A 69,116-nucleotide genomic window follows, 5' to 3' on the forward strand; every position below is an offset into this window, starting at 1 on the left:
TTATGTATTAGTGATGATTACTGGGTTGTAGTGCTACAACAGTGGATTTTCAGTGGAGCATGAAAGCTCGCCTCCATCCACCCCCACAGCTCCCACTGCGCCCTGCCAGCACCGCCTGGGTTAACTCAATGCAAGTGTGTGTGTGTGTGTGTATGTATGTGTGTGTGCATGTGAAAACTACATGAAGTCCTCCCTTTCAAGCACTACAAGATATTTCCATTTTGAAAAAGCAAAAAAAAAAGAAATCAATATGTAAAGTTCATTTTTCAGGACTCTGCAATGAAGACAATGAACATGATGGTGATGTGTCAAATTTCAGCTCAGAAAGCCTGTTGTCTTTTGAAAAATGATGGGTTTTTTTCTAATTTAGTGCGAAAAATGTATGTCTGCACAATACTTTAAAAGCACTTTAACACTAGCAAGCTCTAACCCATTGTCATTGTTATCAGTTAGTGTATTTTCAGGTATAATATGGGTATAAAATGATAATACCTTCAGTTCTTTAGTGCTGTATAGTTTTATGACAAAGTAAAGGAAAAATCCTTTACAGTTTGATTCTGAAGTACAAAACATTTAGAGATTCTTTCCACTGATGTTTTAGGCCACTGAAGCATTTTCTAGTGTCCAAGCTGCTGCAAACATAATGTCAGATCATCATTTGAACATTAAGCCTCAGTGTTTATGGTGGATATTTATTTAGGTTTTAGTTAAACTAGAATTAAAAAGTTATTTCTAACCTACATACTGTACAGTACTGGGTTCATGTATGCAGGCTTGTGTGTGTGTGTGTGTGTGAGTGAACGGGAGTGATCAGAGACATTTCCACTTCCCTGCTTCCACCCTAACCAGCATCCATATTTCATAGCAAGCAATGGGCGACTCACAAATGCGCGCACACACACACACACACACACTGCTACTATATTCTATAGAGCTGTAGTGTTAGGTACATGATGTCTTCAACTTCACATGACTCTACAGCCAAGGCTTATTGTGCAAATATGTCCTTACACATAAAAAACGCACACGCACATACACAAGCACACTCACGCGGACTATTTCCACTGCTGCTTCTTATGTCATTCAGCATTGCTATGGCTCAGTTTTCATGAAACAGGGAGCCACAAGTGTGATCATCAGTATGAAGTCAGGGCACAAGTGCACGCCGATGAAAATAAAGTGTTTTGATTATCCATAAGAAAGGATATTAAAGAAAAAATGTCTCAACATCTTTGACAGGTCAGGTCCTGATGCTGCAGCCTCCTGCTGTGCTCCAAATGATTTAACTGTGTACACGTGTGATATATGTGCAGCATCTTACCAGTCTAAACACAACAGGTTGTGTACTTATTATCAGATTCTCATTCCATTTACACACGCAGTCTGTGTGATTACACAAAGCACATCCCTCAAATCATAGACTACAGATGAAACGCTTTACTGTCATGAGCAAATTATTCCTGCTATTCTACAACGGCTTCAAGTATTTAATCAAAGTAAAAGGAAGGAACTTTGACATTAAAGCCATGAAAATTGCACTTTGCATGAGAGATTGTCTGCGCAGGTGGAAATGTGAACCAAATGGTGTAGAGCAGCCACACCATCAAATCTACATAAATAAAAAAAACTCAGCTCCACCACTCCAACCACCTTGGTGCTAGCAGGTCCCTTTGGAGCCACAAAATTGCTAAATAGGCACAACTCAAATTTTACACCGTGGTACCTGTTTGCTGTTTTTGAAAATGAACAAGTAATCCATACCATTTTCACATGTGCCATGAATACCCTGTAATCAGTGACCTGCTTCAGTCTGGCTGCTTTGTGGTCGAATGAATGTGCTGCCCTTTACCCCCTCAATGAACACAGAGAACCACTGCAGATTCACAGAGAATGCTTCTAAAGGAAAGGCACTGTCTGTCCAAAAAGTCATTAGATTTGTTGCCAGACTCTTGTGAAATAAAGTTGCTTAAAAGATGCCAAATGTACTGTAGCAACACAGGTGTGGTTTTAAGTGTGCCTCACTGGGTTTCCTTGAAACTGTTGTGCATGCACTATTCCGCAATATATGTCAGTCAGTGAAGAACACTGACTCTCCTCAGCTGTCCAGGGGGAAAAAAGAAGAAAGAACAGGAGAGAAACAGATTATCATTGCTTCTGAGAAAAATATTCCAAACTAACAATTACATTTTACATTTTTTGGCATTCCTGTTAATTTAGGTGTGTGTGTGTGTGTTTGTGTGTGTTTATGTGTATGTGCAGTGTAAAGTTGACTGACCCGTGGAAAATGTTATTTTAGTTCTAATGTAATGAGTTATGACTGCTGCTCCTGAGGGAGGCACACCCCACCTACACACACACACACACACACTGACGTCAGTAGCCTTGATGCCGTTCTTAAGGTTTTGTGTGGACAGACATCGTAAACGGTCCTTAATTATGCCTGTGGAAATACTGCTGTGGTAAAAGAGGGAAAAAAAAACAACAGTTATTCATTTGTCTGCAGGCAGTCACTTGGTGGCTTATATGAGGTCCTCAGGGGGAGGCATTTAAGATGACAGAGAGTAGAATAGACGGATGGTTAAAAGAAAAAATGAAGGTGAAGATATAGTAATAATAGTAATGTTTATTTACAAACAGAGATGAATGAAAGTAGGAATCAAGGGCAGAAACACTGAGGGAAAGAGTGAGGAATATATGAGATGAAACTTTAATGATTCCAGAGGGGAAATTTGGGGCATCGCAGCAGCAGCAGAACACTGTCGAGTGTAGATCAGATACAAACCTGTCATGTAGTTGAGGATTATGCCTACAGCTTAGCTTATGTAAATGTTACAAGACACCACACATCATTAAAATGTAATAATTAAAAGCATTTGCCTGATATCTGTGAGCTAATCATCATTATTCTATGATATTTTCGCAAGCAAATAAATAAACCAACCGTGTCTGTTATCGTTGCTGATTTCTTGTTAAAATTTAGTGGAGCGGAGCTTATATGTGGTCAGGGGTTATAACTTGTGAAAATACTTCCTGAAAGGACGCTCACATGTGTCCTTCAGCAAAGGTGATATGAAGGAGATAATAATACAGTAGGGGCATGGCTGTAGGGATGGCAATGAAGGTCGGTGTGTCTGTCCACCACTTTGGTTCTGACTGAAATATCTTAACAACTATTGGATGGATTGCCATAAAATTTGGTACAAACATTCATGGTCCCACTCTGAATAACTCTGAGGATCCCTTAGCTTTTCATCTAGCGCCATCATCAGGTCAATGATTCTCTCTCTTCTCTCCGTCTTGTCCAGCTGATGACGAAGCATCCAGCGAAACGACTGGGCTGTGGTCCAGAGGGCGAGAGAGACATCAGGGAGCACAGCTTCTTCCGCTACATGGACTGGGAGAAGCTGGAGAACAAGGAGGTGCAGCCGCCGTTCAAACCCAGAGCTGTAAGTCTGACCCTGCTGACCCTAACTTGACCCCATTAAAAGGAGAGTTCGATTCACAGCCCACCACAGCAGAGACCAGGAGTTTAATTCCTGTCAGTGGTTAAATTCTTGGTAAGGGCTCTGCTCAGAATAACAAGCAGTACGTCTTTTCCCTTCCGTTCGTTCTAACTTCCTCTATTTTCCTTTTGACACCTATCTCTCTTCTGTCTCTGTTATTGCTATCACATCTTTTCACTTCCGATGTGATGTTTCTGTCTCTTTCCTCTCCTCTGTATGGGACAATGCACGCAGGTAAGTCAGGAAATGATGATGATTATGATGATTGTGTGGCGATGACGGCAGGGGTGGTGGTTACAACAATGTTGATGACAGTTGTGATAGTGAAGATGGTGACGGATGAGGAAGAAGCTGAATATGGCAATGACTTTGGTAATGATGGTGACAAACGCTCTTGAATTTACATAAGTTCAAGTGTGTGTCTGTCTTCAGTGAGGTTAGACTGAGTTTAAACCTCCAGGGAACAAGTGTACGTCCATGCAGCGTCAGCAAAAGTGACCTAAAACAACTGCGTGTTTGTGTTTATCTTTTTTTTTTTTTTTTTTAGTACGACAAAATTAGTTTGATCATAACTAGAGTCAGAATGATGTCATCTCATACTAAGACTCACAGACACACACACACACACACACACCATTATATGTACACATACTCACACAGCCTTAGGCCACACTGCTGCTAAAGAGTTTTTCTGAGTTGAGCTTTTTATGCAGCTGTCTTGGCCCGCTGGGGTTTTGTGTGTGTGTGTGTGTGTGTGTGTGTGTGTGTGTGTGTGTGTGTGTGTGTGTGTGTGTGAGTGTGTGTGTGTGTTTTAAGCTGGATCAGGAATGCTTCAACGTGTACGTGTGCTTCTGACTGTGTGCGCGCACATACATGTGTGAATAAATTTGACCGCGTCTTTATACATGATGTATATTTTTTCATGTGCAGATGTGTGTGTGTGTGTGTGTGTGTGTGTGTGTGTTAGAGGTCACCATTGGGACCTGGCTGTTTCTAACACTGAGGTGTGTTTCTGCAGGCGTCTGATGTGACTACTAACATATGTTGTCTGATCTCCTCTCTCCTCTCGTCGGCATCCGTCTCTTCTTTCTGTTTGATCTCGTCTTTCTAACAGCTTTTGTCTTCTACCTCTCTGCGCTGTCACTTGCTATCTCTCTCCTTCTGTCTTTCTTCCCACTGAGGAGAACAAATAAAGGTTCAGTTTTTTTTTTTTTTGAAGAACCCATGTGTTTACCCTGCGTAAAAGTTTAGGGTTCAGTTTAGCATCTGAAGGTGGTTCTTTGATCTTTTTTGGTGCTATCAGACTTATTTGTGCAAAAGGGGTTTGTTTGTTCCTCAGAAGGTCAATTTATTTATGACTAAAAACCACCTCGAATCATTTTTCCTCAGAATGGTATATGACGATGGATCCATATTTCTGGTTGAAGTGGCAGAAGTTAGTTTCCTGCCCATTTGTGATTATCGTTTGATTGTTATTTCAAAAAGTGTCTCTGCTGGTGACTGAATTCCTTTGAAGAGTCTGTTTACTATTGTTGGTTGGAGCAGATGAGCTTTTGAATGTAAGACTGACCGACTGAGCGGTTGGTTTATTGATTCATTCGACAGATAAGAATAGTCATGCCATCACCTTGGACTTTCATTTAAAGTTATTATTGTGCAACTGTCTTCATCTGTCTGCCCATCCAGCAGTCTATTGTCAATCTATTTATCCATTCTGCTCTGTAAGACTCCATCCTTCCATACATCTTTCCGCCAATGCATCCATCTGTTCATTTTTCAGTGCTGCCATGCATCAACCCATCTGTCCTTACATGCACACATTTTTATTTGTCCAACTCTCCGTGTTCGCAGTTTTCTCATGTTTGTTTCGGTTTTATTTGCATGTTCTGGGGCTCAGTCTCAAATGAAACCTGTCCTGGAGTGCACTACTTTTAACAAAAACCTCACAGTATAACAATATTTATATCAACTAAATCAAAACCAACATGTTAAAATATTAGAGAAACATTTATAGTATAGTTTATACCGCCTCTCATAGTTGCCACTAGTTTGACGCAGAACAAATGGAACAACAGCATTTTTTCCCTCTAAAGAGGCATTTCACCAAAACCAAACCTAGTTACATCCCTGGTATAAAGTATTGGGTTTGGTACAGGTTGTTGACTGTTGATTTCAGATGCCTATCACATCAGCTGGCACACTTTTGACTCTGGTGTTGTGCACTGAATAGATTTTCAAATACTTCTTAACTTTGTAGAAATCATTTCCTTTCCCTATATGACGAAGTCTTCATATCTGGTTCCCAAAACAGGTTAAAACAAATGCAAGTAATTAGCTGCAAATACTACTTGACCCTGGTGTATTTCTCATTTCACATATTTCCCCAAACTATAAACAGTCTGGCTTAATTTCATTTGGTATAGGAGTTACAGAGATTTAATGAGTTTGTAGTTTTCCTCTGGGTGATGTTGTCAGAGGACACTGAATCCTTGTTGTGTTAATTAAAGCTCAGCACAGTGATGGAGATGCAAAAAAAAAAAAGGAATAGCTTCGCTCAAAGTCCCCACGAGGCATACTGTCGGGAAAATATAGTTTTCAAGTTAATAACTTGTGTTATGTACTTAGATGGACGCACATTACAGGAGTATATAAACTCTATTTGGGTTTCCAGTGGTCAGAACGAAGAAATGAAGTAGAAATGAACAATGACTTGTTCTTCTTTTCCAAATTGCTTCTAGAGAAAACAAATTCTGCCTAATGTGAATTGCACAGCACACACGTGCTGAAGATAGCTAAGAGTTTGATTGGATAGTGATGGTTAATCATCTTCTGTTGCTAAATGTACACTCACCAGCAAAAGTAGCTGTCAACATAGATCTAATTTCAAGATGATGATATTTAAACATAATAAAATATCGTCATATACAAAATATCTTGAAAGTGAATTATATATTTTTGCAGCTTCTGAGCAAATATCTTAAGAGCTTTTGAGTTGTTCTCTGCAGCTGATTTGGTTGATCATATCTCAGCAGGTCTCCACAGCTGCAGCATATAATTAACCCACAATTACAACATAATCACCTCACGGCTTTGAGCCCTTTTTTGTATGACTGTTTATAAATTCTAATTAAATTCAAGTATTCCAACCAAAAAAATCTAGTAAAAAGTAAAAATTGTTTTGGCTATTCACTCACAGCCATGGTGGGACGCGTTTTAGATAAAATTTAACTTTGGCATTGTTACCAGTACAATGTAGTGCACTCCTGCAGGTTGTTTGAAACTTCAATGTCCTTGTTATGTTTAAAATTGGAGTTGAATATGTTTCAAATATTTGAAAAAGGAAAGTGTATACCTGAGGCGTGCTTGGTTTATCATCTCCTGCGAGTGATATTCTCATATCGCTCTGAAGGTATTAAGGAATTAGCCGACACACATGGAGAGTTGAATCAAGCACACCTCAAGTACCAGCACTTGTTCTGATATTTGAAACCATGTTCAAGTGATGTCATCTCACACCCTGGTTCAATCCACCATTCCCCTTCTTTTGTTTTCCTCTCCTTCTCCGCCCCACCCTGCCCCGCCCCCCCCCCCAATCCATCCATTCCTGTTCATCCCCACTCTTCCCCCTTCCCCGATCCACCCTCCCCCCTGTACTCCATCCCTCCCTGCCCTACTCAACAGTGTGGCCGGGATGCGGAGAACTTTGACCGTTTTTTCACACGCCACCCACCGGTGCTGACCCCTCCCGATGAGGAAGTGATTCAGAACCTGGACCAGGACGAGTTCCAGGGATTCTCCTTTATCAACCCAGAGTTCCCAGGAACTGCTGCTACCACCACTGCCGCCGAGCAGGCTTGATTTCAGCTCATGCACGGACACATGGACACACACACACACACACACACACACACACACACATATACATAATCATTTCCTCCATTATCAACCATGTGTACCCTGAAATATGCAGTACACATACAGAAAAACATATCAGCTCTAAATATCCTGGAAATTATTATAGTCCTCTTGAAGCCACGAGTTAAACTGATACACAGACATACAGAGTAAGATTTAAACACACATGTTTATTGTTCACACTGTTGCAACATGGATGAGTACATTTAAACAAATAATTTATTTCCCATACCTTTAAGTTATCAAAACATTACTATTAGAAAATATGCCATACAGTATGACAGTCATTTCACCAAGCATTGTTTTTGAGAAGCTTACAATTATAAGCCAAATGTAGTATAATATTGCACATGAAACTACAGTAAAAAACATTTGTAGGGAAACAACGAAACGTGGAAATCTGATTCGACACAAGCTTGTTAAATCGGTCTCATTTAGCATTTTGGGGTGATTTTCAACTTGTGTTGCTCACAGTGTGAACAAAGCATGTTAAATTTATCATCAAAATCCGGGTTAGAAATTAATGATGACCTTTAAAGGTTCAGAAAATGTCAAATTTAAACACACTCAGTAACAGACACATTAAAGTACAACACATTTACAACCTAATTACAGAAATATTGACAGAGCATGATTTCCCCAGCACACCCAATACACACCTGCATTATAATATTAATTCCACATGTAACATAGCTGCAGCATTCCATGTTATGACTCTTCTGGGGATGGAAATTGTGATTCAACTTTTCTTTCACTCATTCCTCGGCTCTTCCAGCGCGTTCTGAGTTAGGCTTGTAATTCTGGTGTGCTTTTTAATCAACGTATAATAATATTAGTGTCTGTATGTTTATTCTTATCTTAGCTAAAACTGGAATGCTTGACCTACTTGTGCATGAGTTTCTATATCAATAATAGCCCTGGACTTTCTCTCCCAGCTGCATTTTAGCGTCTTATCTCTTCAGCCCCTTTGCCGCCATTTTGCGGTTTTCAAAATGTGGAGTATTATTTTACTCAGAGACAAACATTGTAAGATCTGATTTTTGGCCACCAAATACCACAAATATCGAGTTTTTTTGTGTGTATTTGATGTCCAGCAGTGAGATCATGATGGTAAAATGCTGTTGGGAAATGTAGTCTTTATCAAAGCTTTGAGTAAGTTTAATAGATAGAAAATACTACTTCTTATACTCTGATTTCCTGTTATCTAGTATTTAAGCAATGAAAGAGACTAGCAGTCAGTTTCTTTGTGTTTTACAAAAGCATGACTCCAATACCTGGGCGTTTGTTTACAGTGTGTGTATGCACATATGTGTTTTATATGTGTGGGAATGAGTACTGCGTATGAAAAGGCACATTTGCATTTTTGTGTCCATGCCTGCCTTCCCAGCGCCTTGCCTGGCCTTGTGTTTACGTTTTTTGTATGGTGAATGTGTGCACAACCCTTCATATCAAGCAGTACTAGTATGATCCACTTTACTTCCAACTAGTGGCTCCACAGGTAGCAGAAGAGAAAACAGAGGAAAATAAGTAGAAATACAAGTAGAGCAGAAAAAGATGTTTTCCTGTACAGATGCATGATTGTTGAAATTGAAATAATTATCAAATAATATGAAGTTACAGTAAACGATAGTTCCTGGAAAAGCACCATCTGTGTAGCAGGTTAGGATCTATGGCCCAGGAACTAAAATTCAACCCAGGTTCCTGCTTTCAAAATGCAGATTAAGTACCTGAGCATATCAAAAAGTTCCTAGGCCCAAGAACCTTTTTTTAATCTAGTTTTTTTGGTTATTTGGGAAAGGATTAACCTGACGCGCCAGATGGTTTGTTACACAGAACCACCTGAGAAGTCGTCCATGGAAACTGTTTGGAAAAGGGCAGGCACTTTTAAAAAATACTTGGCAGGTGATTGGATGAACCACCTGTCTATCACTGTCTATCACCGTCTTACCTTGTGAGGCAACTGGATTCGCAACACTGATTGGTCCGAACCACCTGTGGTTCAGACACAAGAGCATAACTTGAAGCCTGACAAGATGTATTCTCACATGATCTTGTGATCTCAGCTGCCTTGCAAGGTAAGGAGAGGATTTGAGGCTCAACTCACTGTGATTGGTGGTTCTGCGCGCATAAAAAATTCTGTCCCAACTATAGCAGCAGTAAACATGGACACAGGTCAAAGCCAGGCCTTCTGAAGCAGGACAATGTGTGTGTGTTTTGTCTTTTGTTTTCCCCTAGCTAGCAATAATCTTGTTGACAGGAAAGCAGAATCGGGCTCAGGTTAGCACTGTTATTGATTTACATACAAAGGCTATAAAGTTTCAAGTGAAGCTTGTTGGTAGGCGTATGCATCCCAGTCATAAAGATGGCTGTGTATACACGGGAGTGCAGCTAATGTTGTCTGGAAGTGACCGAAGTACTTCCTCATATCACACTCCTCTTCATCATTGAGGGACATCAGGTTTAATGGTGATTACCACCAGTACTAGTGGCATGAAGTTGTCTCAGTCTGCAGCTGAAGAAGTCACTTTAGCTTGTTTTTCTGGTATGCTATCATACAGTTAATACACTTGAACAAACATAACTTAGCATGTCTGTTGACAGGATGTTATCTAAGAAAATGACTGGAAGTTAATATTGGATCAATGTATTCACAGTAATATCAAACCAGAATACAACAATTATTTCAAAAGACAAATTTTGAAAATTTTTGAATTTTGTCAGATTCCTAAAATATCTGTTGTAGCTTTATTGCAGAAGGCAGTCATACAGTAGGCAATACATACAGCTGATTTACAAAAAAAATGTAATTTGTAATTAGAGTTAAAAACATGGAAACAATTCAAAGAATTCCCTTTTCTTTTTTTTGCTCAGGTGAAGTCATTTGAAGTTTTGATTGATTAGAGAAAGACAAAAGAAAGTCATACTTAACATCTTGGTAAGGTTGGACCTGTTTGTGATCTCTTGTCTTGAAATTTGAATTGCTGATGAGTTCAGCACAGAAGAGCAGCTTTAGTGCTTTCACATTTTTGTCACGGCAATGAGTGTAAAAGTAAACGCAACTGTTGTGTTTTTATGACTTGATGATAAAGTTTAAATCTGTGTCCATTATCTGTGTCGTACCTCCATTGTCGGTATTTATTACAGTCAGTGTCTCTTGTATTATAACAACGATAAATACCTATATATACTTATACATACACATAAATATATAACTGTGTCAAATGTTGAGACACCATGTGGTCAGTATTGTAAAGGGCATAGAGGAGAGGTCTTACTCCAGGATTTCTGTTTTTGTTTCGATGATTCCTTCCTGCTGAAGGAGAAGCAAAATGAATTCTGCATGAAAAAAATGCTTTTGTTTTACCTTTTTATTTAGGATTTATATACATTTAACATATTGGGGTGATTCATGTTTCTGTGTCAGTAGTGCTTCAAAGGCGTGATCCAGGCTACTGTTGTGTGCGCTACTGTATGTGTGAAAATAATGAAATATATAAAAAGAAAAAAAAAGGAAAAAATGCTTTTCACAATGCTTTCCATGTGCCAAATTTTTTTTGTTTTCCAGGAAAAACAGGCATACCTACAATAAAGGATTTAAAAGATGTTTTAGGGGTTGTTTGTTATGTTTTCAGTGATGTTCAGTGTGTATAATTTGATGTTCTTCAGGAAATGTACAATATGTAGTGGCTGTGGTGTTTATGCCTCTATATCTTTATTTATTTTAGCCCCTCTTTTACTCTCTCTTAATTTATTCACACACACACACACACACACACACACACTGCTGCTGTCCAATGAGTAGTAGCAGAGAATACGGAAGGGATAGAGGACAGTGAAGAGAAAGAGGTGAGGGGAAAGAGAGATTAGAGTGATGGAGGGTGACAGACGGGGAGGTTTCTGAGCAAATTGGAGAGAGAAAGGAAAACAGATGAAAGAGAGGAAGAGGGAAGCAATTCAACAATGAAGGAAGGCAAGGAGGAGAGAGAAAGAGGTAGTAAGAAGGGACTCTGGTGAGGAGGGAGGGGACGAGGAAGCAAAGCGAGGCTCTGTGAAGCGAGGCAGGCGGCTACGACAGGCTGTGCATATTTCATGGCTGCCACTTATCATAAGAGCCTTTCCTTGATGGGGGAGCGTAGGTCTGATGACTTCAAGGAAATAACATGCAGAACACGGCCTACATACACACAGCCCTGCTGAGCCACTCAGCCGCTTCACGCCGCCTCTAAAGCTGCTCGCAATCCACTGAAGTCGAGCCGCTGCTGCTGCTGCTCTGACTAGCTGCACATTTACTTTTAATAAGGGCTACTGTATCTTGCACCATTTACTAGCCCTAGTACAATATAATGCTTACAAGCATGGACAGAAACTAGCTGCAGTGGTTCTGAACCGTGTCTGAGCTGTGGCACAATGTGATGAGAAGCAAAATCTACAACGCACCAATTATCCACTGGGAATGCCTCTGTGTGTGATCATATGACTAGTGAAAGCCAGTGAGGTTCAAAATCCACAGCTGCAAAGAAAAAAAACTATGCCAGTGGGGTTTAAATTTAATAAAATTAGTCAAACGTGTTGAAGTGACCTTTCAGTTACTTACATTTGGTTGGAATCTCAAGGCATATGACCGTATGAGTGTGCCTGATGTCTTAGGACATCTGGCTCAGATGGTTTTAAAAATATTTTAGCATTTGTTGGAACAAGAATAGTCAAAGGAGCCATTTAAGAAACAGCCTGTAAAAAACACTTGAAGGACTGATCGTCAGTACAATATACTGTATATCTAAGTTACTTTAGACCAGAATATCAGCCCCGTATTTCATAATATAGCATACACTATAATATGCTGTAATATGCAACAAGCACCACATTTATGTCTAGGCACTAAACAACTCTGGATTAGTCAGCAGTCCTTCGTAATTTTAACCGTTGTTGATACATGTTTACAACAGAATCAAGCACTTCATTTTTTATATCTGCTTCACAATATCACCTCAACATTAACATTTTTCAGGTTTCTGATCAAGACTCACACACTTTTTTACCCCAAAAACCCAATTCAATGAGAAGATCAATACCACTCTCATATCTGTCCATTAAATATGAAGCTACAGCCAGGAGACGGTTCGCTTAGCTTAGCATAAAGGCTAGAAACGGGGAAACAAGTAGCCTGGCTCTGTCAGAAGGTAACAACATCTGCCTAGCAGCATCTCTAAAGTACAGCAATTAAAATGTTATATCTTGTTTGTTTTATCTCTTTTTACACAAACAGAAATGTAACAATGTCAATTTATTGTTTATTGGGAGTTACGTGGCCGGGTGCAGTGACTTCCTGGAGAAACAAATTAGCTGTTTGCCCTGATTCTAGTCTTTATGGAAAAAGGATGTGGAATTCTACTATAATGTGAAACTGTTGAATGTTTGTTTCTGTCTCATTTTAATTTTATTCAGCAGATAATTGTTTCTGTTAAGTTGATGTGCGTTCACTCACAGCAAAAGTTAGCTAATTAGCCAGCTGATCAGCTAAAATGAGACACCAGGGATATCTGCCGCACTCGTCCATGCAACAGATTTGTATTCAAATCCCAGAGAACAGCAGAAGTATCAGCTTCACCTCGATCTTGGTTAAGGAACAAAATTATATTCAGTGCATTTCCCCAGGTTATTACTCCTTTCCAATTCAACTTGTAGCTTCTACATCTTACATGCTGATCTTTATATTTTAGCGTTAAAAAGAATGGCTTCCTGTTGCTTTGTAGCTCTGTTGCAGCTTTAAAGACCCAATTCCCTCTTTGTTAACTGTATACAAACATTGTAGTGCAGCTGTATTTTATGCAAATTTATTATTACAGCAATACAGACTCCTGTGTAACAGTAAGTTCCAGCACATAAGCTGTATAAAGTTTGTATTGGAGTGGATGTAATAGCCAGTGTACACAGTAAGCTGCAGCAGTGCTGGAGTGTGTGTGATAATTAATTCCAAATATTGCGGCCCCCAAATTAAAGCCAGTGGCTTCAGCACAAAGCAGCCTGCGCTTATCAGCCCAAAACAGGTCAGCGTTCGATACCGCCTTTCATTCACCCTCCTCTCCTCTTCACCTCCCCTTTCCTCTGTGCCTCCCACTCTCCCCACATCCTCAGCTGACATCGGCTCGTCTCCCGCTAATCCTCTCGTTACTGAAAAGAGATGGGGTGAGGCAGGAAGGCAGAAGGGAAGAGAAGAATGAGAGGAAAGAGAGGGAAGGGAGGTTTAAAGAGGCAAAGACTAAATTAAAGACTCAGAGTCATGTTTCTCTATTAAAGACGTTGCCTCTGGAAAACAGTGACGTGAAAAATAATTTTGTGTGTTTGCCCTGATGCTACTGTATACTCTGAGCTTTCTATCTGTACATCTATACCAAGGGCCACTGATATTTATCTCATGCCCTGTCCTTTGCTGCATCTCTTTCTCTCTGTTTTCCCCTCTCCATATCTCTGTCTTTGTGCCTCACAGCATTAACTGCAATTGAAGCGTGCTGAGATGGAACACATTATGAGCTGGCCTACATGGCTGGCAGCTGTGTGTGTGTGTGTGTGTGTGTGTGTGTGTGTGTGTGTGTGTGTGTGTGTGTGTGAGTTTATGTGCATGTTCACCAGCGAACACGATTTTCAAGGTTTTGGAAACATTAGAAAAAGGAATAAACATCTGTATTCCAGTCAGATAAACTGTCTCAACTGAAGAGTCCTTGCTCTGTTATAAATTGAATGACATTTAGTTTGACAGTGCTTCAATCAGCATCAGCGAGTACTGACATATATTTGTAAAATTTTACAAGATATTCCTTCAAGATATGATACTAAACGCATATGTTGGCACACTTTACTATACTCAGACAGATGCCACACATCAGATTCATGTATGTTTAAAAGGCCTGCACACCCATGGTGAACCCACACAAGTGATTTTAATTTACTATTCGCTAAAGCCCTGTCCCCCACAGGTACTAAGGCTGTGAAGCTTTCAATTACATATCAAATTTACAGTGAAAAAAATGGCAGATTTACCACACAAATTTTTCAGTAATTTATTTGAAACAATGAGTCCTTGATTTCAGACAGAAGTAGACTAAAACAGTCAATTTTGCCCAGCTGAAATAACCTTTGCTAGCAGATTTTATTAGCTGTAGCTAGCTTGTTAAGCTAATGTTAGCCCATGAAAACTCTGTCTGTGGCTTATTTTTTCATGTTTCAACCTGACTTCAAATGAGAAGTGGTCTCAAATGTGCACTTGATGGCTACATACACGATTTTGTGCTAAAAGACTGAGGATTAAGCTGCATGTCGGGCAAAAGTCAGCAAAAGAAACAGCTCTTGAATAGCTGTGTAGAGCTAGTTAGTATGAGAAGGCAAATGTTGACTTGTGTCATTCTAACAACCCAGTTTGGCTGCTGAAGCGTACATACTTGTTTGTATTTTCAAACAGTGTCTTTCAGTTTTTACGTTACAAGGGTAAAGGCTTTTAGGATGAGGAGTGGCTGGAACGTTATTGCAGTTAACATTGGCTGCTGCAGTGTTGACTTCCCCAAATCAAAATAAAGAGCAGGACAGAACTGCTAACGCTGCCCTAAAACTCTGATATCATTCAAGACAGCTTTCACACAGCGGATGTGGTATATGGGGCTATTGCGCAACTGTAGCCCCACTAACTAATGTAGTTAATGGGGTTAGGTGTGGGCGTGTTTATTTGTACTTTAGAGCGTAACTGCAGTGAAACAATCAGAGCAATCAGATGTTTTATTTATCTGATTCACTGCTTTGTTTTCGCTACCACCACTCCCCCTCTTCATTCTCTCTCTAGCTCGCTCAACCACCGCTGCTCTCTCTCTCTCTCACCCTTGTGTCATTGAGCCAGGGGAGGAGGGGCCAACGTTGAATGTTGTGTTTACAAACAGCGACCAACAAATCCTGCTTAGTATGCCTTTAAGCAGCATTAGAAATGCTAAAAGGTCATGGTTGATTTTTTTTCTGTTTTTCTTTTTTCTTTCAAAAAAAATTGAATTTTGTTGTTTTCAGAAGACCTGAGGCCAGATGCATAAAACTCTGTGTAGATTCATGACTAAATCTGTGTGTAGGCACAATGCCAGAAATATGCATACACATTTTTTTTTTTGTCAGATTTATAAAGAAAGCTGTGCACATGGATGGTTGTGTTTTATAAATCTCAGTCATTGTGAAACTGGGAACATGTCCATGAACCTCATTTCCACTCCCACAATGAGCCAGAAATGGATGAAGACACACCCTTAAGTGGCTGTTTTCATATCAGTTCACCGCATGCTCCACCAGTCTGTGTACCTGTCAATGAAACAGACAGGAAATAAAAAGTCCCGATTCACCAAGTGTGTTGCACCAGCGAAGTTCTCCAACAGCAGAACAGCTGTCATTATGCACGACCTTTACGCACGGCTGTGTGGCTCTTTAAACCATCTATGTCATTAATTCACAACATGGACCTGTAAACCATCGTCAGCAGTGATCTCAGAAATGTAATCAATGACTAGTTTGTAGCTCTCGTATTTAAACTGACTTCACAAGGTGTGACACAACTAAGGATAAAATAAAAAGAATATTAACAGCAAAATAAAATGTTGACTCCTATGTAAATTGAAAAAATGATCAAATTAATCACACTAAAATGATTAATCAATATTACATTCATAAATGCGCCTTTGATTGGAATTTTACAAATCTCTGTAAACACAAAAAACAATCTCACAATCAGTGCAACTGGTTCTCAACCAAAAATGTATTTATTTTTTTTACTTTTTTTTATTCGGGGAAGTTTCACTGAGAGGAAGCCTCTCTTTTGCAAGAACACCCTGATCACATTCACACAGTTACACACATTCCAGCCCAGTATCACGCCAAAGCATGTAATACACATGCGCCACTATGATTGTCATTGTGTTTGCTGTTGCCATGATGACAAAGGTTGGGTAACTTTAAGGAAGTAACTTTAACCCACACCACATTTAAAGTGATCATTTTAACCCAAACCATTATCTTTTCCTAACCCTAACCAAGTGGTTTTTGTGCCTAAACCTAACCAGACCTCAACCACAGTGTTGTAACGTGGTGCAAACATGAAAGATACTTGTGTTTTATTTTCACTCCAAAAGATGACACTGACACTGAGGACAAGCGTGTGTATTACAAGCTTTGGCGCAATATCAGGTTGCACATTCACACCTGGAAGTGGCCCAGTATAACCACAGTCAGATCTGCCAGCTACTGAGCATCTCCACTGGAGCAGTTGGGATTAAGGGCCTCGCTCAATGGCACCTCAGTGTTGGTAATGATGGAGGGACAAGTGCTGTTTTTTCACTTTCCCCATCCAGAATTATCCTGCTGGTCTGGGGATTAAACTGACAACCCTCCAGTCACAAGCTCGATTCTCTAACCTTTAGACCAGCACTTCCTAAAGATTTTACTAAAAGATTCTGTCTCTCACTTTATATTTCATCTCCACTTTGTCACAGCATGCTGAGATTGCTTTAGAAAAACAAGTGTATGCCTGAAGAATGCATGACGTGCGCACATTCTCACCACACATTCTGTGTTTATAAATACCAGTTTATGTGCGGGAGATGGTGTATGCGTGGTTTTTTGTGCGTACACATCCTTTACGTATGTGGCCCCTGGTCTCTTATAGGAGATTAAAAACCCTTGGCTCCTCCAGTTGAGCAAAAAATCATCTTGTTACATGCTGTCTGAGTGTATCATATATATATTTTGTATCAGCTTGTTCCAGCTCTTCTTTGTAGCTATATTATGTTTACACTGAGTGAAAAATTCAGACCCAAGACTCCATGTTTTCTGTAGCTGCACCACCAAATGGAAATATTCAAGATGTCTTGCTTATGCATCACTGTATAGACGTCCCCAAAATTGACTTTGCACTGACTGTGGATTAAACAGGTTAAATAAAACTAAATCTAAAATTTATAAAACTACATTTGATATGTTATATGGTGAATGACTTACATCACATCCATGTGAGTGCCGTACTGTACCAGCCAGGAGTGCAGACCTCTCTTAAGATGAGGCACTCTAGTGGATATCATGCCCAGCAACGTGAAGGGGGATCTGGGCCAGCTGTGGCAGGTGTGTCCCTGTGGATGGAGGGAGCTCCTTTCAGGCCACGGGAGAGTTGGCAGATGAAGGTAGGAGACGTTGGTTTGCGGTTTCTGTGATCTTCAAAACTCTCCTGTCCCTCTCTGTCTCTCTCGTTGTTATTTCTGACCTCGCCCCCCCACCCCCACCCCCTCCCTCGCTCTCTCTAAACAGTGAAAACAGGAATTGTTGTGATGCACAGAACACAAACTTTCTATCCTCACAAGTGTTGGACCAAGATTATAATCAACACATCTACTTTGCTAGCTCTTCTTTAATCCTGTCTCTGTCTCTCTTCACCTCTCTCCTCCCTCTTCCTCGTGCCGTGAGATGGACTGTGGCTTCAGCTGTTTGTGTTTTTAAGATGTACATGGTGTTAGACGCTCAGGCTCTTGACTTTGTGGATGTATTTGGCAAATCTCTGGCTTCCCTCGCTGTCTTTTTACATAAAATATTTATGGTTGTGGATTTTCTGAGATTGCCCCTTGTGTGGTTTTCTCTGTGACCGCTGCTTGCTTAGTGATGTGAATATTTATGTGGCCAGCTCTTATTCTATCCATTTCCTTCTCTCCCTCTCTGCTGCTCTCTTTATCCGACCTAACCTCTTAATTTTATATTAATTATCTGTCTATCTATATATCAATCTATCAATCTGTCGTTTTCTGACAATATGTCTTACCAGTGACAGTATCTTTGGTGGCTTATTGGCCAAAATCACGTGACAGTGCACACACACTACCACACACACTCTAAGCTTCCTGCCACTCTCCTTTGGAGAACATCCTACAGGCCATACATGGCATACATTGATATGTCCGTGTGTGTGTGTGCGTTTGAATGCCATCTTCCCTTCGGTGTTTGCTCGTATCCACAGAGCCTTACGGTACCATGAGTGCATATAGCATGGGTAGTTCCGATAAGAATCAAATCCTCAAACGTATGAGTGTGTCAGTGTGTGTGTACGTGCGTGTGAATCAAGTGGCAGCCACTCTCTCTTACCGCATTTAATGTGCCCCTCCCCCACATGCTAACATACACTCCTCCATCTTTAACACCGCTCTTTTCTTTCCTCTAACCATGCGCCAACTGAGCCGAGCAGTGCATTAACAGTGCCCTGCCCTAGAGAAACACTGCTGTCACACACACCTAAACTCACACACACACACACACAGAAATGCCCCACCCCTTACAAAAAGTCACAGTTGTTGTTGCCTGTACTCCTCAGCATTTCATTTACCTATGCTCCCTCCTCATCCTTTAATATATTGTTCTGACTTTATTCTTTATTCTTTTTCTGAGATCTGCTAGCTCAGGTTTCCTGCCACCACTTGGTACAAACTGAAAATATGTACCTCTAACGAGAAGGGACAGTCCAAGTTAAGATGACTTGCGCTTTTATGAAGTTGCTATTAAATATAAAGTATCTAACAGAAGTGCTTTCTCTTCTCTTTCTTCCCAATCCATCCCATTCTCAATTTCCATTTCAATCATTTTTGTCTTTCTCTTCAACTCTCCCTCCCATCATACCCTCTCCTTGCACAATCTCTCAACTCCACCTGCAGAGGAACCGTCGGGACACCTGTAACTTTGACAAGGAGTTCACCAAGATGCCGGTGGATTTGACGCCAACAGACAAGCTTGTCATCATGAACCTGGACCAGGACGAGTTCCTCGGCTTCTCCTACACTAACCCTGAATATGTGGCTCCTGCAAATTAACATGCATTAGATCCCACTGACAGACTGGTAGAAAAAGAGGTTTCAGAAAGCAAACTAGCGTTAAAATTACAATTATTTCGTGTGTGTTCAGATCATGTCTGCATTCATTTTAGGCCGCACTGGGGTTCGTCCAGTACTTCAGCGCAAGAAAGGTATCACAACACTAAACTTGCACAATACACTGGATACCAAAGACTTTGAAGAATTATTTCAAAAATTTCAAAATGTCTATACAAATAGAGGGAAAAATATTAAATTCAGAAGACAGAAAATGAAAGACAAAATGAAGGATAAATGCACCTTGATTCCAATTTTATGCTATGAAATATACTGTTATAAAGATAGAATAGCTGCTCTGTTTATTGCATTAATCTGCAACAAACATTTTACCATTTTCAGTATTCTTAAGTGAAGTTTTGTGATACGTTTTCTGGTGTTGTTCCGCAAGTTACATACAACAGCAGCAGTCTTGCCAGCCTGGCATGATTAAAATGGCCACCATTGCTGAGAGATATTGAAAGGAACATTGTCTTGAATATGTTTTAGAAAGACAGTCACTCTAGTCCTAATTTTAAGTCTTGTCACCTATCCATTATTTTGAATCGTGGACATGGACAGATGGGACCAAAACAAACAAGAAATCTACACTGAATGTTTGTAGATTATGAGCGGACCAAATCTCAAATATGTTTGTATAAGCATTTCATGATGTTAGCTCTTTTATAAATTTTTTTAGTCTAATAACTATCATCACTTTGTAAAACTGCATGGGAGTACAAATTAATAACGTCCCACTGCCAACAAATTGCATCTGTAGTATCTTCTGCAACCATTCAAGTGGTAGAAACTCCACTCGAAGCCGTCTGAACATGCACCATGAAGACCACTGGTTTAATTTGTGTGTCTTGACCATTGCTGCCTGTTTCGACAAGCCTGCGCACTGTCATGATTTGCACCGTGTAAGTGCTGACACACACTCAGACTGAGCGTCTCACACTGGGCCGTCACAGAGGAATATGCCTAATGAGCAAACTTCACAGCCTGTCAAATCTTTTTGTCCTTCTCTTGCTTCTTTTTCTCCCCCTGCTCTCGCCTGTTCCTTTCTCCTCTCCCTCATCCGCCTGTTGTCTCTCCTTTTTATTTTTTTGTTTTGGCTCTAATCCTTACTTCTGTCAAGGCCTCACTGGGGGCCTGGTATGATGTGATGTCACTAGGTTGGCAATGCGGCAGTCACCAGTGGAGCGCAGTCAGCGCACACATGCAGATGCACACACAGTGAATGAGGACATGCTTTGACAACCCCCAAGTGAGCAATAATAACAACAGCAATGCTGCTTTCCTCAATTATTTAATTTGCACTTCCTTCCCCTAACACATCTGTGTATGTGTGTGTGTGCATAAACATATGTTCATGTATTGACAAATGTCCATATGCTAGAGTATATGTACGAATGTGTGTGTGTGTGTGTGTTTCATAAGGCTTCATTGGATAAAGCCAATTATTTCAAATTCAGCTCAAATTCAGCAAATCTGCCTTCCAGCTTCAAACCACATTACATTGGTTATAATGCCAACTAGCTGTGTGTACTGTACAGACACACACACGAGCACACACCCACAGCCATACAGTCCAATCCATGACAGGGTTGGAATTATTAGGTGAAGCGTAACAAGGCGGACAATGACTGTGAAATGTTTGCTCCTGGAGGCACACAAGATGTATACTGTAGGTCCATTACACAGACTCAGAATTTTTTTCCCCCCCTTCTTTAATCAGCACAAACAGTACTCTCATGCATACTATATACAGCACGTATGCGTGTATTGTATATATTTATATATATGTAAGCAAACACAGACACACAACATTTCCTAACTCTTTCACCTTTGGGAATATTACACCGTATCTGACTCCATAATCCTATTCTTTTTGTTTTATATGTTGTATAATGTAAAATATAAAGTATAATGTTTGTGACGGCCTTTCTCATGCATAGAGCTGTGTATTGCTCAGGTCAGGAGTGTAAATATCTCGTAATGCTAATCACGCCTACTCTTAACATCTGCTGTTGGGATTCGTAGACCCTGAAGCATTTAATAGCACTCAACAACTGTGTCTACCTGTGTGTGTGTGTGTGTGTGTGTGTATGTGTGTGTGTGTGAGAGAGAGAGAGAGTGACTGGATGAATGAATGAGTGTGTAACTGTACGTGCATGTATTTCAGATACAATTTAATATAAGTCTTTCTTTAAACCTTAGAAGAAACCTCTTTTTTTGTGGCAAAGACAGATCCGACCAACTTCAGAGAGCTAACATGAAATGAAAACTGCTGCACATTTACAGTAACACACATATATAAACACGTTTGTTTCCCATGTGAAGCTCCATTTGCAGTGTTTTAGAACATAATCATCAGTCAGTAACTCACACTTCACAATTACGGTTATGTTTGGTGTTAAAAATCTTGATCAGTACTATAAGGAATTATACTATGCATGCATGTGATGATCTCTCTCTTTCATATCTTGTGCCATATGATATGGATTTATCCTATATTAAGTGTTGTTTGGTGGACTGGTGTGTGATAATTACTTTAGTAGACATTACTTGGGTTTATGTTGCTTAATTTATGATAAAAGTATCCCTCATGTCATTGTTAGTTATGTAGTAAATATTATACAAGGGCCATATTCTGCTTCATTTGTACATATATAAATATTTTTCAAGTCTATAGGGGTAAGAGTCTTCCATTCCCATAGTTGTATTTATACACAGAAAAGTCAGTGTGTTTAAGGGTAAATATATATATATATATATGAGTTGCAATAGAAAACATGCAGATAAGGCAGAAAAATATCTGTGACGGCTGAAATATGATGAGATTTTCATCAAACATTACATGTTTAGCTCTCCACCTAGCCACCCATACAGATCGAACAACTCTTAAGTAGTGTCCTCCTTCTTTCTCTACTTTCTTTCCGACCTTTTCTTTGATCGGGCCTTTCCATCTGTCATTTTTTTCTTCTGACCTTTCCCTCTCCTTCTTTCCTCTCTCATTCAGCTTCCTCATTGTCTTTTTCTTTCCTCATTCTCTTTCCTCTTGACCTTTACCCCTCTCTATAGGCTTTTTTTAATGCTTCACCCTTTCCACTATTTTCCTGGCTTCTCTTCTCCACTCTCCACTTCTTCTTATTTTTCCTCCTTTTCTTCTCCTTTATTAAAGATCCGACCCACTATTTTTTTTTTACCTCTCTCACTTCCTCTTATCTATAATCCGTCCTTTATCATTCTCGTCTCATTATCCCTGATTTGTGCCATACCGCTTCTCTTTACATTTCTCCCCTTGTCTCTTGCAATCTGCAGCCTTGCCAAGGCTACTTGAGACAAAACGTGAAATCTGATGAGCTGTTACTACAATTTAAAATTTGATGGCTGCCTCTTTCCGCTTTGATTTCAGCCGAGCTTACATGCTAAACAAGAAGTAGTTTTATAATAACATGGAGATAATTTACGGTTTTTACATGCAGAGAACAGCAAAGATACTGCAGAAGAAGAGTAAGAATGTGTTTTGTGAGATAGTTTACTAATAAGAAAATATGTATTGTGATGTTTTCGATTGTAAGAATAATAATAAATCATGTTGAAAGAGACAGATTTGCCTCATTTCCAGTCAAATGTGCTTCTCAACTGACTCATGTCTTCCTGTGTTGTCTTCTTATTGAATTTCAATATCAGTAGCTACGGTGCAAAGAAAGGCCCAAAATTTTATCAATGTCATGTCAGATGTGTCAACCATATTTCATATTTACACTACCTTTTTATTCCTCAATCTAAATATGTCATATATTAGCAAGCTAATATAAGTTTTCTGTTGCCAGTTCAGTTAGCTATGTAACAGTTACACCATGCAGTTACAGAGGATAAATATTTAGTAACAACTAATCTAACTCCATGTAAGAATTAGTTTGTTTTAATTAAGTGATGTGTAAATCTCCACTTAGTAGACAGTTATGTTATAACTAGGTAAAGTCTCAATTTATGAACAACTGGTGTATTATTTGGTTATTTCAGGCCAAGTTTGGTGGAAATCACATATTCAAATCTTAGAAGTTTCAGAACTAAAAATATAACATTATTAAACCACAATAAAATAACAATTTTTGCTCTCAAAAGTTGCAGAATTTTCCGTAAATGTGTATGTGTGCTACTTGCAGGCACAGAAATGAATAAGCTACCTGTTAAATATGTGTTGTACATAGTACAGGTTTGACAGCAAATGCAGAATAAACCATTATTATGCATGCTTTTCAATTGGCAGGCCACCATTACTGTTATGTTTCGCATTTACACACATACACACACATGCACACACATACATCCCGTCTCACTGTGCTTTGCTTCATCTGCCTGTGATAATAATAAAATAAAAATAATGATAATAATCCGACTTCTCATAATGACAAAATCAATATAATATTCTGCCACCGAGAGCAGGAGATAAGATAGATGGAAAGAATGAATTTTAAAAGCGATATGAGGACAGAAAAAGAAAGAAAAAGAAAGGCAGAAGCAGGAACAGGTAGGAGAAACAGAAGATGGAGGACAAAGAGGAGCAGGTTGTTAATCTAGTGCTGTACTCCCTTGCCTACACATTTGGCATATACTGTACACCTACCACAGTAAACTAACAGCAACACACATTCATTTGATATGGGAATACACACAGCAGACTACAAGTATAAACATTATCTTCTGTCCTGCCAAACAAACTGTTACCTCCCCTGAAGACAATGACATTTTCTAAATAAACCTAAGTCACACGTGCATGCACTCATACACACATACACACACACACATACTACACATAGCTTAGAGGCTATAGTGTGCATGGGTGTGCAAGTGAGTATTTCCTGAGACTTAAATCAAGTCAATATCAACTCAAAAAGGGGAAAAAACATTATACAACACAAACAATACACTGATAAACCACCACAACAACATATAACATAGCAGGATGGTACAACTGCAGTACAGTACCACATAATCAAACATAATATTTTGTTGATTATCAGTATTGGTGATCATAAGGTCTACTTGACCTATAAGGAGAACCAAGTTCCAAAATCATCCAGTCTTCCATTTGCACCATGCTGCACCAGGATTGCGCTTGAACTCAAATGCAAACATTTGGGCTTAGGCCCCATTGGGCTTTGGTCCAGTTTCAGGGAATTAGAGGTACAGCTGTGGTTAAAACAACATTTCAATTACTACAAGTGTAGCTTTAATATTAGGCAAGCCATAGCTTGCTACTAGCTACATAATGCTAAATGACAAATTAGGTGTGTCATCAGTGGTTGTGATGTTGATGGGTAGTTGCACTGATTCTGTGGTTAGCTACAGTAGCTAGCAAAGATCTGCTGTTGCTGATGTAAAGAAAGAGACGGCGAAGGGAAGACGGGGGCTGAAGTGAACGACAGCAGGGCACTGCAGCACACTGGAGAGAGAGATGAAAAAGGGAAACTGACAAAAGCAAAAGAATCTCTTATTTATTTCATTCAGTGGATCTTAAAAACGCTCAAGAGGGGAGCATGACGGAGGAGCTTATTGGATTTATTTCACACTATCTTTCTTTCTTGCTCTCTTACACTCACTCTCTCTCTCTCTCTCTCTCTCTCTCACTCACACACACACACACACACACACACACACACACACACACACACAAACACACACAGCCTGACACACATTTTCATTAGGCAAACATATTAGACACACTTTCACACCATCAGACATGTGCCTTCACAATTAAGATACATCTCTTTCCCCCTGTGTCTCCCTTTCATTCACTCTCCACTTCCCCTCTCTCTCTTAATCAATCAGTCTCACTGTCAGTCTCTTGCCCAATCAGTGTCCAACACACACACACAAGCAAACACACATACATAAACTATTACTTCACATTAAAGATTTTGACAAATATCATTTATCTTCCAACAACAGCAGTTTGTTTGGAATTTTTAGACAAAGAGACAAAGAAGTGGGGAACTAGCAAGAGCAGTGATAGCCAAATGGCTGACAGAATGCCACCAGAAGCTTAAACTTTAACAAAATTTGTGAAAAGTGTAGATCCAATTTGAGGCTTTAAATCTGACCAGAAATAAATTGTTTCTGCTGCCAAACGAGACAACACACGTCTGAAAAATTCTCACCTCCAACCAATGTATACACACACACGCACACACACTTCAGTAGACCATTTCCTGAGGCTGTGTCTTTGGACGTCTAAGTCATAAATCACAGTTTTGACATATTAGCATCACGCCAGAATCGTGCCACATCACCATATGTCCTCTCTCTGCCCTGGAGTCATTCCCATCTGGTGAAAAACACACACAAACACCAACAAACACAGATGCGCACACATGCATACACCAATACTGTGCACGGGCAAAGATATGCATTGTATGATACACATGAACACTGTCATCCTCACAAATGCATAGATATACCAAAAAAAGCCAAACTGGTCAGTCAGAACAAAAGCCTCTTCTTGCAACATTTCACGGACTCTCACTCTTTAATGGTAAGAACACACACGCCTCTGTGTGTATCAATCTGCCTGTGAGTGTATCCAGCCCACTCTCTTTGCAGTATATTTGTGTTGTCAGTCATCTTCCTCCTCCTCCTCCTCCTCCTCCTCTCTCTTCCTCCAAACAGTTTATCTTTCGCTCTGTAATTTCTCTATGGTTTTCAGTTTCCTCTAACTTCTTCCTCTTGTCTTGCATTGCCCTCCTCCTCCTCCTCCTCCTCCCAGTCTCCGAGCGCTGGCCAGAGGCGTGAGAAGGTTCCGGCTCACTGAGCAGAAACCCCGCAGTCCTCCTCCTCCTCCTCCTCCTCCTCTCTTCAAGAACCACCCCATCTTCCTCTTCTCATGCTCCTGTTGTACTGCCAATAACTGAGAGAAGAGAGGAGAGTTAGAATTATGGAAAGGGAGACAGAGAGAGAAAGAGCGAACACAAGATAGTTGTGTTTTCAAACTGCATTTCCCTTGATCTGTGGTGAGGCCTTTGACCCTGCTCTACCCCTGCTGCCTAGCAACACCAGGGCCAAATGGTAATAAGACTTTTGGATGTTAATACTGCATCTTTCTGAAAAGTTTCTGTCAGCAGCTTCTTGTAAGAAAGAAAGATCCACTCAAAACAACTAAAGCATGATTAACATTTTTATTGTTATATTTAGGCACTCAAACTGTTTGGTTAAGGTCAGGGAAAGATCATGGACCTGCTTAGATACTAGAAAGTCAACACTTGAAGCATAAGACAGGGCATGTTTACTTTTAGCATGTAACAGAAACCACAATTTTTTCTTAAGTGTTTTTGTTCCGTGAACTGACACCCACCATCAACCCCAGCCATCTTCCTACAGTTTGTGTGCACCACAAACAAAACACAGTTCTCCCCTCACTGAACGAAACTTTGCCATCACTCTCCCTCCTTGCCCTCCTCTACTCCATCCTTTCTTCTTTTCTCCTTCTCCCTTTCTCCCTCTCCACCACCTCCCTCTATCAACCTCACCCTTTCTTCTTCCTTCTATTCATTTGTTGCCTCTATCAACACTCCCCCCATATCTTTCCCACCCCTCATTCTTTCCTCCCTCATCCACTCTTCTTCTCTTCCTTCTACCTCAGTATCCCTCACCTTTTCCTTACTCTCTCTTTCCTCCTTCCTCTCCTCCTGTGCTGTCACTCCTCCTACCTCCCTCCCTCCTGTCTCTCACTGTACTTCTCTTCCTGAAGTCATTTCTATGTTAATGAGTCTCCTTGTGAGATAACGCAGGCAGCAAGGGCCTCGGACACACACACACACACACACACACACACACACACACACACACTGGCAGAGCAAGTGAGAAGGATGATAGGACCTGTCACTGCTCTCTCTGTTGATCTGTTCATGCATTTATTTATCTGTAATCCTTCTTTCTCCCCCTCTCTTTTCCCATCTCTCTCTCTTGCTCTCTCTCTCTCTGTTTGTTTTTGATCACTTTAATTCCTCTGTTTCTTCCTGTTTTTATTTCATAGTCAGCCACACAACCACCACCTCCATCAGCTGAACAGTCACTCTGTCAGTCAGCTAATCACTCAGCCCATCTTTAAGTCAGTCAGTCACTTATAGCATGATAGTCAGTTGGTATATCAGTCATTTAGGTAGTTAAGATTGACACTAACATACAGCTAATTGTAAAGAGATATACTTAAAGCTGCACCAATCAATATTTTTGTATCAAGAGTTGATCAAATTACTATGTCTAATGTGGAAGGGACCCCTCGTAGTGACATACCCACCAAGAATTTTCACCAACTTTGATCTACTGTGGCAACAGAAGTAGATCAACCATAAACAAGGCAGGTATAAAAGAGATAGAAACACACATACACACACCACAGAGGGAGATACAGATGTGAGGAGCACTGTGACACCCATTTTGGCTGTATTGGGCCCAGTTATTCACACACAGTCACACAGCTGACAACCATGTAAGTCAGTACAAACTATCTTGCACTTCGTTCTCTGTGTTTTCTCTCTTTAATGAATGGATATGTATGTGCATGGGTGTGGGTGTGTTCATTCACACACAAACATGCACACTGGATGTTTCAGAGCCGCAGTAATAGGTAATAAATGTGAGTCTGCATGCTCAAAGAGAAAGAAATAAAGAATAAAGAAAATGAAAGAAAAAAAACACAAACCACCAATAAAAACACAGATCCAAATAGCAATAAGAGAGGGGGATGCGTTCATGCATTGTATCATCAGTCCTGTCATTGTATCATCTGTATTGGTCTTCAGAGAGGAAAACATCTTCCACTCACTGCTGTTTAAACAGGCAATACAATGAGCTTTAAAACAGTCATATCTGTTCAACCGCCTGCGACACAAGAGCGCGCCTATAGTATGCGCGCGCGCACACACACACACACACACACACACACACACACACACACACACACACACACACACACACACACACACACACACACTCCAGTGTGTTAAGTGAACTGTGAAGCTCAGACCGCCTTGTGTGGAAGCCTCGCTGGAGTGGAATCATTAAAAACGGTCCGTGGCTCTTTAAGTGGCGTCTCTGCTTCTCTCCCGGGCGCGATTCTTCATGCATCGCTTGCCAATCTCTCTCCCTCTCTCTCTCTCCCTTACTCTCTCTTCTAACTAATCAGTGCGGTGCAGGGGCTGGTGGATGAGAGAGGAAAACAGAGGGGAGAATAATGCTACGCTTGGTTAGAATCAGCACCAGGGATAGCGCCACAGCGCGGCCCGTCGTACATTCAGCACCACGGACAGCTCTACAAACACGACAGAAGCTCGTATCGCGCCTGCGGCAAGCGGCGCGGCACAGCAGTACTTTGTGAACAAACCTGACCGACATTACTGTGTTTATAACACTTTTGTGTAGATATAGTCCAAACACTGCGCTTTTAACTGGCAGTCTAATTAGCCTGTCTACAGAAACATAAAGAGTGACTCTGATAACACCCCTCCCATAAGAACCAGACCTCCTTTCATTGACATTAAATATTGTCTCCTCTCTGGACCGAAGCCTCCTCGTGCTTTATACTGACGGCGTTGCGGTGGTGGGCGGGACATACAGCAGTGACTGCACGTGATTAGCTCCTAAAGGGCGCTGTCACCCACGAGCCCAATCCGAGCCGAGCGGCGCGGCCTCAGGCGGAGTTTGAGGAGACGCGCGGTTAGTTTTAGTTTGTGTTGGTTGGACCGAGAGGAGGAGGAGGAGGAAGACGAAGAGGAGGAGGAGGACGAGGAGGAGGAGGAGGAGGCGACGGCTGTCATTTTTTTCATTTGTACCAACGGGCACGTTTCTCGGGAGCAAACCCAGGCGGGTGTATCTGTCCTACAGCCTCTATCAGCAGGCGTCTCATCGGCCGGTTTGTCCCGGTGTGTTTCAACTTCGGCGACGAGAGAGAGCCGACACGGCTGTTTTGGAGAAGAAAATTGATAAATCCCGTCTTGGTCTCATTTTGGTGCCTCTTTAAAGCCTGTTTAACTTAAATACCCGTGCTGCGCGTCTCTCTGCTGCAGATAATCTGCTAAAACTGAATTTATATTAGCGGCTGCGTGTTTGGACGAGTCTCCGTATCCTATACTCTGGACATCGAGGAGGAGCAGGAGGAGGAAAAGAACATGTCAGTGAGTCAACAGCTGGAGTGGAAAACACACGACGGATCTCGGTCCACTCTCTTCATCGCTGACGTATGGGCTTTATTCATCGTTTCATTCATTCAGTAATTCAGCAGGAAACCGACCACAAAAAAGAATAAATCCGCTGTGTCGCCTCATATTCTGCCGCTGCTGTAAGAGAGATTGTCAAAGGAAGATAACCCTTCTCCTGTCAAGAAACCCAGCGCAGCGGTGAGTGAGGGGCGAGCCGCCTAATCAATGATGTTTTAGAAGAAACACAGTAAAAATCTCTCTCTCTTTTGACTTATGCTGTGCGGTGACATCAGTGTAGAAAATAAACTAACACCCCTTTTTGTTGTTGTTTTAAAGATGGAGTCCCCCCGCGCAGACCTTGGCTGTTAATGGTTAACAGATTAATAAGGGAGCTGTTTTGGAAAAAGCAGCAGCAGAAGTTGAGAAGATAGGAGGAGGGGAAGGAAGGAAGGAAGGAAAGAAGGAAGGAAGGAAGGATAGAGGGGAAACGGAGCGAAGAAGAGGAGGGAGAGAAGATCTCCGGTTACTGGTGGATAACGCAGCTGTAACGCAGCTCGCCCTGCTTAACCCCGGGACAAATAAACGGAATAAACGGAAGGAGGAAAGGAGACGCAGAATGTGGCATCGCCGTTACACCGACTGCTCTGACTGAGTGAGGGCAGTGTCGGGTAGTTGGGGACAACCGGTGGTCGTTAAACCTCCAGTGTGTGCGTGTGTGCGCGCGCACGTGTGTGTGTGTGTATGGGGGTGGTGATGGTGTTTGTGGTGAAAACCGGTTTTTGATGCGCGACAAAGTGACGTGCCGCCCTCCCACCTTCCCGCCCTTTGCCACGAGCCTCTTGTCAACTCAACGGACAAGGCAGTCAAGTACTTCCTTTTTCGCCCCATACTTGTAAAATCCTTTACCTCTATATATTTCTGTTTTTATTATTATTGTTGTTGAGTGCCTGTCTGTTGAACCACTCATTCTGACTCTCCAAGTCTCGCGGGATATAAAGGAAATAAAAGGGGTGAATACAAAAGAGAGGAGGAAGAAAAAGATTAAGACAAACAGGAGCCGCCTATATGAAGATGCTGATGTGTGACCGCGGCGTCCAGATGCTCGTGACGACGGTGGGCGCGTTCGCCGCCTTCAGCCTCATGACCATCGCCGTCGGTACCGACTACTGGCTGTACTCGCGCGGGGTCTGCCGCGTGAAGAGCAGCGGCGACAACGACACGAGCCGCAAGAACGAGGAGGTGATGACGCACTCCGGCCTCTGGCGAACCTGCTGTCTGGAAGGTACGTGATCAGTCTGACTGACTGGCTGTCGGTCTCTCTGCCTCTGCTTCTGTGTGTGTGTGTGTGTGTGTGTGTGTGTGTGTGTGTGTGTGTGTGTGTGTGTGTGTGTGTGTGTGTGTGTTGGTGTGTGTGTGCGCGCGCTCGCGTGTATGTGTTTGTGTAGCTGTCTGTTTCTCTCTGTGTCTCTTTCCCTGTGTGTACCCGTGTGTGTTAGTCTTCTCTGTCCCTGTCTAACACACACATCCTGTCTCTCCTACTGTCTGCCTCTGTCTATCTAACACCAGAGGAGCATTGGTGTGCTCAGTGTGTGTGTGTGTGTGTGTGTGTGTGTGTGTGTGTGTGTGTGTGTGTGTGTGCCCGTGTGAGTGTGACAACATCCCATAATCCCTGTAACTCAGTTCTTAAGAAGCTGTCCTTTCCTGAGTTCACCCTTGCATCCTTTCCTCTGCTACAGAATAGAGTAGAATAGTGTTCTGCTCCTGTTTGGTTGTCATCACACTGCATAGCTGAAGCTACAAATAAAGCACTAACAGGCACAACAGAGACAGCTGGCAGTGTTATTAGCCAGTCAGCTGCACTGCTAACAAGTACCTGGAACTGCACACTGTTGCCGGGACTCGAGCACACAGAGCTGTTAGGAATTCATTCTTTTGAAGCCATCTTGTTATCTTGTTCGGAGCCAGAAAACACAAAATTGGGCATAACCTGGGACGTGTCTGTGGTGGGTTTGGCAACCACCACAGTGAGAGTTGAAGCTTGAAGGGGTTCTGTCAGTTTTTGCAAACATGCCCAAATCATACCCTGATTTAATTGACTGAAATCGTATCATAACAGGCTATTTTTGCCTCCAGATGAGCATTAGCCATTGAGAATATTGAGAATCTACTGATTTATTTCATTTTATTTATTTATTTATTTATTTTTGAGGCTGAATATAGTGTCTATTACAGGAACTGAATCTTAAGGCACTCCCACATCCATGATCACACAGGTGTGGTGGTTGTTGCTTCTTCCTGCTGCATCAGTTGCATTTCTGACATAAATCTTAAGACCTGTAGTCAGCTCCACCAATCAGAAGTCATGTCACACAGGTGTAGCTTCAGGTGTAGTAAGAATGTAACATTAGTGCAAATTTCATAGTTATTACTGCTAATCAGAAGTATATTAATGTCATTTCTGTAGTCAGCTCAGTAGTGTAACTGTTGTTTGAGTTTTTACATAACTTCTGGCACTTCTTACTTGGTCTATAAGTCCTTATTTTGCATCATTTAATTATTTAAGCAAGACCAGAAAACATTAAATCCCCTTTACAAGTTATGAAACCTATAACAGAGGTGACTAGCCCATTGAATTGTGCTTTTACCAGCAACTCAGATTGCACTGCTTCAGACACTTGAATCCCTTATGTGTTACACTCTGTACTGTACTTTGACCACAGTTTTGGATCAGCTCTCTGATTCATGAAGTCATTTGATTTCCAATCCTCATGTCTTGTAGCTATAAGGTGAATGCAAAAATCTAAACCAAAGTGGCCGAGAAGTGGTAATAAGAGAAGTGGATTAAATAAGAATAGTTGTTTTCATAAGTGCATAGTGTGGAGAGGGCAGGTTCAAGAGAGACTGAGAGAAGAGTCGAGGGCAGGGATAATGGAAGCAGATAACATATATAAAATAGTCACCTTTTTCATTTGAGTTTACTTATATTGGAAAGCAGTTAAAGCGTGCTTGATCACAGTTTATGTGGCTCCAAACTTTGCAATGACAAAATACATGAAAGGTCTAATATCTGAGGAGAAAACAAAGTGATCATATGATAAAATAGAGATAACAGGGAATGGTAAATGTGTTTCTGGGGCAACTTGTTGGTGCATCACTACGGCAAGGCACCAAGTTTGAGGTTGCAACAAAGTGTGTGTTTATGTTTGTTTGATGTGTGTGTGTGTGTGTGTGTGTGTGTGTGTGTGTGTGTGTGTGTGTGTGTGTGTGTGTGTGTGTGTGTGTGTGTGTGTGTGTGTGTGTGTGTGAATCATAGATTTTAGTCTAGGCTTTGACCTTGGCTGCATGTTGTCCTCTGTTTCTCTGTTTCTCTCCACCTTTAATGTTGCCTTCCCTGTGGAATTTTGTACGAAGCAGAGATGCTATAAATCAATTTTAAGATGTGGCTTTTTTATGTCGGAGGGAGTTCAAATCACTTATTGTAAACATGGATATACAGTCAAATCCATGGATTGCTTGGTTGCAGTATCATGTTAATAAATCCAATAATAGCAACACTGTGGAAAACCAAATATTTCTACAACAACACAGCTACCTTCTCAGGTGATCAATAATTTGAAACTCATGATAGGATTAGTGGTTTGCTTGGGAATCTATGATATGTATGCATGTGTGTGCCTTGGAATTCCTCTTAGTCTTGCCACTTTGTGTCTATTTGAAATACCTTTTGGAAATTCAGTCATTTAGTGTCTTACTTTCTTAACAGAGAAAGTAAGACACTACAGTAAAGTGAGATGAGAGGATTAATATGGGTTTAATCTTTGTGTGTTCAGTACAGAGGTACCTCCATGACATGTTTAGTTTAGCTCAGCACAACAGTAACTCCTTGTCGGTTGTCCCTTGTGTATTTAACACATACAAAAAAACCCACTGTGGTTTAATGAGCAATTTGTTCATGCATTGGAGCTTTTGACCAACAATAGCTGGGCCCGGTACAGCACGCAGCACCTCAGAAGTCGTCATGGTGTATTTGTGGCTTCCTACTTAACAAATAAAACCTTTTATGAGACCATTTTGGAGCAGTTTGAAGGTGTATATTTTGTCTTTGTTTCCCACTACTTCTATTCTTTGTACTAAGTGAGGCTAAACTTGTCTTGGAGTTATCTTCTTACTTAACCCACTGAGATGAAACTGATATCAGTCCTCTCATCTAATTTCAAGACAGAAAACAAGTCTGATTTCTTTAAAATTGAGAGAAATAAAACCATCACCTGTTCGGACATCACAGTATATTTTTTCCCTGCTTCACTGTGATTGGCACATTATAACTTCCTGTAGATAATTTGACTTTGATCCTCTGAAAATTCTCTGCATAAGGGCAAGTAAACTTTGTTTTTCAATTACCATCAAAGAGATTTTACATTGCCTCAAGAAAAAGTGTGTGTGTGTATCATTTGTGTGTGTCTGATGCGGCCAGACAAAACCGTCTCATTCTGGGGGGCATAGAAGGCTATTACAGGGCCAGATGGTGCAGGTATGAGGCTTTACTGAACACACTCTCTCATTTACATACACACTAACACACATACACTTGTGATTGAATGAATAAATATAAAAATTCTAGGATATTCCAACCTGTCCTCACAAGAAAAACAACAGTATAGGTCTAAAAGTTGGATGGATGGATGGCTAGATAATTAGATGGCAAAAAGTGGACTTAGCTGCATGTTTGGGACAGTTCTTTACGAATCGTAACAATTGTCATGGTGTTTACTGTTGCCATGACGAAGGTTGCATAACTTTAAGGAAGTAGAAACCACGTTTCAAATGATCATTTTAACCCAATCCATTATCTTTCCCTAACCCTAACCCAAACCTAACCCCTAACCCTAATCCTAACCCTAACCTATTGGTTTTTGTGCCTAAACCTGACCAGATCTTAACCACAGTATCATCACACCATAAAACATAATTATTTTTAACAGTGATTTGTAACACTTTTGGAAAGCAGCATATTATGCTCCAATGGGTCATTCTGAAAACACTCCCATGGGTCCTTCTGGAGTGCATGGTACAAACGACCTATGTGGTCGTTTAATTATGAGGATGTTTTGGATATTCCCAAGCCACCAAATAAGCACAGCTGTGGGAGCAGTACACCAAGTTCACACAGTGTCAGCACAATGTCAATGCATGCACACATGCACACACGCTCACAGGCTCACATGCGACAGACGAAACAACATGCAGATGCACACATACTCACTCACACAAAAACAAACACACAAACACACAACTAAAGTGAATAAGTTCTCTTATCTCTTTCCCTTTTCTGCCCATCTCATCCCCTCCCCCTTCATTCCCATTTCCCTTGTTGTCGCAGTTTTATAATTCATAAACGCCTCATAAATTGACAGGAAATGGATGTCTCCTACTGGTGTACATGTGGCTTGTACATCAGAGAGTGAGTGAATGAGCGACAGAACAAGAGAGGGGGGTAGAGTAACATCATGTATGTGCTAGTGTTCTTAAACGTATAGAGCAGTCATGCATACGTCCTGCAGCATACAGTACATTTTACAGTTTCTTCCACAGACAATATGGGGACAGAGAGAAAAAAACCTTTTATCAAAGAAAACCTTCAAACATCATTCATGCATGAGTTAAAGGTGACTATATTAGTCTTGTGTGGTGTAATTGGGCATTTTGAGTCCCATGATAGCTTATGACCCCATTTACACCTGCAACTTCTATCAGGATATCTTACCTTGATGAAGCTAAAAGCATGTTTATAGAAGGCCTGACTGGCATTGTCATTGGATCTAAGCCAGGTATAAATGCAATCTGTAGCCTACATTTTGGCTGCATTTTTATCCTTTGTGTTTTGTTGAAATTGGTTTCACTTCATCATTGTTTAGACTCCACTGCTGAATGTGTAACAGTAATACAATAACTGTAATATATATATATATATAAATATAAGCCTTCCAATATTTGTTTTCTTCTTTCTTTTTTGATGAGCAGGTTGGCACCTTACACGGCAGCCTCTGCCATCAGTGTATGAATGTGTGTGCGAATGGGTGACTATTGGCATGCAGAGTAAAGCACTTTGAGTGGTCGGAGGACTAGAAAGGTGCTATATAAATACAGTCCATTTACCATTCACCATTCATTCTTCCTTCTGACCTTTTTAAAACCCAAAATGTAGAGAAGTATCTAAGAGGTAACGCTTCCTTTTGCCACAAACTGGGCTTGTACATTTCATGAAGGTGGCAAAATACAATACTATCATCATAAAGCATTGTTATCACACCAAATAATGAAATATTTAATGTTGTATGGGCTATGCGTGAACAATATGCTGTAAATTCCTTTTGTTTGACATTTACTGTATAGACAAAGAAATGTAGCCATAATACGTTATCCTGCATGTTACCTATGGTTCCAGGGGGGGTTTTAGAATCCAAATAGACTTATTTGGGATTTTGGAGGGTAGTATTGTGTAAAAACTAACACCAGTCACAGATATAGTGCATATAAAGAATCCATTGTATTGAACTGTATTTTACAGCTGAGGTCTCTGAGATGCCAAACAGAAGTGGTGTAACATCGTCTGTAGTGGATTTCTGAAACTTCAGTTCAAAATCATATAGTTTATCGGCAATTCTCATAAAATATGGAAAAGTCATGAGGTATCAAGCTGATAAGATTATGTTAAAGGGGAACTGCATTTTACACATCAAAGTCTGTTTACAGGTCTTGAGGAGTATAACTGCAATGGGGGGAAAGTTGTATAAAGCCTTTTGTGGCTCCAGAGGGAGCTGTGCAGAATCTGATAAATTGCCTCAAGTGACGTTTGGGGCTGAAGACTACAAATTTGAAAATAAAAAAAAATTCCAGGGGTTTGGAGTTAGAAGAAGAAGAAGAAGATGTGAGGTTAACAGACCCCTGTAGCCCGCTCCTCATCTCTGCTTCAGGCTAGTGGCTCGAGGCCACATTCGTGGCTATTAGCATAAAACACCGAAATTTGCGACCCGACTGTCGGCGGTCGAGTTGCGCTGTGGGAAATGAGAGTTTTGAAGGAAGAATTCATAGAATAAAAAAGACAATATCTGTGCTTCTGGTAGATCAGTTTCGGTACCTAGAGCCCATACAGCAGCATCATTCCCCTTCACCTGGGATGTGCCATGTTTGCTGGTAAGACTACCAGCTCTGCTTACCTAATCTGTATGTTGAGATTCAATCAACATGCGAGCAGAATTGATATAACAAGAACATTCATTAATACCATTGTGAATGCAAAGGCCCATGAGCATTATCCAGATCACGTATCCAGATACAGATCACATGTTAGTATGAGGTGTAAATAGGGGTCTATATCAATAGAGGCTTTAATATATCCTATAATCCTGATATTATCTGCGCGATTCTTCTACACCGACAGTTTGTGTGTGGTCAGGTTGGGGTTTCTTGCATGCAGTGAATGTTGTGCAGGTGTACTGAAGTGTTATGTGATAAATGAGCACTAGAAAGCCAAGGAATGAGCAGAGAAGGAAGGATGGGTTTAGGTGGAGGATGGAGACAGAGCATGAATGGAGAGAGACCGGAACGTGCATGAATGAAGCAGGGGAGAGGGGTGGAGGGTAGAAAGTGATGGATGAGCTGTGCATGGCCTCTGTTTCAGGTGAATCTCTGTGGAGTGTTTTACCATGCTGGGGATCTAAATGATCACCTGGTAAGAGACAGAGAGAGAGAAAGAGATGGGAGAGGGTTTTAAACAGAGACAGGGACAAAAATGATCACCCAGGTAGCTGTGGGAGGAAGGAGAGAGTGAAGAAAGAGGGAGGTGGGTAATGAAGGACAGCGTGAAAAAGGAGGTCACAGCATAGAGAGATAGGCATTAATTAAAGATGTGGGGTGTTGACCGTGTCTGGGATAAAAACAATCACCTGACAGAGAGGGGCCAAGGTAAAGATAGAGGGGGCAAGAGGAAGGGTTAGTGAGAGATAGGTAATAGATAGAGAAAGAAAGGGTTTGTCTAAACGATCACCTGAGAATAAAGAGAGAGAAGGGAGGATAAAGATGGGGAGAAGTACAGTAGACTATGAGTAGTGTGGGATAATAAGGGTCACTGGGGATTGAGAGCAAAGAGATGGAAGAAAAGAGGAATGAAAAAATAAGGAAGAAGATTGAAGTGACTGCTCAAACTGAGCATTTTTACAGTCTCATTCACACATATTTATTGGATACAACAATTTATAGCTGCAACGATTAGTCGATCAATAGATTATCTAACATTAGTAGTAGCAGTACAATGAATATCTTTGGGTTTTGGACTGTTGCTCAGACAAAAAAAACACATTTGATTACGTCACTTTGAGCTCTAGAAAGTTGTGACAACCATGTTTCACTGTTTTTTCATGTTTTATAGGCCAAAACGATTCATCTATATATCACCAATTAACCTAATAAATAATCGGAAAATAATTGTTTGTTGCAGCCCTACAACAGTGTTTTATTCAATTTATTTTTTATTTGTCCCTCCATGTCCAAATATCCACATTTGGTTTAATGCGTGCTGTTATTTTTCTGTGTAGGAAGTAGGAAGACAGGGAAGGATGGAAGAAAAGATGGAGAAAGGGAGACTAAAGAAAGGAGGTGTGTAGCCAGAGTAGGTAATGATCAATCCCCTATTAAAGGAAAGACAGAGCGAGCAGAGGAAGACGGTGTGCAAAGGATGAATGGAGAAACCGAAAAAGGTGATAATGGCTAAGAGGGAGTGGGGCGAGATGGGTGAAGACGGATAGTGTTCGACCAGGCCTGTTAAGAAAATGATAAAGGGGGAAGAGTTGTTACACAGGTTGGAAAAGTATGTAAAATAAATGCGGCCTCCCCCAGGCCTTGAAAAGAGGGGAGGGTAAGTCTTAGACAGAGCCAAGGGACATTTAGCCAAAAGGAAGTATCAAGGGAAGGGAGAGGATGAGGGAAGGAGGGCTAAAAGAGGAGGGGAGGAGATAAAGCAAGAGATGAAAAGTTTGATTGAGCCTTGGGAGTTAAATGATGAAGTGAGAAATGGCAGGAGAGCCAGATGGAAGGAGGAAAAGAAGATGAAGCACAGGGAAGGAATGTTTGACCACACCTGGCAGGGAAAGGAGTGGAGAGAGACGGAGGGCAAACTGTGAATGTGAAGATAAGAGGCAAGTTGTTTTACAGTAAAAGAGCATTAGAAGAAAAGGGATGAAGAGAGATACAGGCCAAAAAGTATGTGTCTAGGGTTACAAAAACCAGAATAATAAGAAGAGTGAGTCTGTTTGAAGCATTTTAAAGTATGTGTCCACATACTTTTGACCGTGTGGTGCAGAAGAATGCTGGAAACAAGAGTGTATAATGTAATGTATAATATGATAAGAGACGAGAGAAGATGAAGGGAGATTGAAAAGGGATGAATGGATGTTTTTGAAATGAGAATGGAGACAAGGAGCTAAAGAATGGACAATGAGAAAATCTGAAACAGAAATGTGTTTCTGGAAAACGAGAGGGCGAATACGGGCGTCTGAGGAAGAACAGACTGAGAAAAAAGGGGGGAGTCAGAGAAGAGAGAGGAAGAGAAGAGGTGTGCAACCAAGCAGAACCTGTCTCGTTCTCTTTCATCAGCCATCACCGTGGAAACTAGCTTCTTCCTCTCTCTTCCCTCTTTCCCGGCTTCTCTTCTCCTTCGCCTAGAAAGAGGTAATCAGAGAGAGCGAGAGAGGTAGACGCAGGGAGAGAGAGAGAGAGGGAGAGAGAAAGAGGCACAGTCACCCACACTGAGCTGTCAGAGGCGCTCTGAGGAAACAAGCAGTCCAATTTGCTCGGCTTTTCAACTTCCTTTCCTCTCCCTTGCTCACTCCCTCCTCTTGTTCTCTGATTTCTAGTTGACAAAACGCTTTATATTCTGAATGTATGTGTTTGTGTGTTTGCATGGGGCTGGTTTGGCCACTCGCATGCAGCTTTTGGACCACACACCAACTGATTAGGGACAGATTATGGGGCATTTTATCTTAGATAGAAACAGTGGAGCAATTAGGAAGAGTGATGCAACACCCAGTCGTTTTTTTAACGCAAACCTCCATCTTTCCTCAACCATAACCAAGCCTAAAACTAACCAAAACTTAACTATAACTGTGGCAGATCAGAAGACAAATCATTTTTATAGCAGTAAAGATTACACCAAAGCACTCTTGATTGTTTTTTGTTAATTCAGCTGTCTATGTATTTTGCAATGGGCTTGTTTTACAGCATGTGTGTGTATGTGTGTAGGACAGAGAGTTAGATCAAGGACAAACAGCTGGCACATCATGACCAGCTTGTCGCAATTGTAGGGGCACCTGGACACACATTGTTGTTTGTGTTTGTGTCCTTTTTAACCTTGTTTTGAGGCACTATTTGTTTTTGTTAGTGGAATATTTTTACTGTTTAGTATGCGTACCTTATTACTCTCCTGTAGCTTCATGAGATGAACAAGGTCGATATTGACCTTTTATTTGAAATCATAAGTGTGTTAATGAGTGTTGCTAATCTTTGATCCACTGTATAATTGATCAAAACAGCACTGCTTCTACATAGAAAGCCCTTAACCTGAATTGATTTTCTAATGTGACATTCCAATGTGACAGGTTCTGCAGATGTGAGCTTTCATTTATTTTAGTACAAGCCGGCTTTCATCGAAGAGGTTTAAATACTTTCTCTGCACCAGGAGGAAGAATAATGATAGAGAGGAGTAATAAAGTGAAGTAGATACAGAGAGAAGAGAGAAATGACAAGATAAGTGAAGTAAGATAAGATAAATAGATAGCAGAGAGAGCGGGCTGACCGAGGAAAAGGTAGATGAGATCAAAGGAGAGACTGAGAAGAGTGAAAATGAGGCAAAGAGTTGCGAAAAGAGAGAGTAAGATGTGAGGTATAGCTAAATAATGAAAGTGTGTTTGTAGTTTGGCACTCTAAAGAACAGAATAGAGCAGTTAGTCAGGCGTCAGTGATATGTGAAGGTGTTTCTCCTCTACTTTGTCTTTTAGCCCTTGGACTCACTGTTCTACTGTTTTCATAAATAATATTAAAATGTGTTTTTGAGCAACTGTGTATCTCAAGAGCCCTTTTTCAGACATATTGCTGCCTTCATTATCTGTTAAAGTGACGGCTTCTTGGCTTTCAAACGCAAGTCTTCGTTATGTAAATGTTCCGTGATGCCTCTATTCAAACATGACAGGCCTGTTTATGATACAGTTGCAATTATTATTTTTGTCATTATTATATATTTTTGCTATCAAGTATTAAGTATTTTAGTATTAAGTGTGATACATGTTTGTCTCTCTCTTCTGTGGTTTCTAAATATATCTGAACTTTATCATGATGTCATGGTTTTCAGCCTGACTAAGAAAAAAATAGTGCACAAAAGTGAGTACATGTGTGCATGTTCATATGTGCATGTGTTTGGACATAAGTGATAGCAGCAGCATAGTGGGCCCAGTAGGAGAAACCACACCATGACACATGAGATAAAACACACAGGCAGACTAACATGCACACATCCCCACTCGCTGTGTCCCATAATGCCTTGCTGTGGCTCTGCTTGCAACTGCCTTCAGGCCACCCTGACCTTTGTGAGGCAAATGTCTCCTGATAGATGCTACCACTGTGTGTGTGTGTGTGTGTGTGTGTGTGTGCGTGTGTGTGTGTGTGTAGACCAGGTATTCCTCATGTTTTGGGGACGTAAATCTGTTTACACATTCATGTTGTGACTCGCCTTCCTTATGGCAAGAAAAAGCAAGTCCCCTTAAAGGGAAACTTTGGTATTTTTCAACCTGGACCCTATTTTTCCATTTTTTTGTGTAAAGTGACTAACGGGAACAGCAATTTTTGAAATTTGTCAAGTATTGAGCAAGAGCGCTTCAGCTGGCAGCTGCAAAACTGGCTCCAATGTAATCCTTTGGGGCAATAGCGCCCCATCAATGTATGTCCATAAAAAGTGCTTTTTTTTCACCACTGACAGGCTCAAATTGTTATTATAAGTGTCTGACAACATTATGGAAATGACCATACAGAGAAATAAAATGTTTTTCTTTACTTTTCATTTGATCTGGTCTGTTTGTTGTTCTGTCTAACCAAGTCTCGCTCAAGGAGAAGTCTCATTCTGAAATCTCGTGAGAGGACCACCAATAATTATTCCTTTTTTACGCCAGTTCTCACAAATTATTATGGCTAGTGGCTGAGATACAATTTCAAAAATAGTAATGGCAAGAATGGGCAGCCTTGTTTAGTTCCAGACTGTAAATGGAACTGTCGAGCAATATTATTTATATGAGCTATATAAACCTCGATATAATACATGTTCTTGGGTCCAAATCCAAATGTTTTAAGTACGCTGAACAAGTAGTCCTGTTCTTTTATGAACCCCATCTGATCAGGTGAGATAATATTGGGAACAACTTTATCCAGCCAGCAAATGTCACCAGAATTTTACTGTGCACATTTAGTAATGAAAGTGGCCATTAGGAACCGTGTTGTAATATGGGTGACGTGGTTGCTACTCTACTTGTGTTGCATCTTGATCAAGGATATTATTTAGATGACTTTTATCACTGAGCCGAGAGATTCGGATGTGTACAGGTTTGAGTAAAATCTCAAGAATTGAGAAGACTCTTAAAGCAATTAAATGTGACATATAATTGTTTATTGATTAATTGTGTGCTGTTCTATTCTGAATGAGACAAACTTGTGTGTGTCTGTTTTAATGGACTTGTTGTCATCGCTCGAATGGGATCACAGATTTTCTTTCAGAGGAAATGTGGGCAGTGATTTTGGTTATGTAATGTCTTGTAATTACAGGAAATGTTTTAAGCCCATATGTATTGATGGCTTGAGTACTGTGAATTAGATTTTACTGTATATGCTACATACTCTCATGAATGTATCACTATGCAGATTATGTATTGTGTTTTTATTTAATGTCAATGCTTCATCATCCCATTTAACTGTTTTTGGTGTTTTTGCCTTTATTAGTTAGTGATAATGGAGAAATGACAGGAAATGTGGCAGAGAAAGATGCAACAAAGGTCTCTCTAACCAGATATAACCAGTTTATAGTTGGTCTCTTAACCCTTAAACTACAGAGTTGCCCCAAAATAATGTTACTTTGTCTTGTTTTCTGGGAGGAGCTTCTGTGTGAAATGGGCAAATTGAACTGAAGACCAATACTTCCTTTAAATTATTTCATTCATTTTCTGAAAGGTTTTAGCTGGTCTTCCTCTATCTCTGCTTTCCTCAGTCCCCTTTGAAGGTGTTGTCCAGAGCTAATAAGCTCTGTCATCACAACCTGGAAGGCAAATATCATTAAAGTTGAGGTTCGCAGCATAATCAATCAGAATTAACATTCGTTCACACAAAACGATGGCTCGGAGTCACAGAAGGAGATGAACAAACATAGATTGAGAAGGTGGAAGAGACAGAGGAAAATAAAAGAGGAAATGGAGATATTTAGTGAGTAGGTGTCAAAGAGAGAAAGTTGAACATGAGACTAAATGAAATGGGAAAGAACAGAAGTTAAATGAGGAGATTTAATTTAACCTAGAGTCTCCTGTAGCCTGTGTTGGTCACAGCTTTTTACAATAATTCATAAAACAAATGGAGCTACCTCTTCAAGCCGGTCAGTGTGATGAATTTCTTTATTTTTTTTATTTTACCTTTATTTTACCAGGAACTCCCATTGACATCTGGCGAAGGTAGCAGCCGTACAAAATCACAACATATTAAAATGCAATAAATACAACATGATATACAAAAAAATCACAATAAAACAGAACAACAGCTACTCAAACACAGTGGCCTCTCAAGAAAAACAACTACAGGCCTCCATCACCACATTCTGTATGATGCCCTTAAATTCATTTGTTAACTGTTGCTCATTTACATTACATTGTGTTGTCCTGAATGACCATAGAAGACAGTGAATGTGTGTGTGTGTGTGTGTGTGTGTGTGTGTGTGTGTGGAGGGGGTCTTGCACTGATTTCTCCATGATGAGATCATAGGCTGCTTGTGACACTTGACATAAGCCTGTGTGACAGCTCCTGACTCACTCACTGATACAACATTTGGAAGCAAGTCACCAAAACCTCAGTGTAGGCAAAGAATAACATGAGAAAGTCACATGTACACCCACCTAAAAGTTTTGACCATTTTTAACATTTTTATTTAGATAGGCCACCAGATGTTAATAGGATAAACGTCCAAATGTCCAAGTTTATCTGCATCAGAATACACATAAAGTACTGGATAATCACTGAAAATCGAAATGTAGTATTTCATGAGAATTTTTTCAAATGCCCTATTTAAATTTTATTATAGCCAAAAAACGAAGGGGAAGTATTTGAGTTACACTCCTAACGGACAGAGAGACAATAAACAGGTCCAGGAACATAACCTTGATGGAGGTTCAGTAATTATGCTACTATATACAATAAGAAAATACATGGATAAGGCTGGCAATAGTCTGCTGTATATTTTTATCAGCACCTGAATGCCAATGAAAAGACAAACATTTCTGTTCATCTCAAAACTTTTCGTCTGAGGTACTCAGCTCTAAGCCCGTTTATTCCAACTAAAGATGAACTGTAAATCTTTTAAAATTGGTCACAAGTATATAATTTCATTTTTTAAGAAGCCTAAAAAACTACTTACAACAGCTGAGCACTGCAGTTTTTCGGAAAAAATATTCAAACAGGAGCAAATAGTGCATTTGCTTGAGTCTATTTTCAACTATGGATTAAAACATATTTGGTGCTCTTTTGAATATTTCTGACAGCAGGACATATATCACCAAGTACTGTACAATGATGTGGCTCGTTGATGTGTTTTAATAGTTTTTGGACAACAATTAAGGTCTATCAGGCTTTGACTAGATTTAGTCAATACTGGGATTCATTAATTGTATATCCACTAAGAAGCAGTTCATTTAATGCCTGCTGAATGCTAGCTCCAAAAATATACTGTATTTAACATTTGTAATGGTATTAAATCTGTTCATAAGAGGAAACAGGTGCACCTCTCCTGCACTGAATTTCAGTAAGGTGCCCTGCCTCAAAAAAAGAATTGCAATGTGGTTGTTTTCCCAAACCAAATTCAGGTTTGTTTGTGGGGTCTAAGCTGAAAATACCAAAATGATCAAGACATGAGGTGATTCCAACACTTTTTTCTACCACTGGAGTGCAAACTTTTGCTGAATTTGAACACATATCAGATAAGTATCATAATTTTCGTTGGCATGATAGTGTCATGGACTGGTTTCTTTTTTTATTATTATTCATTTGTCCCACCTAAAATATTTCAGACACCAACTAAGCTTTGTCCAATTTTAGGAGATATGTCCAATCATTTATCATAATGTACTGATTGATCCTATTTCATTGATCCTACGTGGCTCACCCAAATTAAACATACTGTAGGCATATTACAGTATGTACTGTAAAATATTTGACTCTCCCTGTGTGTGTGTGTGTGTGTGTGTGTGTGTGTGTGTGTGTGTGTGTGTTTGTGTGTGTGTGTGTGTGTGTGTGTGTGTGTGTGTGTGTGCGCGCGCGCACGTTTGCGCACGTGTGTGCGTGCGTCCGTTTGCGTGTATGTATGTGTGTGCTTTTAACTGTTTGTTTGTCTATTTGTGATTTAGATTCTCAGCCACTGAGAGAGAAATAAAAGCAGCCATCTATCTCTGTTCCCTCCGCCCCATCCTCTATATATGTGTGTGTGTGTGTGTGTGTGTGTGTGCGCGCATCGCTTTATTTCATTGCATGAGGCTGATTGGTGCTCCATACATCAGGACGGTTCGATACAAATCCGTCCATTTAAAAGGTAGGAGGTATAATGAATTTCCCAACTGGCAGACACAAGGCAGAGCTCTGATTGATGATGCTTTACACCTTGATGCGTGCAACAGGAAGAGCTAAGGCCACAATTACCTTCTGCGACTCCACTGCTACTTTTATCATCCAATCAAACTGGGCCACATTAAAGGATAAAGAGAGGTGCATTCTACAGTCTTATTATTATCAACAAATCCCATGAAAAGACCAAAACCAAGAATGAATTCATCCTTCTAACCAATATTTCCTGTGTAGTCTCTCATAGCTTTTTTTCCTCTGTGCCACAGACCTCCATTATTGTCCAAAAACTATTAAAAACACATCAACACATCAGGTTACTGCCACTCATTAATCCTGCTCAGCATTAGCCTCTTTTCCAGCTTTCTTTTTGTGTGACCATTTACAATGTGAGAATGGGCTGGAATATCATCAGTCTAATGTGATCATAAACGGGTTCACTGCTTTTATTATTATCTATTTCTATCATCATTGTACTAATTAAATGTTAAAGACCTCACACCATCTGCCTGTGGCTGCAGATGTGTGCTGATGTGAGTTCACATCGTGCCACTGCACCTTCAAGACTACAATATGATTTCCTGAAGAAGCATCCTTCTGTCTGTTGAGCTATAGTTGCCTTTACTCAGCTCTTTTGCACTTTACACTGCAGCACATATATGAACCAAACTAGTAGGTGGGCATAGAGATGCACACACAGTCAATGTGCCTGAGACCTTTAACTTTGTGCTGGTTGTTGGGCTTGCAGGATTAAAGTAGTGCCCCAAATCTTTATTTATTTTTCTAAATAACTATGGATATACACTTTAAAGATAACAATTTAATTTAAGTGTTAAAATAAATTTTTAAAAAAATTGTACGCCCCTTAAAATCAAGGGTGAAGCTTTGGCGACCCCTAGTGGGGGTCAGTACCCCCAGGTTGGGAACCAGTGCTCTAGAGCACCAGATATGTGTAAATCCTCATTTGATAATAATCCCCAACAAATGAATTATTGACTCCCGTTTGAGAAACATTGGCAAGAAACTACAGTGTCCAGCTGTTTTAGGGAAGTGCTTGGCCATTTTTTATAATGAAACTTTATATCTGTGACCTGTTTTTAAAGATTTCCATTTTTGTAGGAGTGATTGAACTTGGGGCTGAGTGCCAAAGAAAGAGTAGAGAAGTTGGAAAGTATTAAGAGACAACCACATTTTTGGTTTTGGTGTTTTTTATGGATTTTTCAACGATAAGAAGACATTAAGCATAATGATAGCCTTCTCCTTTAATGAGTCCTTAATTGGTGATTTCATCTGTGTGGTTCATGCAGCCATAGCAACCATTTTTTAAATCATGTGTTGGTATACAGTGAAAAAATCAAAATCTCCAGATATGAATTTCTGTTTGAATTTTACTTGGTGGAACTGGATGGTTGCATTTCCAACCAAAAAAAGCAGGAAATCATTAAGAAGAGCATGAAAAGGTGTGGATTAGCATTAAAAGAGAAGATGATACTATACAACTACTTGTGTGTATTGATTGAATTAGTGATATATCTGTCAGCATGAGATTGTAGCAAAACAGACTTTGATTCATATGAAAATTTGACAGATTATTACTTTACTAAATCTAGATATCAAAGGTGCTTTTTTGTCAGTCGGAGGTTAGTTACTATCCCCAACTGCATGAGCTGGATGAATCAATTTATGAATGATTTTCTGTGTGTGGGTGCTGGAAAGAACCTCTTCATATGCAAATACGCAATTAGGTTGAGTCGTTCATTTGTTCATCACCAGCCTCTTTCCTCCCATTTCTCTCTAATTCTCCTGTACCGTTTTACCACCAAACCTCTTTCACCACCACTTCCTCCTCTCTTCATCCTCCTTCACCCCACCACCCCCCCCCCTCTCTCTTTTATCCCCTGTGGTGTTGACCATGTGTGAATGGGACTGAATGATGGGTGGGAATGAAGCTACATGCAGTGTACCCACGCACACTCACACGTGCACGTCTACACACATACAGTACATTTATACTTGCACACATAAACACATTTACTCACACACACATCCTTCAGTGTCTGTGTGTATGAGGCACACGGGAGGACTTGTACAAAGGAGGATGAGTCACTCTCTGCCTGACACGCGGTGCACTCGTAGGAGACTGCATCCTTGCCAATACAACACAAATACACACACACACTTGCTCTCCCTCTCACATACAAACACACGCACACACACACACACACACACACACACACACACACACTAAACAGTCTAGATACAGAAGGCTTTTACTTACATGCATGATTGATAGTGTTCATGTATCAGTTTAATGAGCTTGGTTGGTGTGTATGTACACTTGATGTCTGTATTTATGTGGGCTGTGTGTGTGTGTTTTTGTATTCAGAGTGGTAATTGTGCATGTATGGATGTGTGTGTGCGTGTGTGTGTGTGTGTGTGTGTGTGTGTGTGTGTGTGTGTGTGTGTGTGCTGGGTGTGATAAGGCTTTTCATTAGTGTTTCCCACATATAGCCTGAAGGCTACCACTCTGTCCTGCATCATCTGTCATCTCTCTCTCTCTCTCTCCCTCTCTCTCTCTCTCTCTCTCTCTCTTCTGCTGGCTTTTCTGCTTTTGATCTATATTCATGTCAGCCTACAGGATATGTATGTGTTCGTTCTCCTGAAAATGTGATTTGGTGCTATACAATCACACAAGATTACGGCTGATTATTGATTGACAGAAAATGACTTAAATCCAACAATCCGACTCTAACACTCATGGGTATTAGTTTTTATATTTAACTTTTTCTTGACTAAATTATTTAATCAGAAAGATAATTGACTGATTAACTAATTAAAGATAGCAGTTACCCCTTTTAAAAATGGTCTTCCCATACTTCTCATAAAGAAGTAAAAATAATTTTATGACATAAGTGGTGTTGCCCATCGCCACTTTCTTGGGTTACTGATCAGAAAGTAACTTAAAAATGTTTGAACTATAGGTTATACATTGATCTATATGTAAAATTCCTTGATATTTCTTGATTCTCATTAAGAATTTATCGAATATAAAGACTTCGCCTCTGTCTGTGTGATTTATAATATTCCTGATTTGCATGAGCAGCAGAAATCCAGTGTGCATATGTTTTATTTTTTCAGATAAATGTACATTATTCTTTTATTTACTTATTGATTAGTAGATTGATGCAACAGTTTAAGTTAGTTCACACACTTTGCAAAACATGAAACTTCAACAATAAGAACAAGATATGTATATACAGTACATATGGAGTGATTTTGGGGGGTAGAAAATTATTTGTAATGACAGTATAGTACAGTAAAGTGAACACTTTCTAATTGAGGGCATCAATGATTGTGTTTTACTGACAGTCAATGATAAGTAAAATAAATGGTATTTGTGTTTCTTCTCTGCAGGAACATTCAGAGGTGTGTGTAAGAAGATTGATCACTTTCCAGAGGACGCTGACTATGAAGCAGATGCTGCTGAATACCTCCTCCGTAAGTTTGATATGAATACACAAACATGACGCCTGTGCACATGCATACACACACACACACACACACACACACACACACATATTGTTTATTCACAACAAATCTAAGCTTTACTGGTCTGTGACCCAATTTTTTGGCCCCAAAATTCTTGTAAATGTCACAAATGCAACAAAAGATTGCTATGAGCTCATGCTGAGCACGTTTCTGCTCCCAGTAGCAAAACCCAATTCTGTTTTAATGGCCACCCAAGTTTTGCGCCCTGCACCCTTATGGAGGGCAAAACTAAAGCCCTGGAGAACCCTTTTCATGGTCACATGGTCCTTTCTGTGGCATCACGCTCAGGACAAAACCCCATTGAATCACTAATTAGTCAGTAGTGTATGTTGTTTGTTCCATCCACTATATTACTAATGCAATAAAAACTATAATCACTAAACTACAGAACAACACACTGTTAGAAATATCCCACAATATTGTTTTATTATCAAGTAACCCCACATAGGGTCACTGGGATATATCGAAAGAGTATATCGGTGTATTAATAGTAAAAGGCAGCACTCAATAATTAAATAAATAAATTAAATTAAATATAAGATGTATAGTATCTCAACAAAACCTTTGCAATTACAGAATTGATGATATGTAATGAAAATATACCAACCCTTTCCTATATGGTTTAAATAGCTAACACAGAATTAAATCCATGTGATTTGACCATTTGTTAAGCCCCGCCTCCCTTAGATACTGTTGCTATGCTTGTCTCGCTTTCTGTTCTCACACTGTAATTATGAAGTTTACTGTGATAACAGTGGTAGATTTACCACTCAAAATTCTTAGTAATATTTGAAACAAGAGCAAGATTTCAGACAGTGGGTCACAGACAAGTTGGTTGGTTGAAGTGACAGCTGTAGCTGGGAACCTAAGTAATCTGTAGCTCCATGAGTTGGTTGAAAATGCTGTCTCTGTCTCCAACTGACTTTTTAAAGTTTCCAACTGACTCTTCTTACGAAGAGGATCTTATGAACAGGAATCTTAAATATGCACTATAGTGGAAGACTGAGGCTGAAGCTGAATGTCCCAGGTAAAAAGTCAACATCCTCACTTGATGATCCATGTAGAAGAAATATGGAAATAAAGAAACAGCATTTTTCTTCTTCCTCAGCATTGCAGTGTAGAGCTAGTTAGTCCTAGTATTACAAGTATGATAAGGATAAAAAAAAGTAGAGAAATCCAAAGCTCCCGAAGCCTGGAATGGATACAGCTGTCTCATGTAATCTTTGCTGAGAAGGATGAAAACTACCTATTTTGGTCTGTTCTATTCTTGGAAGGTGAGAGATCATGTACGTACGTATTGCTTGGAGAGGACAGATAGATAAACACAGAGGGTATAATGGAGAGAACAAGAGATATAAACAGATGATTTTATCAACCAATACGTTAGAAAAATGAGAAAAAAAACATTGCCGTGGTGAGAAAATGACAGAGGGGAAAGGAAGGGGCACTTTATTTACAGATATGTCAAAAGAGTAATAAGACAGAAGTAAAAAGGATGCAGCCACAATGACAGAGAATGGAAAACAGAAAGGAGGGGGCTCTCTCTGTTATTCTCCCACAGTAAACACTGAGTAAAGATGGACGGAGCAAGAAAATAGCAACAACAACCAAAAAAAAAAAAAGAAAAAGGAAAATGGATTCAGCCTGTGCTTCCTTTTCATTGCTCCACTGAGCACAGAGCAACATCCCCAAAGGCAGCCAATTAGATCACAGGCCTCAGAGCTGGCCAGCCAATAGGGAGCAGGGACCTAGTGACCGGTATTCCATACAGCCCAGGGGTGTGGGCCACAGGGGCGGGGCCTGTATGTTCAGCCGCAAAACGCCATTGGTCACTGCAGCAGTCGGTCGTGCTGGAAAATAATTTAAAAATATCAGATTTACATTCAGAAACATAAAAGCAAATATGTTATGGACTGGAGAGTTTATATTTTTTTTGTACTGATACACCTGTGATGTATTTATCCGCTTTTCAACACATCTAAATACCACACAGCTCCATCCTGGATGACAAGCTGCTTGCAAATATCCGTCAATATGTTATCACATCATGTACACATATGGGGTTCTGACAAATATTTCACTCCCACTGCAGCCTTGTTATTTTGCCTGCATATGTGTCAGTGCGACTCTCCATCTGTCTTGGTTTTTGTCCATTTTCTCTTTCTACATCCATCTCTCTCTCTCCCTCTCTCTCTCTCTCTCTCTCTCTCTCTCTCTCTCTCTCTCCCCCTCTCTCTAGCAAGGCCTCTGAATGCTTTAACGTGTACTGAATTCAGACTCAGTCAAGCATGTAGCAGCACACTGGCTCATGTGTGTTTGTGTGTGCAAAGTGACACACATTGTTTTAGTCCTCCAGCACAGGGGGTTTTAATTAAAACAATGACTGTGACATTAAAGTGCAGACTTTCAGTTTCAAGAGCGTTAGAGGGCGTTCACATTCAAATTGAGGAACAGTGAAGGGATTGTGACCGTTAAATACAATCTCACCAGTTTAGGGCTGAAACTAAGGATTATTTTCATTATTGATTAATCTGTTGATTGTTTTCACAATTAATCAATTAATTGTTTGGTCTTTAAAATGTCAGACAATGGTGAAAAATGTCAGTCACTATTTCCTAAAGCCCAGGATTCAACCTAAAATGTCTTGCTTTGTTCTGACAAACAGTCCACAACCCAAAGATATTGAGTTTTCAGTACAAATCAAATAGTCAACTTTCTGTTGATCCACTAATTGTTGCAGCTCTTCACCAGTTTATGGTTATAATTTATGTTAATTTCTCCACTTAGCTTTTGTTTTCTAAAACAGGAGGACTGAGGGCTGCAATACCTGCACTGTTCATCCAATAAGCTGTGATAAATATGCAAATTTCTGTCATTGATTCCCTATTTGGTGCAACTTCACATCTTGCCATCCATGCTCCTATTTGTAAATCACATTTTCCAAACATCTGCGGAGCATAGACTCATAGGATGTTATCTCTACCATTTAATTTACCAAATATCTCAAATCTGGAACTCTAGAATGTAATCATACCTACCATATCAACTTTAAAAGGCACATTTTAATATATTTGATATGTATGATTTATGATATTTATGATAAATGATCCTTCATGAGTTTCATTCTGCGGAGTCAGACAGGCAACATCTTTAAACAACAGAAAAGGTTTATTCCTTTCTGTTCTAAATGTGTTTCTACCTTTCTTTGTGTTTTGTACAGGTGCTGTGCGTGCCTCCAGTATCTTCCCCATCATGAGTGTGGGTCTGTTGTTCCTGGGGGGGCTCTGTGTGGCCGCCAGTGAGTTTTACCGGAGCCGACACAACGTCATCCTCAGTGCAGGAATCTTCTTCGTCTCCGCAGGTTAGTCTTCACAGTGTATGTGCGTGTCTGTTTTTGTTTTGAGTGTCTTTCCTCTTCTCTTTGTTTTTGGAGGGGAGGTAAATTGGTTATCAGTGTCTGTGCATTTAAAAGACATCTCCTTCATCATATCCCTATTGTAAATCAGTGATCCAATTTTCTTTAGGTTGCAAATCCACATACTCATGTCAGACATCATAAGTACATCCTCTGTCCAGATGTTACCAGAATGAGACATCCTATTGTTCTACTGCTCTAGCCTACCTTTTCCTCAAAGAAAAAACACTAATTGTCTATTAACCAAGAATTGTGACATTTTAGCCACAATTTTAACTTGCCTGCATATGTTTTATATTTATATTATATTGATTTTACTGTCTGCTAATGTCGCTGATTAAATGTTTTTACATTTGTGTTTTTATTTTAATTTTTCCTCTTTGATGTTTCCTATTAATTTTGCCAGTGTAAAATCACTGAGACACACAAAATAAGATCATAGAGATGCAGTAGACAGAAAATGGTATTGGTGGTGTGTAAATAAGATTCAATGTTTTTGTGTAATTTGCAGATTGTCATATAAAAATACCCAGATTTTTAAAGATTTGAATTGAATATGCTTCAGCTGACAGACAGGGAAAGAGGAGTTATAAAGACAAGAAAAAATATTTCGCTGAAAAGTGTTTTCTGTAATGTGATCTTTAAATCAGCTATTAAATATAAGGACTGAAAAATAAAAATTAATAATGAGCCCTAGGTATATCTCTTCAGTACACTTACAATAAAATGGTAACGACAGAATTTTTATGTTGTGGCAGGGGAAATGAGGATCATTTTATATGTGAGCAAAGTGCATGAGGTGCAGCAGGCTGTGATATCGAACTGTACTGACGCTCATCTCCATGACAACACTGTTAAACACAATATAGCAGCCATCTTAGCTGCAGTACTGGCCAAATGACTTAAAGTGCCATGACCTGGGGAGGAGGTTCCACTTATCTGCTCTCAAGGATTTTCTGTAATTTCAGATAACACAAAGATGCCCGCTGCATTTGAGCACCTAACAATGACATAAGCGCATGTGTGTGTATGTGTCTATGAGTGTGTGAGGTATGTTTCTGTGGAGCCACTTTAAACAGTGGAGGTGCAGTGCTCAAATATTTGCTGAAGGAGCCCGTTAGGCATCTAAAGCACACAGAAGTGTCTGAGGAGCTGCAGTGTGGATATTGGACACAGCAGCTGATTAATCAATCAGCAAGAATATCATGATGCCGATGTGATGCACTGTGAGGGTGTGGGAGTGTAAACACACATACATACTCACACATAATCTATCACATGGATGCTGACACTTAGGATCTCTCATAAACACACACACACCAGCCTCTGACACATACACAAAGGGCTGTAATTGCTGTTCAGTGGGATGTGTAGGGTCCCATTGGGTTTTGTAGTAAATTCTTGAAGCCAAATTGGTATTTATTTACCACAATAGTGTGGGGCTGATTCTGGTTAATTACAGCTGGCTAATTGTTCCCATTCTGTGCATTTCACCACACTGCATGAGCACTGTATTCTGGACTAATGATATGTGCAATGACTCTCTCCAGCGTTTCTATCCAGCTCCGCTCCCTCTCTATGATGCTCTCCGCACATTACTTTTCTTCATTTCATTTTGCTGTGTCTCCGTCACACCTCTTCTCTAACCCTTTATCTCCAATTAGCTTTTTTTTCTCAAATTTGATTCACTTTTGCTCTCACTTATCCGCCACTCTATTGTCTCTTTCCCTTGAAATATCTAATTCTTCTTTTTAGCTATGCTATCAGCATTGCTCTATGGCAATGTTGGTCAGTCAGTTGGTCGGTCGGTATGTCGGTCCACCACAAAATTATGCACAGGCGTTCATGGTCCCCAGTCAGTCTGGACCAACGTGGTCAGTCCACCACTTTGATATCTCAGTAAATATTCATATTAAAGTAAATATTTCAACAAATATTGAATGGATTGCCATGAAATTTGCCATTGACATTCATGTTCCTTCAGGATAAATTGTAATAACTTTACTTTATCTAGCACCATCATCAGGTGAAAATTTCAATTTGTCTAATACTTACTTATTTGGTCATGACTTATGACCAAACACCTGCAAAACTGACGCTCCCATCAGCCTCAACTGTACTTTGTCTTTAGTGCTAATTAGCAAAAGGTAGCATGCTAACACTAAATAAAGTTTGTGAACATGCTAAACATTACACCTGCCAAACATTAGCATGTTAGCATTTTGGTGTTGGCATTTAGCTCAAAGCACTACTATGCCTAAGTATAGCCTCACAGAGCTGCTAGCATGACTGTAGACTCTGTAGTCTTGTGGTATTATTTTGGTCTGGAGGAGTGGGTCATTCACACCCTTTCCACTGCCATCTCTAATTGTTTCTCTCTTTCTCTCCTCCCCTTCCAGGCCTCAGTAACATCATTGGAATTATTGTCTATATCTCAGCCAACTCAGGCGACCCAGGCCAGAGCGACAGCAAGAAGTCCTACTCCTATGGCTGGTCCTTCTACTTTGGCGCCCTCTCCTTCATCATGGCAGAAATGGTGGGCGTGCTGGCTGTGCACATGTTCATCGAGAAGCACCGCAAACTACGGGCCAAGTCCCGCACCGAGCTCATCAAAAAGTCTGCCTTCAGCCGCATCCCCTCCTATCGCTACCGCTTCCGGCGCCGCTCCAGCGTGCGTTCATCTGAGGTCCCCAGTCGTGACACCTCACCACTGGGGAAGGGCGGCTACACAGGGCCCGCCGCCTCCGAGATGCCCATGTACACGCTGAATCCACGTGAGGCGGGCAACGCCAGCACCAAAGCAGGTGGCGGCGGCATGGGAGGGCTGCTCAACTCAGAGAGGGAGTTCCTCCAGAGCAGCACGCTCACTAAAGACTACAGCAAGGACCCAAACCGCAGGACCACGCCTGTCTGAGAGGTGCTGGCTGCAGATATCGCCCAATCAGAGTATCAAAGAGGAGGATGATGAGAAATACAAAGGGAGCGTGAGCAAAAGTAGGGGATACACAGGGTTAAGGGGTGGGGAGCGCAAAGGGGTTTGATAAACTTCGACTGTGAACTGTGAACTTTTAGCCTTTGAACTGTGAATCCTGAGCCCTGTGAGAGTTTCAGTGTGTGTAGCAGGGTCGGTTTTGATGGAGAAGTTGTTCCCAACTCCACGTAACCACATATCACTGTAGTTATACCTGTAACTCCTTACATATGAAGGCACATTCAATAGTTCAATTTATGTTCATGAATTTTATGTTCATAAATTGACTTTCCGGCTTTTTCAAGGGGAAAACAGGATCGATCCCAGTTTAGAAGCATATTGTGAGTGGTTTGCTGTTTGGGGCAGCTTCTCCTAAAAAATAAATACAATATGAACTGAAGGAGAAGAGGAAAGAGGTGAGAGACTCTGTGTGATCTTTGACCTTTTGACCTCTGTCCTCCTGACCTTTTGGGTAGCAGCAGAGTTGGATTAGTGCAGGAAACAGCCTTAGAGCTCTGAGCTGTCTCTCTCTGTGATTACGATACTATTTAAAAGTGAGGAAGTTAACACCTCAGGATAGGGATTGATTCATTTTCAGTTCAGCTGAATTCAAAATATAAATTGAAGATGTAGTTTGTCCATTAATGACAGCACACTTGTGGCACTAGTTATTATTTTCTATACATATTGTATATATATACTCCTTTCATATTAATTGGTTTTATTTAATCATGGACAAGCTCCCTTCATAAGTGACTGAAGTGAAACTGAATTGAGCTCATTCCTGCTAACATATAACCCCATCTCTCTGATCACAGGTCAGTTATTAAATGGGACTTGAGGGGAAATGTGTACACTGACTGCAGATCAGGAGGTGAAAGGTGTGACTCAACAAAGACAAAACTAATGAATCTCTTTTAGATGGTAACGTTAGATCATTGGTGCTTCCTTTTAATTCCTGTTTTCAGCCACACAAGTCTTTATTTATTTTTTCACCTAAAACTTAAAGAAATTATCAAATATTTGACTGTCTGTCTGTCTGTCTGTCTGTCCGCATTCACCAGTCATCTTTCACCTTCCACATTTTTCTGTGTTGCCTCATAACTCACCTCACTACCACCCTCTGCACACCTCCACACCTCCTCTCACCCTCTCTTTCCTCTCCTCTAAGGGACACACGACTAGATTTAGGTCCTGTCTTCCATTGGTGTTGCTCGTAGACTATAGCTAAGTTTTCTGGAGGTTGTTGGTTCAGGGTATTGTGGAGAGGAGACCACTGAGCTGTGAACATGCTTTAAGGCAGAGCCAAAAAGACATTAAACAAACAGAGGTGGAAATGTTGTTTGCCCACTACCTCCTGGTGAATATCTTTCAGATGAATTTAATATAAAAATGTCTTTACTTGCCCGAACAACTGTCAAAATTCCAGCTGCAGAAATAAACACTGAGAAAATGCTCACTTCAAGTCTAAAGTACACATCTCTCTTCTCCAATGGAGGATCTGTTGAAAAATTATTATGTGGCACACAATTTAAAAATACAGTAGATACATCCCGTGCATTATTCAGATGGTTTGTGCTCCAGCCATTGAGCTGTCACTCACAGCCTCTCCTCCTCTTTATCTCCCTTACATGTGCACATACTGTTTACACACATCTATACATGTCACCCACATGTCTCCTCGCTGTGACATGCACAGAAAGTCATAAATATATATATTCAAACACCTGAACAGTTTTTTTTTGTAACAGATTACAGAGACACATCAATACATTTCCATTTATCTCTCTCTCTCTTCTTCTCTCTCAGACATATACACATAAAAATACAGCATGGATGGGTAATTTGTAACTGTCCCAGAAAGTGACAAAACATCAAGCTACTGACTAAAAGCATTTTAACATACGCATGGAAGATGTGAGCTGACAAGTGATGAAACTGGTGCACTGACACACTCTGTATCCTGTGTTGGCACTGTTTTGAATTAATCAAGTGTTGGCTAAGAATTTAAGTTCAGCTAGATCAGATTTTTGACACACATGAATGTGAGATGGACATAATATATTTTGGGAAAAAGGCTAGTTTATGATTGGGAAAATCAAGGCTTGAATCCATGCAGTGATTGGATGAAGAACATACAGTGGGACATAATAGGAAAGATGAGAGGCACAGGTCTCATTGTTAAACTTCAATAAACCTCCAGTTTTGCAGTGATGTGTTAGAAAGCTAAAGAGTGTTAATTAATGCCGTTCAGGTGATGTATCGGAGGCCACAGTGGCTGTGTGTTTCTAAAAATATCGTAATGTCATCTAACTGGATATGAATACTGTATCTGTGCTGATGACTTCCCCGATGACAATTTTAAAACAAAAATACACATCACCAGGCCTAATATTTGCTTATAATATATGATAACTAATGTACTATACAGATATTGAAAGTACATTTTTCAATGCTTCTCTTTTTCTTGTCTGCTCCTACTGCATATACAGTATTATTATTTGCACACAGTCAGTTCTCCATTGGATCTTCCAACAGTTAGTGATCTGTTGCTACCTCTGTCCAATGTAAATGTTGGCCTGGGTTGTTCCTTAAATACAAAGACATGCGAATACCCAGACAGTCATACTTTTTCAACACTGTATTACAGATTCAGATCCAACCACTGAACATACACACATCAACACATGCACACGCAAGGGGAGGGGTTGTGACAAAGTGAGGAGGAGGCAAAATAGCCATAAAACAGAGAGACAGGAGAAACTGAGAGACGGGAAACATGCTGCAGGGACAGTTGTGGAGAGAGAGAGAGCATGAGTAGCAAGTAGAAAGTTTTGCAGCATTTTTCTCAACCTTTTTCCACTGTGAGTAACAAGTAAGTGTGAAAGACAAAGAAACTCAAAACTATACTGCATTTTTGCTTCCTTCTTTACCTCCCTGAGCCACCATTGCACTGTTTTGTATAAGCCAAACATTAAACAACACCAAGCTGATACCGTTGCACCACTACTTTGACAGTTACTACCCTGATAATAAAATGAAATGTTTTAAACCTCAGTCACACTGTTTAATTTATGACGCTGCTGTTTTATCTTACTGTCTTTTAACGCCATAAAGGGAGCTTAAAGGGACAAACGTGCATCACAGCGGACTTGCTCTCGCTGTCCTCCGCATGTAAATATTAATTTTGCAAGCTAACTACAACATCAGCAGTTGTCATGGGCTGTGAAAGGGAAAAAATGCTTTTTCTCCAAGCAAGGGCTTTTAATTTTTAAAGGACAGGAGCACACAAGGGCTTTTTATGCTCGGCGCTGCAGCAACGTCGTTTTAAGGGTGTTATGTGGGAGGGAGTGCGGGAAGACAAGGCAAAGTACATTTGCACAGGAACAACCGTTTTTAAACCAGCTGAATAGCTAACTAAGGATATAACATGCTTCATGCAAAAGAGACTAGAAGTAGAGAAAAAGCAAAGACTCTTGTACTCATTAGGCCATGTTAGCTACAGGTTAGCCTTTAGCTGCTTTTTTTTTTGGCTACCTTTAGGTTAGATGAATATATTTCCGAAGTAATTAGATATGAAGAATATTGCCTTAAACAGTGGTAGGATAACAAGTTTTAAATATATTATTTGAGTTGGCTTAAGGATCAAACATATATTAGCAAAATGTTGTTAATCATACTTGGTGCCAAATATTACTCAAAACGTTTCCTGCATCGTGGCCTCCAGGTTAGATCTTAGGTTCGCTGCTCTTAGTACTCTTTTTGGCGTAGGATTTCCAGCAGTATACTGACTCAGCAGTAGAAGCTATGTAGCTAGTCGTCAGCACATCAGAGGCCCCTCGGATCCTGAGGGTCTGTCAGGGGTCAGAGTTCAGAACTGCCATCCATGAGCCATTGACCTTTCCAACCATGCATGCCATATCCATCCGCTTCCAGTGCTTACATTCGCTGTATCTCTAAACAAGTCTCAAATGGCACCCTAATCTCTATACTCCGTAGGGATACTGCTACATTTAAGACGCCTTACAAGGGTGTGTGGGCCCATGAGCCTGTGCTGTGTAACGATGTTTACTCCATTTTAGAGCACGGGGTGCTTTTTGAGACGAGACCTCTGTCTATCTCAGCTTCTTCTTCTTACCGCCATACAGCTTTGATACACTGATATCAACAAATAATTGTATTATTAGTAAAAAAAAATATTCTATTCTAAAGGTGCCACTGTGCAGAGGATGACAAACTCTGTCACATATTATAGTTATTAATCTATTAATGGGGGGTTTGACTGAAGGGAGCAGAGTTGGGAAGCTGGGGTCATAGTCTTTGTAATATTATATTATTCTAGTTTCATTTTCTACTTTGATGTGGTTTGTGAGATTGTGTTGTTTCAATCACATCCGAAGCCTCTGACAGGAGGGACAGAGGAGAGAAGGAGACAGTGGAGCGCTCGGACAATGGACGTTAACCTCGCCTCACTGGTGCCAGAGGTCACTATTCAGTTTGTCAGTGGGACACTCAACACTACAAATGCAATATATACACACACATATATACATACCAAAAAAAGTAAGGTTGCTATACTTTTGAGCACTTATTGACCATATTCATTAATCACAAACCTTATGCCACTGTGCTACAACTTCTTTTACCTGGTACAGGAGATGAAAGCAGAAAATAATGCAACAATCTGTTTTAAAAAAAAGACCTTTTATGAAGCTCAACAGTATCTATTTTTGTCATGACTGGCAGGGACAAAATAATAGAAACATGTTACAACGTAAGGCAGACCAATATAAGCCTCAAAAAATACTGCAGATTTGAACCACGGCTTCTCCAACAGGGTCAACAAACAGAACATTTTACACTCTACAGAAGTAGTGTGCCTCTGTATTCTTTAACACTTACTAACTACCAATATGTCCTGATTAAAAAAAACAAATAATACAGTATAATTTCAAATTAGAATCCAAAAAAAAATGCACCATAACATGGGTGTAACCTATTTAGGGGGTTATGATGACACAATTATCTTCATCATTTCAGTATCTTTCTTCTTTCTTACAAGTCCATGTCCTGGTCTTCTGTTAAGACTCTCTGTTGTTCACTTTTAGGTCTTCAGCACACATTTGGTTTCTGAAAATTGTGATTTTTGGTTAAGCCGTTCCCTGATCTCAACCCATTAAACCTGAGCCACAATTTAATAAGTTATTGTCCTTGAATACATTCTAATTGTGATATTATTACAACCATTTTTACTATAAAACCCAAGCTAATTCAAAATTAAATTATCCATGATTAGGTATAATTAAATTGCTTTGAATAATAGCCTAGTCTTACCAAATCCTAACCACTACTACTTTACCAACTAAACCTCTAATTGCCCATAAAGAAGCAAAAACCAGCAAGGAGTTTTCAAGCAAGCATTGTGTGGCCTCATTGGTCCTCATAAGTATAGAAACTCTTACATACACACAACACACAGGCACACTCATGAATGGCCACACATACACAGGCATCCATTAATGCACAAACATGCACAGAAACACACACACACACACATACAGAACACACTCACAGCTTCAGCTTTGCCCAGTGCGGTGTGTGTGGAGAGAAAAGTGTCCTGTTAAAAGAAAAATCACTGTGTCATGTTTGGAAAAAAAAAAATCATTCTAAGTGTTTCTTCGGGAGACAAACAACAAACTGTTAAAACTGTCGCTGATGTGTCGCTCCACGACGGACCTTCAAGTACGCTGAGCCAGCTAATCTGCAGGAGCAGAAGAACTGTTTGGTTTTGAGAAATGTGAATTTAATGGAATAGTTCAAACACATGCTATAAGCACTCTACACTTTGCACTTCCTACCAACACACACACACACCCTGACATACACTAACACACACACACACACACACACACACACACAAGGTTACAGTGTGAGGAGGGCTTACGGGTGGAGTTATGTGCCTGCATGTTTGTGTGTGTTAATATCCACATGTGTGTGTTTGTGCGTATGTGTGTGCGTGCAGTTAGCCTCTCCTCACCCATGCACCCAGTGCCTGCCTGTCCTGCCTTCAGACAGCTCCCAGATCAGCCATGGGGCTTCCAGTATAACCTCCTCTGCATCCCCCCACAACCTTTAACAGGTTGCACTGGGATCAGTTTTAGAGCTAACTGCCCCGATCATTCCTCAGCAGACGCAGCCATACAAGCTACAAGGACTGTTTTGGATTCAGTGGGTTCTGGTAATTACTGACAAAATTTGATAAGATAAGGAGTTTATTCTCAGAGGCAAAGAGTCTTTTTTTATTATTATTATTTTCAGCGCCTGACTGGACTGTTGGCCTTTTATTTTTATCCACCTGCTGTTCAGATCTGACTTGTTTTCTGACCTTATCGTCTCTGTCTGTGAGGTTGATTTAGGATCGGCAGAGGGGGCTTAGCAGGGTAGACAATAATCTATCAAGTCTCTAATGACAGCTGCTCTTGAATCAACACAAACTTGGTGTAGCCTGCTGTTTCTCATTCTCACAAATTTTCTAAAATCAACCCCAAGAAATGGAAACAGCTGCAAGACTGAGACTTGTAAAACTACTGATTTGTTGAGGATTTGTCCCTTTTTCCAGACTGCCCTCTTTCGCATAACAACTTCTTTTTTTTTCCTGGTAACCTTTAGCAAAAGAGATTTCCTGTCTTGCATTTTACATATATTATTCTGACAGGTAGAACGGAGCGATTAAAATCTGCTTTTTACAGTTTCGCCTCAAGCCCAGCGTTCAGACAGCGTTGTTTACATGCAGAACATATCTGCGGCTGCCATGGTTGACTGACCAAGGATGAAAGGCCCAAAATGGCTGGATGTTTTACCGAGCTGCAAGAGTTTCTCTCCACATCAGGTGTACACAAGCTCCTTCTTACATAAATTTCTGATGAGCTGCAGCAAGAGCACAGTGTTAAAACTTTCCTCTTCTCCAACATGGAGTTTGTGTGAAATGATAATATACAAAAAAGATTATCAGATTCTTGTAGAGATCATGTGGATTTCTATTCCTAATGGTGGCGCAGACTGCAAAGACTAGTGTTTTTATTTAAAGTAGAAGACAAAAAATCCAAACAGTTTTAGTGGTAAATGACTGTAATTTCACTTTGTCTGTTTCAAACTGACCTGAGGACTGTTAGAAAACAATCGCCAGAACACAAACTCAGGAGAAGAGAAAGAAAAGTCACTGACATTTGAACTGTTTATGTGTTGATTGGTTGGTTTATTGATTCCCGTTTGCATTCATTTTCTGTAAAGTGATGAAGATGGAGCAGTCCTCCTCAAAGAAACGCCATAAAAATGGAGTAAAAGATCCAGAATATCAAGAAAAGTCACATTTATTATTATGTGTTTATTATATGTGTAGCAATGGCCTAGCAAACAACAATTTTTTTTTTCAAGGGGTGTATCTTGCAGGCATTGTAGCAGTTTGCTTTGAGGTAAAACTCAGATTGAGATGAGGAGAGTATCAGTGTTGCCTCGCAGCAGTGAAGAAAATGTGAAAAAAAAAAGTCAAATGTGCAGTTGGAACCTGAAGTAGCATTAACAAATAAAATCCCCCCCCCAAAATTGTGAGTTGTAATTTTAAACCACTTGAAAGCACGGTGATGGGTGATACATTGAAAGGTTGAAGATGATCGACTGTTTTGAAATCGGTGTCAGTTGGCAGCTTTTTATCTTGCTCCATACCTCTGAGCCCTATCATGAGATACTTAGTCCTCTTCAAACACACACACATGCATGCAGAAACATGCTGGCACACACATTTGTCTTTCTATACACAGGCACACTGACTGTATAACTCTCACAGTTTACACACACACACACACATATATACAGACACACACACATACATAGCTGCCAGCCAGTTTCACTGTATACTTTATAATGTAAACCTCCAATTAACAGCGGTCTGACACAGACACATGCTGTGAATAAAAGCACACTTTTACTTACATGATATAAATATGATTACCTATATCTAGAGAGAAAGAATATTATATACAGTATAATAATTAGAAAATAAAGAGTCACCTTTTCAAAGCGCCTGTGGTGAGTTCTTTTGTATTTTAATGTGTGTGCATGCGTGTTTGTATGTATAATGTGTATATAGTGTCCTCACACAACGCTCACACACATACTGTACAATGCACACACTCCTCCCTAAACCTGCACGCACATACAGACACACGAGATGTGTATCAGCCGTGCAACCAGCAGATAACACCTCTGCTTATCTCCACCACCACACAGATGTCTGAATGAGGGAGAAAAAAAAAAAGAGGACGGGAGGAAGAGGAGAGTTAAGAGGGGAAATGAGAAGGAGAGAGAGAGAGAGAAAGTTAATGAGGAGACTGGAGGATGTGCCAGTTACGAGGTGTTTGAAGGTGATAAAGAGAGAGAAGCATGTAGAGGACTATGTATGCATGACAGTATGTGTGTGTGTGTGTGTGTGTGTGTGTGTGTGTGTGTGTGTGTGTGTGTGTGTGTGTGTGTGTGTGTGCGCGCGCGCGTGTGTGTGTGTGTGGAATGTGTGCGAGTGTTTTTATTTATAGTGTTTTTATAGTGTTTGAATTTGTATGCATCACTCTCTATCTCTTTATTTGTGAGGTGTGTCTGATCAGATTATGATTTAAGATGATGCACCTGATAGTATTCCTGCCTCCCTGACAGAAGATGCATCATTCATGTCCAGTGTTTATCAGTGTGTCACATCAGGTGGCCTCCATCTGTTCACACAGAGTGCTGCAGGTACCAGTGGTCAGATTTTAAAGAAACCACTGGCCTACATAGCCTTCAGTAGCTCCAAGAAGCCTTCAAGAAGCCATGAAGCAATCCCTTCCTAATGAGATTCCAATGTAAGGACCAGGTTGTGCTATAAAAGAACTAGCTTGTACTTGGTTGTACACATGAAAAATTAATATTTTCGTAAAGAATGAAGAAAGAGTGCTTGTGTGGCAGGTTGAGTGCTGCTCCACCTCCACTACAATCTCTCAATTAGTCTCACCTGCGGCTGATTGCGCCGCGGTGCCACCTGGCTTATGGCTGTCTGGCGTGCTCCAGTTGACGGCGCAAAATAACTTCGGTGTTGGCCGAGCCGGTTTGGTGTGCAACGGTGAGGATTTAAGGGAGCGTGGCATCTGCTCTCCGCCTACATCGTGAGGTGGTGATTGTGTGTTGGGCCGGGTGTTAAGCTTTCTTCGCTTGGCTGTTTAGGCCACAGTTTGTGCCTCCTCTCCTCCTGCGCTCTGTGTAGGGCTGCATCGTGCAGCCAGGTGATCTGTGTCGCCAGCTGGGCATGGTGAAGGACGGCTTTCCATGGCCTCTAGTCCCGGTGCAGCCGCTCCGTCTCTCTCCCTGTTCTTTGCTGCTGCTGCTGCTGCTACTGCTGTTGCTGCCAGTATTCACACACGCTGCTTAAAGTGCATAGTGTGCTTCTGCAGCTTTTGTTCTCCATCCCATCACAACTCCTGTTTTGATTCAGTTCTTTTCTAAGCCTTAGCCTTGTTCCTGTTTATTTTAGTTATTTTCATACCGCAAGTGACTTTGTTGTTTTGGCACTCAGGCTGTTTACCAGTGACATCTTTCTGATCTTTTAATGACAGTAAATCTAAACCAATAAATTTTTGTAGTTGGAAGTCTGTCTCCTGTCCTCTCAGTGTGGCGAATCTGTGTGACCTCTTATTACTAAGGGTACTCATCAGTGTATTTCCTGGGGTGCAATTCCCCAGGTGGCATAGTTGTGCAACTTTCCCTCTCCTACCCATCTTTGGCCTCACTTGTGAGAGAAGTTCAAATCCTCCTCACTTTCTCACCTCCATAAAGCTGGTCTATCGCTGTGTGCATGAATTTCAGTCAGGTTGGCAATTTGGGAAAGTTGTCAGACACAGCAACTCCAATTCCAACGTCAAAGGTGCGGGGGGAAAGGGGTTTCTGAAGCCATTCAACCATCCAACAAGTAGTCATCAAACCTATAGTTTGTTTGCTCTTGTCCAAATCAGTGGATGAGTCCCTTCCCAGATAGCAAAATTGCTGTGGCCCAGATCCGGCCCACAACTGACGCTCTCGGCACTTTCATCTGGCCGACATACCACGTGGAATGATGGCACTTGGGCGGTCCTCTCCTGTTTCCCAGATCTGGGCCACAAGCAAGCTTATGTCAACAAAGAACAAACCAGATAAACCAGAACTGGCCCACATCCAGAATACACATAGCTTAGAGCACTGCATCTTTACCAAAAAAGGCCCACATTTGATTTGGGATATTTGGGCCATATTTGCTATTTTACATGTGGGCCATTTCAGGCTCACATCCATTTTGTCCAGGCCAGAAGAAGGCCAGTAGTGTCACATCATTGCCTGAAGTGGCCCACTTCCATATGCTATCTGGGTTGGTTCAGTTTCTTTTCACACCAAGAAAAATCCAAGCGAACCAAAAGGCATGACTACAAGTCACATGAAAACATTCACTCTGCTCATTGGTTTGATGTGTCTTGAGTGGGAGCAAGAATGTAAACACAGGATGAAAATCCTGAAGAAGGTGTTCTGGCCAAGTGTAACATTCTTTGCTGCTCTAGTCCAGTTCAGAGTTCAATTAATTCTCTGGCTAGCTGATAGCAACTGTTAAAATGGCTCATCATGCTGGTATGAAAAGCACACCAGGCTACAAGAGTTGTTTAGCTCAAGCATGCAGAGTACATATTGCAGTCAGATTGGATCGAGGTCGGACCATGTTTCCACTGCAAACAAATCCCTCCAGAGTTCATTTGGGACCGGACTGACCGCATCCTCCAAGGGTCTTGGTACAGTTGTTTTGGGCCGTACCCAAGTATGATTGCTGTGTTCAGACCTGCCCAAACAAATGGCACTAAAGGGGGAACTAGAGTCCAATTCAATCAGACTAAACAACGCCCTTAGTCAAATTAAATTAATGGACAAGTTACTATGTTTTTGTACAGTAATCCCTCTTTCTGTTATTTCCTCATCTCCATAGCTTTGCAAGAAAACACAATACCAGGAAAAAGAGGGAATTTTGCTATTAAAAACACAGTAACCCTGGAAGATACCCACTTGATTTGTGTAACTCAGACCGCTGAAGCCTCATATTAGCTTGAGTGAACTTGATGAATCCCTTTTTACACAGAACAAGGACTGTGGATTTTGTTCCCCATCTCTTACACTGGAATCATGTTGGAAGGGGTTCTCTTCACAGCCAGTATAGAGAAGAGGAATGAGTACAGGCACCTACAACTCTCTAAATGTACACATGGGCATGTGAGTATTGTTTTAGGATGGACTTTAAAAAAACCAAAACCTATCCTTTAACCTGGACAAGACTGAGTTAGTCTTCCATCTCCGGCCTGAACTACTGCAGTTAACTTGTATATACATCAGAATTTAACAGCAAGGCAGTTAAGATGTGAGAAGGAAGGATTCAGCGGTGAGCTCAGATTCACCTGATGAATATTCATAGTTCTGACGTCACCGATGGAGCTCCGCGTCGTCGTCATAGAGATTAGAGTGGATGACGGGATTATGGGAGAGTCTCGGCGCCACAGTGGGATTGGCTGCCACTCTGCTTTTGTTCCTCTTAACTGCCTCTATATGTGCCGTTTTGTCACTCAATCTCTCCTGTCGCACAGAGATATTGTGACCATCGCCCACATTTCAGTTCTCCATTTTTCACCCTGGCTCACTCTGTCTTCTTTTTTTTTTTCTCCATGATCCTCTTAGCTATTTCCCCCTCTGCCACTTTTTCCTGTTTTGAAACCTCACCCTCCCATCGAGCAGTATGGTACTGTAGTAATTGCTTTCTTCAGCTCCATTGGCCCAATAGCAGAAAATGGCCTTTTATGCTAATAGCCCATAAAAGACACTGAGCATTTCCCAGCATGAATCCCACATCAGATGATTTTATAGTGCTGCCTGTACCAGACAGTATTACCTCAATGTGCTCTAAAAATAACACAGGAATTTGTGATGAAGACGATTTGTTCTCAGTACTGAAGGTCATTGCACAAAATATCAGTTACATCATTTTGATTTTATGTAAATTGGTATTTTGATGTATCCTCTTAATCTCACCTGCAAGTTTTCTTGATCTTGACTTGGCTCAGATTTTTTATTTACATAAATTGTTGAATACAGATAATTACAATGTATGTTGTAGACATATCTCTACATTTTCTCAAGTCTGATTTAATGATTTACATTGTGGGAGACTTGTATTTTGTCCCCACAAGGAAGGCAAGTACCTGCAATGTGATTGTGTAAAGAAATATATGAGTAATACACACACACACACACACACACACACACACACACACACACACGTCTGGAAAAAGCTTCTTATGTGTGTGTGTCCCTGTTGCATGTTGCTATAACAGCTGTTTGTGGCTGGATAAGGCTCTGAGGGAGACTTGCTGCCAGCTTTGATGTCCTAATTATCTATCTACTGTATCTATCTATCTATCTATCTATCTATCTATCTATCTATCTATCTATCTATCTATCTATCTATCTATCTTTCTATCTGTCTATCTCTCTGTCTATCTGTCTATCCATCTGTCTGTCTGTCTGTCTATCTGTCTATCTATCCTCCCTCCATGAGTGAGTGTTATCCTTAGTTTTGCTTGTGAATGTGTGTTAATGTGAGTGAACCAGCTCTGTGAAGTCAGTTGGCATAATGTTTTTGTCAGCCTGGTAGTGCCCAACCCACCAATGTGTGTGTGTTGTATTTGTGAATAAAAACAGATATGTGTGCATTCACCAGAGATGTGCAGCAAACAGCTTGATGTCTCTGTATTTAAGTTAAGATTTACAATCCTCCATTTCATTCAGTAGACACATTCAATAACATTTTCATCTATATAGCCCCTCTTACACATGCATTTCACTCTATTAATGTTCTGGCAATTCAATATATCAAAAATCACTTACACAGGACCTGGTAACCTGTTAGTTAATTCTTCATGGCTTAAGTATGACAAAATGCATTAATTTTAATCGAGCATGCATACTTTTATATATACACATATACTGTTAATGCACATCTTGAGGCAAAAAAATTACATTGTAACTCCCCTTAAAAATCCCATCTATTAACTAAAAGCAAGCTGCTCATAGTATAAACGCTTTTTCTACATCACAAGATGTTAGACCAGTGTTGATGATTGCTACCCAGTCTGAACTTGAAGACACAAGACATGAGATCAGTGCCAGAATGGGCTGATAAATCTTCTCTGCAAGTTGAGTCTTGAGGACAAGAGTCACTTCTGCTCTCTGAGAAGGGCAAACTGAGTGTAGAGCACTCTGAACCATTGTCACTGACAAAGAGAGCAATTTCGTGTGTGTGTGTGTGTGTGTGTGTGTGTGTGTCTTGAGTGGAGCAACACTGTGGCCATCTGCAGTGTGAAAAAAAGCCTCGGAGCTGTGAATGCTGCTCAAGCAGAAAGACAAGAAGAAGAGAGTGAAAGGTGGAAGGACAGATGAGAGAAAGAAGGAGAAGGGAAGGAGGAAGAGTGTTGAGGCCTGAAGACAGCAGAGGAGGGATGATAAGGGGGGAATGATTTCAAGATAAAGAAAGGAAAGTCAAAGACACCAGAAAACAAGAGAGAAAAAAGGATGGAATGAAAGGAATTTTTTTTTTTAAAAAAAAGGAGTCAGTTGGTTTTTCAGACCAGACTAAGGTGGGAAATATCAGTCTTGTGTTGGAGT

General features: G+C 40.5%; 2 protein-coding genes across 4 annotated transcripts in view; both read left to right on the forward strand.

Annotated features, from left to right (window-relative positions):
* Positions 1 to 22,961, forward strand: part of prkcbb (protein kinase C, beta b) — a 100,878-nt gene extending 77,917 nt beyond the window's left edge. Inside the window, exons 16-17 of one of the 2 annotated variants that reach the window (XM_067615753.1) lie at positions 3,306 to 3,446; positions 19,127 to 22,961. In XM_067615753.1, coding sequence (XP_067471854.1) covers positions 3,306 to 3,446; positions 19,127 to 19,282 — 297 coding nt within the window. In that variant the 3' untranslated portion in view covers positions 19,283 to 22,961. Of the gene's footprint in view, positions 1 to 3,305; positions 3,447 to 7,184; positions 11,023 to 19,126 lie in introns of those variants that run through there. The other variant, XM_067615751.1, reaches the window with a different exon arrangement.
* Positions 22,962 to 29,107: 6,146 nt separating this feature from the next.
* cacng3b (calcium channel, voltage-dependent, gamma subunit 3b) lies at positions 29,108 to 58,419 on the forward strand. Of its 2 annotated transcripts, XM_067570642.1 has the most exons (5): positions 29,108 to 29,724; positions 29,863 to 30,808; positions 48,847 to 48,930; positions 52,202 to 52,342; positions 54,796 to 58,419. In XM_067570642.1, exons 2-5 carry the CDS (start codon positions 30,592 to 30,594, stop codon positions 55,308 to 55,310), a joined length of 957 nt encoding a protein of 318 aa, XP_067426743.1. In that variant the 5' UTR covers positions 29,108 to 29,724; positions 29,863 to 30,591; the 3' UTR covers positions 55,311 to 58,419. The 2 variants fall into 2 exon arrangements, with proteins under 2 accessions (XP_067426743.1, XP_067426744.1); XM_067570643.1 differs by lacking the exon at positions 29,108 to 29,724 and having other exon boundaries at positions 29,765 to 30,808.
* The last annotated feature ends 10,697 nt before the right edge of the window (positions 58,420 to 69,116 follow it).

The sequence above is a fragment of the Thunnus thynnus genome, chromosome 17, assembly GCF_963924715.1.
Source record: "Thunnus thynnus chromosome 17, fThuThy2.1, whole genome shotgun sequence".
Lineage (NCBI taxonomy): Eukaryota > Metazoa > Chordata > Actinopteri > Scombriformes > Scombridae > Thunnus > Thunnus thynnus.

What these genes read in the sequence shown, in the direction of transcription:
- cacng3b (XM_067570642.1), top strand. Translation starts at nt 30,592, where the DNA reads ATGAAGATGCTGATGTGTGACCGCGGCGTCCAGATGCTCGTGACGACG. An exon ending in GCGAACCTGCTGTCTGGAAG is followed by an intron (nt 30,809 to 48,846) that starts GTACGTGATCAG and finishes TCTTCTCTGCAG; the next exon opens with GAACATTCAGAGGTGTGTGT. An exon ending in AATCTTCTTCGTCTCCGCAG is followed by an intron (nt 52,343 to 54,795) that starts GTTAGTCTTCAC and finishes CTCCCCTTCCAG; the next exon opens with GCCTCAGTAACATCATTGGA.